A 72,089-nucleotide genomic window follows, 5' to 3' on the forward strand; every position below is an offset into this window, starting at 1 on the left:
TTGCTGGAGGTGAGTATTTTGGTATAGTTGTGGAATTGCTGGTTGAAATATCCATATCCTACCCCATAAGGAAATGCTTAGGTTCCAATTTCTACTGCAATCTTGATGCCCACTTTCTGTTACTATGCACCCTAGAAGGAAACTAGTGATGGCTCCATTACTTGGATCCCACCAGGCATATGGGAGGCCAGGACTGAGCGCCCAGCTCCCCCAGGTACCTGACCCAACTTTTGCTGTTAAGCATGTTTAGGGGAGTGACCCAGCAGATGGAAGGTCTTTCTCTCTTTTAGTCTCTTCTTTTCTCAAAGAAATAATAATTAAAAATTTTAAAATGAGCCTGGTCCTCAATTTAATGAAATACTTTAGGCATTTGTATATAAGCTTATATGTATGATGCAAAAGATTTAAGAAATTATTCACCAAACATCGATGCTGTTTCCTTTAAACGGGGTATGAGATGCTGTCTGACTTACTTAAAAAGCTCTTGAAAAACGAAATTAAAAGCTCAGTCTGTTTTGATGGAAACATTTTTGAAATTCATGCACAGTTTCTTCCTAATACACATTTTCCATGAATTTTTAAAAGACTCCCTCATAAGTACAGAGAATATGAAATAGAACTTTGATGTATTATTCCAAATGCTGCAGTATTGATTGAATCTGAACTTCAACCATGTAATTCAGGAGTTAATTCAATTCAATCAGTGAAAGGCAGCTATCTTTCTTTTTCAAAAGTCATATGACATATATCATATGTATTGGCAAAGGCAGTAAGTTGGAGGTAAATATTTTTTGCCATGGTATGGCTCTATTGATGAAAGCTCTAGATATTTAGTAGCTCGAGAAGAAGTGGGCTTGAGAATACATCAAAAGCTCCGTGAGGTTGTTAGGCTTCAGCAAGGTTGTGTTTGAACAGTTGCAGATGAAGTCACTCGGGCAAGGGCTGCTACCTTGCACATTCATGAGGATATGATTATACATGTCAGGCGCAGTTATACTTTTTAGACAGAGTATATATACATATATGTGTGTGTGTGTATCTACATGCACACACACCGTAGAGCAAAAAAAAAAAAATAGCACCCAAGATTTTCAACATTATCTCTTAACTTTTCCAGGTTAGGAGAAAGAAATTGCTAATTCAATAGGTAAAATCCAGTTTAAATAAGGTAAAGAGCCAAAATATTAAGGGAAATCATGACCTTTTTGTCCGGCGGGCAATTTCCCACAGGTCATTGATTTCAGCTATACACAGGAATGTCGCAGCCGAGACTTAGTAAAATATACACAGCTTGGAAAAGATCAGAAGAGTCAACTGACGTCTTGACTACCTTCCCGACACAGCAATGAAGTTAAGCAGAACTAAAACATCTTCTGGAAACTTCCTAAATGTAAAGGTCTGTGCGACAATAGACTTTTAAAAGAAATGTCAGCTGTACTGAGGTGTAATGCACCTATGAATTAAAAGAATGAATTCCATGAAGGTTTAGGGAGCATTTATAGTGTTGGGCAGCTGTCCCCACAATTAATTCTAAAATGTTTTCATCATCTCCCAAAGAGATCCTTATTGTTCAATGGTCACTCTCCATAGCCCCTCATGTCCTAACTTTAGAAAACAAACAAAATGGCATGTAGAACCTAAGAAAAGTTGAGCAATGAAAGTTAAAAACTAAAGAAAGACACAGCAATTGGCAGGTACAAGTAGGAAAATAAAAGCAAAGAACTATGTGAAAGGGCTAAATGAAGTGTCATGTTGTCCACTCCAAATCCATGTTCTGCAAGTATTCTAATGATGGTAACACCAACATGAGCTTATTTCCATGGATAGTAGCTCCATTTTTACAAGGAGAAAAAACATGGCATTTCAAGAATACAGTGACCAAGATCTGTTTCAATGCAACTTGCTGGCAAAAATGAAGCCAGGGTTGTATATTTGATCTAGTGGAGTGACTAGCTTTAAGTCTTGGCTCTGCTCCTGAATCCAGCTTCCTACCACTGATGGGCACCCTTAGAAAGTGCAGCGATGGCTCAGGTAACTGAACCCTGCCACTCCCTTAGGTTAGCCCAGACGCAGTAACCACAGGCATTTCAGGAGTGAATCAGTACAGGAGAGTTGCTTTCTCTCTCTCTTTCACTTTGATTCAAATAAGAAAAAAAAATAGTTTTTCAAGCTAAGCTACATTATCTTCTGTTGATCACAATTTTATTCATTAAAGCCATAGAAGATTTCCTAACTTAAGCTACTAATATTTCTAATTTTAAGTTTAGAATTTCATCCTACAGTCCAAAAGGAGCCTCCAGTCTTGGTTTCTAAGATGTTAAAAATAATTGCACAATATTTTCCATCAACTGTCAGGAGTAATATTTTGTATAACTTAAACATTTTAACCTGAGAAGACTTTTTTAAAAAAATTTTACACTATTTTCTCCCACATCAGAATCAATAATTGAAGAAAGTTCACTCTTGGACAAAGGGTCATGGAAAACTCTTCCGGCATCTTAGCCTTGCAACCTTGCGTGTTTAGGAAACACGCTGAAGTTAATGTTAGCCCGCCCAAGTAGAAAGAAATGACTCAAATGTGGCCAGCTGCTGCATTCTAAATCTACTTCATCTAAATTTTTGCACCTTCCTGGACAACAGGAAGGTCTAAGTCTTGGGGGATAAGACAGGGAAAAACACCTAGAAGTAACTTTTCCGTGAGCCGGATTTTCCCTGGTACTTTCTCACCTTTTGAAATGATTAATTGCCACGGGCTTGAAAGGAAAAAAAAAAACTTTGTGGAGCTGGAAAAGTCTACACAATACAGTAGAAATGCATGTGGGATACCAATTGTTAAGGAAGGCTCCTTTACAGACTGCGTTGCTAGGTAGTCGATAAATAAAAACAAACAGGATTGACTGTAGAGGAACCGAGTCTGAACATGACTTCTTGGACAAGGAAATCAATAAGATGCCAGTTAGTGAGGTAAGAAGAATGAGATTAAACATGCAAAGTTTACCTGCATTTTTTTTTTCACAGAAGTTATTACACAAAGACAGGTACAGTGAGAAGTCACTGGTGTAGAAAATGGGAGACCAGGAAGATGAGAGGAAGTTTGTTTTAAAGGTGGGGTTCAAAGCCGAGGGCTGAAGCTATAGCACAACCACCTGTGTGTTTGTTCCTCTGCAGTTTGTTTTGTGGAATGCCCTTAGGCCTTTGGTAAACAAATCAGTTAGCTATTTGTAGAAAAACTATACTTTGGACAAGAAACCAGATTTCTCACAGCTTCCTACAAGATACGGGGACAACGGATCTGTGAACAAACAAAGTTTGCTTGGGTGACTACCTGAAACCTTGCCCGCTTGTATGCAGAGATGCTACTCCGAGCAGCTCCTCATTGGCTGCAGGTTTTCTGAGCAGTCAGGTCTTTGACACTTCTGATCGCTTCCCAGCCACTTCTCCAGAGGTGGATCCCACTGCTTCCTGATGCAACATGATTGATCCGTCTGTCCCAATTTGTGGGTTCACTGTCACCTCCACCAATCTCAAACACACAGTGCACTTGCCCGTCTGGGATGCTTTCTTACATCTCTGACTCTTGGAGAATCTGAGTGATCTCTTAGCCAATTCTCAGGTCTGACAGTCCTCGCGAGACTTCCTCTCTCACTCTTGCTAAAAGGAATCTTCTCGGCCTAGCACATATCCTCTCTGCTCTAAGCAATTGCCTGCTTTTAACCATTCATTTTATGATTACCTTTTTTTTTTTTTTCTGTTCAATCTGATAGTAAACTAATTCAGGACACAGACTGACAAACATTCATTCACATTTTTATCTCCCTCAGGGACCAACATATAATCTGTGTTCGACAAATGTTTGTTGATAGTTTTACAGTGATGGAGAAGGAAAGGACGCTGTAATGAACAAATTACAGCTGATGAAATAAATACAACGTGATGACTGAAACTCCCCCAGTTTTGAAAGGCTTTCAGAGTGTCAAACTGACACAGCTCTGCCATCATCAACAAGCAGCTTCCAGGGTCAGTTTAAGGGTTTTCATCTCAACCAATAGAAAGAGGGGGAATGAACTGGGTCAGCATCAGAGTTTCTCCTTCAAGAAGTAAGTGAGATGGGATACACGTACCTCCCTCCAGAGCATGTTACTGGGCCTAAGGCCTAGCTGCAAGGGAGGCTTGACATGATGGTCATGAGGCAGGCACATCTCCACTGGGACTGTGTTACCTGAGAAGCAGGAGGAACAAGGTTTCAGGAGAGGAGCAGTATTCTCACCACACACAAACACTGTGAATTCCTGTGCCATCTGCTCAGCTAGTAAATTTTCTTAGGCCAGGAGACAACATATTTCTTTGTATGTGAGAACAAGTTTCCTATGTGATATTAGCAAAATCTGGACATTTCTTACTCATTCCTCAGGCAGAGACAAATGTCAGCCCTTCCTGCGCAGATCTCAGCACAGAACAATCAGGATCTGCATTTTGAAGAATGTGTAGCAAGTCAAAGTAGCTCTTGCAACCACCGCTTTCTTCATAGAGCAGGACACTTGTGCCCACCAACCTTTCTGCGTGAACTCAAGTGAACGCTGACGTGTCCGTCAGCTCATTCAGGAGTAACTCTGCCCCTGAGAATCAGAGGTTTCAAAGCCCCACGCCTGTCACTGTCCTGTCCTCCTGACACTGTCAGAGCACTACTTCCCGACTCTGTAAGAGCTCTTAGAGCAGTGACCCCAGCTCACTCATCCATTTTCAGAACCTATCCATCTGATATTTGATTTCAATCCAATTCTAAAACATTTATGGATAGTGCAAGTATATTATGAGAAAAGCATTATGTAGATACTGAGATTTTAAAAGGCTACAGTTCCTGCCCTGGAGTTGTTCAGAAGATGAACTGTCTTCAGCATGGAGACAGTTATGAGCAACTAACTCCATTACCTCACACAATTAAGCAAGTCTAATTCAAAATGCAAGCGGGGGGGTGGGGGGTGGGCAGGTTGTGGTACAGTGGGTTAACCAACCACCTGCAATACCAGCATCCCGTATGAACACTGGCTCTAGTACTGGCTGTTCTACTCCCATTCCCACTCTTCACTAATGTGCCTAGAAAAACAGTGGAAGATGGCTCAAGTCCATGGGCACTGGCACCATATGGGAGATCAGGATGGCGTTCCAGCCTTGTCCGATACCAGCTGTTGTGTTCATTTGCTTAAAAGTGAACCAAGAGATGGAAAAACCCCTCTTTATGCCTCTGTGCCCCTTTTCTCTCTGAAACTCTGCTTTTCAAAAATAAAAATAAATAAATAAATAAATCTTTCAATGAAGAAGGAGAAGAAACAAAGTGCTGTGTGAATTTGGACTAAAAGAAAAATCGATTGTCCTGGATGGCCAGGGAAGATTTCAAGACATATTTAAACCAAGATGTTTTGGGAAAGAGGTATTATCTGAAAAGAACTTCGAGGGATGGGTATCAATTATTTGACAAGTATTTGTCAAGAGGTGGAGAAAGAAACTGAAGTTCTAGACAGATAATGACCACAGGCGCAGGTACAGAAATCAGCTGGGCAGCACCAGCGATCTGAGGGAGCTGGGAAGGCATTGCGCAGACACAGCAACTTGGACGTGTGGTAGGAAGAACTTTGAGTGCACGCAAAGACCTGAACTTGAATATCAGGACTGGTGGTGTCTGGAGACATCTGAGGAGAGCAGGAGCTTGGTCAGATCTTTGTAAAACAAAGACAGTTCTGATGAAGGGAAAATGAGATAGAGAGACAGGAAGAACATGGACACTCATAATAATTAACATTTATTGAGCATCAAAGACAGTGCTAAGTATCTCCATGCTGCTAGTTAAGAAGAAAATCCTGTTAGCATCTTTCTGTTACTGAACAGTAACAGCCAAGTCATATACCAAGTGCAAGCAGGATGGTGCGATTATACCCTGCTTTGCTGGTGCCTGCAGTCCCCGAGCGCTTTGCCAGACTGCCAGTGTGCCACCATCCTCTTGACAAGGCAGGTTCCACAACATGTGGAAGACAGTAAGTGCATGTGGCAGTGATGGATCCAGAGAAGGCAGAGAGGACCATTGGATAAGGGATCATTCACTCAGTTTAGACCCATTGTATGTTGGGTATCTAGAAAAGTAAACTATGGGAACTGCAAACCATCTGTGAAAGGGTTGGGGTCCAGAGTGTGCAGATGAATGCAAAGAGAGAGGAGCAATGGATGGTGCTACTGTTGCTTGCTACCATGCCTTTTGGGTAAGCACAAGGAAAATCAGCAGCATGTGAACAGCTAAGGTGTGAAAGCAAGGAGTTGCCTGAGCAAGCTCTAATCAACTGATTTGGAAGAAAAAGTCAAACTGGTTGACTGGTCATCAATAGAGTGACAGCAAGAACTCCTCCTGGCCGAACAGAATTAGATCTAACTTTAAAGGTATGCATCATATTATCACTTTGCATACCAAAGTATTCATGCATCTTGGGAAGGTATAAAAAAATTCATGTTTTTCCTTTCCTAGAGTGGAATGTAAAATACCCACCAAATCTTCCTGGACGGCGCCTGAGTGAATGAATTCCTTGTTATTTGATTTAAGCTGCTAAATATCTATTAGAGTAAAATTATGGGCTCTTTGCACACGAAGTTTCCACTTGTAGCTTCCTGAGCAGGCAAGCAGTCAGTGTGATTCTGAGCCCTCTGTTCAGGAAGGCAGGTCCACTTCATGCAGTAATCGCCCAGTGGATGGCCACAAGCCCAGAAGAAAAACCATTTCCTCCACTCACTGCCCCAGAGCAGTCATAGATATTTTGGAGAGGCAAAGCAGCAAACTGAAGCCACTTGCTAATAGTAGAGTTTCTTTTGAAAACCTCCAGACACCAGCAATTACAACTATCTCAGATTGTCACTCCCTGACCCTCATTCTGACCCGGGGACTGCTTTCTCCTGAAATGACCCACCCACTTGACAAACCCAGGATGACTCTCTCCCCTTTCAGCTCTTGCCACTTCCCTGCAGTGTGTATTTCAAGTTTTTCAGGTAAGCCACCTGTGTTCTTTGCTAAGCAATGAATGGAACTGCAGCAGGGAGTGGTGGGATAACGCAAATGCTTTAAAAACAACAGAAAGACAACTGTTCCCTCTGTTCAACAATACCAACTTTCTCACTGCATACCGTGAACAAATATAAGTAAGACATTAAGGTCAACAACTTTCTCAGAGCCTAGAGCTATCGGGTAATAGAAGACATCCACCCAATCAGAATGCATCCACTTTTAGTATAAAAACTAGAACATGACTTAAGCTCATATCACTCAAAAAGACCCGAATGCATGTGGAACCCAAGTACACTGCCAGCCACCTCCAATTGCTCCAGGCGGCGATGCCTTGATTAACTATGCAAGAAGCTACCTGCTATTTTAGAATTATATGAAGTCACCTCAGGGTATCTCCAAGCTTCTCACGCACAAGTTACTGACTTTTCCCCCTTCTTCTTGGCTTAGTGCACAGTTGTTGCTACACCCAGGTAAGTACTATATCATGCATTGTTATTGCATAAGCTGTCATTAAGGCAGCTTGCATTCTCACAAAAGACTCACTCTGCAAACAATAATGGTTTGTTGCTAAACCCCAAGACTAAAAGAGACTTTTTTTTTAAGGTGGTAAGTATTCTAAAAGATTAGGGAGTTGAAAGCTTAATTTCCAAAAACATAACTTAAAAAAGTAAGAAACATTCCTTCCATTTTCCTTTTTTTTTTCATTTTTAATAAATTACTTTTCCTCCTAAAATAGTAACTAAATCTAAAAGAACAAAAGAATATCTCCTCCGACAGGTATCAACCAAGGGGTATTACGGATTCTGGGCTGGTCAACATGTTTCTACCTGAGGTGTATAGATTCCATTTGGATACTAGACTGCTTCAAAACATTTGTACATGAAAACGTGATCAAGGAACATGAGGAACTGACAGCTCAGCCTTCCAAAGCCAAGGTTAATAAGGGCTTTTGTATACTTTCCCAAACAAATACATTAACACAGCTAACCTTTGACCTACACTGTCCTTAATCTTTTGGTCTTAAGCTTCTCCTGGTAAGGGTGGAACAGTTCTGGCTAAGTCAGCTGTGCCAAAAAGGGTGCTGAACACTCTATGCTTTAGACCGAAACCACTTTAATCCCTCACCTTTCATCTTCCCAGATTTCCAAAAAGGTATGGAACAACTCAAACTGTTCACTGACTTCTCAAACTGATCCTTCACACCACACTATTCGAATAATTCATACACACAAAAAAAGTACCAGATTTCTGCTTCTGCTAATTTAGCTCAGCTTTTCCCAGCTCAAACCCCCCACTTCCACCCATGACAAATGTTTCTGGGAATATGAGTTTGCTCTAGAATCAATTCAGATTATCTTCCCTCTCAACCAGCCCCGTTCTTGCCTTGCTGTTAGCACATGCTCTAAGTCCATGCTGCCCCAGGGCCTTAGCATACCTAGCCTTAGTACAACCTGAATTACAGGTGGTTTTTTTAAAGTTTTATTTTTATTTATGTGAAAGGCAGAGCAGAGAGAGGGACAGAGGGGAAGAGAAAGAAAGAAGGAAGGAAGGAAGGAAGGAAGGAAGGAAGGAAGGAAGGAAGGAAGGAAGGAAGGAAGGAAGGAAAGAAGGAAGGAAGGAAGGAAGGAAGGAAGGAAAAAGAAAGAAAGATAGATAGATAAAGGAAGGAAGGAAGGAAGAAAGAAGGAAAGAAGGAAAGAAGGAAAGAAAGAAAGAAAGAAAGAAAGAAAGAAAGAAAGAAAGAAAGAAAGAAAGAAAGAAAGAAAGAAAGATACAGGAAGGAAGGAAGGAAGGAAGGAAGGAAGGAAGGAAGGAAGAAAGAAAGAAAGAAAGAAAGAAAGAAAGAAAGAAAGAAAGAAAGAAAGAAAGAAAGAAAGAAAGAAAGAAAGAAAGAAAGAAAGAAAGAAAGAAGGAAGGAAGGAAAGAAAGAAAGAAATAAATAAATAAATAAAGAAAGAAAGAAAGAAAGAAAGAAAGAAGGAAAGAAAGAAAGAAAGAAAGATAGAGGAAGGAAGGAAGGAAGGAAGGAAGGAAGGAAGGAAGAAAGAAAGAAAGAAAGAAAGAAAGAAAGAAAGAAAGAAAGAAAGAAAGAAAGAAAGAAAGAAAGAAAGAAAGAAGGAAAGAAAGAAAGAAAGAAAGAAAGAAAGAAAGAAAGAAAAGAAAGAAAGAAAGAAAGAAAGAAAGAAAGAAAGAAAGAAAGAAAGAAAGAAAGAAAGAAAGAAAGAAAGAAAGAAAGAAAGAAAGAAAGAAAGAAAGGAACCATCCACTGGTTCCCTTTCCAAATGGCTGCAATGGCTGTATCAGGTCAGGCCAAAGCCAGGTGCCTAGAACTCCATCCTGGTTTCCCAAGTGGTTGGCAGAGACTCAAGTACTTGGACCATCTTCTGTTGCTTTCCCAAGTGTAATAGCAAGATGTTGGTTCATTGGAAATGGAGCACCTGGGACTTAAATCTAAGCTCGTATGAGATGCTGGTGGAGTAGGTAGTAGCCTAACCTGCTTGACCACAGTATCGGCCCCACAATTTGTATTTCTAGGTGTAAAACTTTCTCATGCAATTGTGTTTGGCTTGCAAACCTTAGAAATGAAATCCAACTACCCACTTCACAGATTTGTAATAAGCATGATCAACCATGTCTTACTGTACCCCTACTCCATCCAAATCACCGTGACGTACTTAGATATCAGAAACCACAGTCACATACCACAATTAACTTTTGTCTGAAGGGCTTATCCAAATAAAGAAGGTAACTATAATCCCTCTCCTGCAACATGATGCTAGCTTGCTGGTTAATAGTTCTCATTGCTGTACCTTTTACATTGCTGTAAAAGATGGACATGAAATTGTTATTGCTACATGGATTTCAAAACTCTGGAGTCAAATGTGCAGTTGGTTAGTGCAAGTTGCAGGGAGGGAGAGTTGAAACTAGACATGTGACCCACTGCGAAGCTAGGGACATGCCCAGTGTGGCTGATAGACCCAATGGGAAGGTGGGTACTGCAGAAAGGTCCCCAAATGTCAGCCCGTCTATTCCCAACTAGCCTGTGATTAGTTCTCTGTGGCACACAGGAAAATGCCAGGGAAACTTAAGGCAGAGAACCCTCCCTTGGTGGGTCTACGGGCACTTGCTCCGTTCATAACATCTCAAGGCCAGTGGACAATAGGTAAATGCATTTGAAAGGCTTCTCTTGTCCCTGGATTCAAAGAGAACACTTTGCCATTGGCTAATTGCTGATTTATTCATTCAACAAATATTTATTCACAGTATCCTAAGTCCTTGAGTACATGCATCATTACACTGAAAACACACTACAACAGGAAACCATAGCTAAATAAATGCTGGCATCCTTCTTTCTCCTTTCTGGGTAAATACGTTCGAATTGCAAATAATTTAACTGACAAGCAACCACTTGAGGGACTGAGTGGATGAAAGTCAAGATTTCCCACAAAGGGTTATTGGAGGCTCCAGTGCACCGAGTTCTTTGTCAAGCTAGCACATTTCCAGTTGGATTCCGATAACCAGAACTCCAGCTAGATCCCTTCCGCTCCCAAGGAGTGAGGCTCATGGTGCCATTGGGACAGCTTCCTCCTGGCATTTCCTGACACAGGCCCTCATTTCGCTTAAAAGCGAATTGGAACGCACTCTTTTTCCTTTCAACCTTCACGTGTAATCTAACACGTCCGATTTTTTTTTCCCCCTTCATAAGACTTAGAGTGATAGGACAGATTTGATCAGTAGCATTTTATTACAAAAGAAACAGGTAATGATTACCCAGGTGACTCACGATGAGGTGTGGAGCTGCTGTGAGGCTGCTTTAAAAAGGAGGAAAACGTCGTTAAGGTTTGGTTATAGAGACAAATGAAAAGTTTCGTTTTTATAGAAATCACCCAATATCCGGAAACGAGTGTTCTCCTCCCACCGTATCCTCCCCAGACTGGGTGAGCGCAGGACCAACGGAGTGATGCGCAGGGCAGCAGGGCAGTCACAGGGCGGGAAGCACGGGGTTCCCTGCTGACCACAGCCCTGCAGGAGCTGAGCCACACGTGTTCATGCTGCCACACGAAGGGGGTTCCTTCCCAGCAGAAACTGCCTCAGAGCAGTGACCGCAGGAAGGTCACCGAGGACTCAGCCTCCCACCAGTGTGCCGGGAGTCTCGGCTTGGTCCTCACTGGAGCCGCCATGGCGAGAAGTCACTTCCCTAGTTCAAATCGCATGGGAGGGACCGAAGGCTGGGAGGGCATGGAAGGGGAAGCGCGGGGTAGCATAAGTCCTTTCCGCGACGGATTGAGTATCTTTAATCCTGTACACTAGCCTCCATATGATTTATGGCCCTTATTTTCTTTTCTCTCTTTCCGTGTAAGGCTTGCCAAAGTAGACTTTAACCCTGCCTTGAAGCATGCAAACACAGAAATCTGTCTTCCCTGGTGCATTGGATCTGGGCCAAGTGAAAGCTTTAATGACAAAATTACACTCCAAAGCAGGGATGAGGTGATAGCCTAACACCGCGTGTTCCCCCCGGGGGTTAGAGTTTAGAAATCTGAGAGGCAGGCCGTGAATCTGCCGCCGCACCACATGACCACTCTCCACTCTGCCCCAACTGCAGCCCACTTATAACAGGAAAATGGTCCGCCTATGAAGGCAGAGCAAAAAGTTTGTAGAAACTGGAATCAATGATAATGCATCTTTTAAAGGCACCTCATAGTGAATCTAATTGGTTTGGCACAGAGCACCCAAAGTTGTGCCCCACTCCCCTTTGCTCCTACCTTATTTTAAAAGACAAGGGACTGTGCGTGTGCGTTCTCTAAAACTTTCCTCGTCTCAACCATAAATTGTTTAGCTTCATGCTAAATTGTAAGAAGGTACAATGTATTTCTGTCACCTTCATTTCTGAGCTGTCCAGAATCCCTACCCACCACCTACAGGGCAGGGTTTCAGGCCATGCAGGCTTCCTCTGGACAAGGAAATGGAAAGTTAACTCACAAAGGACCTTTCTTCTACCATTCTTCTCATGCCTGCAGCCATGATAGGAAATGTCTCTTTCCATCCCAGATCTTCACCCTGAGTTGCAGAGCCACACACAGTGGGCAGTTTATAGGACGCCTGCACAAGGACAGCCAGTGGAGATCTCCCCCAGTTCTGTACCTACTAGGCGTGTAGTCTTCCTTTCCGTGGCTGCAGATGGTAGCTGCTGCGTTATACCATCCACTGCACTTTCGCTACAAAGTCATTCCCTGGCCCTATCTATTCTACCTTTTTTTTGTTCATCAACATGTATTTGTGGTGTGCCCAGTCTATTCCAGAAAATTTCCTAGTTTCTCAAGATAAACCAACAAGACAGAGACGAAAGGGTCCTGCCATCTTGGAAACCATTAACAATGATGATGATGACCATACAGTAGTAGTGATGATGATAATGATGATGATGACAGTAAATAATGGAAAAATCTCTCAACAGAATTTATCTAAGACTGGGTCTGGTACGGTGGCCTAGTGGCTAAAGTCTCGCCTTGAATGCACTGGTTCATGTCTTGGCAGCCCCACTTCCCATCCAGCTCCCTGCTTGTGGCCTTGGAAAGCAGTTGAGGATGGCCCCAAGCCTGTGTGTGATCTGTGTAGTTCAAACAGAAGTACAGTATAAACTAGATCATTGTTGCTTTCTTTCTTTTTATTGGAAAGGAAAATATACAGAGAAAAGGAGATCTTCTGTCCACTGGTTAACTCCCCAAGTGGCCACAATGGCCGGAGCTGAGCCAATCCAAAGCAAGAAGCCAGGAGCTTCTTCAGGGTTTCCCATGCAGGTGTAGGGTCCCTAGGCTTTGGGCCATCCTCAGCCTGTTTTCCCAGGCTACCAGTGGGATCTCAGCACGTCCAAGGTGAGGACTTTAGCTACTATGCTTCTACACCAGGCCCTGGTAGTATTAACTTTCATTGAGACTTCTAGAAATTAAAAATAAGAAATAAAAAGAATCAAGAGTGACACTAAGAATTTTGTTCACAGCAATAGAGCTATCAAGTGGGATAGATGGAGCCAGTGTAGGGGAAGATACATGTTTTTATATATTTATTTTATTTCATTTTTAATGTATAATTTTTCACGTATTTTTAAAAATATGTGATTTATTATTACAATGTATTTTTTTTGGAAGTCAGAAACACACAGAGGTAGACAGAGATATCCCCTCTGTTGATTCTCTTCCCTAATACACACAATAGTTGGGACTGGGCCAGGCCTAAGGCTGGAGCCCAGAACTCCATCCAGGTCTGCCATGTGGTTGGCAGACAGCCAAGTCCTTGAGCCTCACCTCTGCCTTCCAGCACACCCATTGTTAGGAAGCTGAAATCAGGCAGGGAGCTCCAACTTGAACCCAGGCATCCAGACACGAAAAGCGAGATACCACGCAGTGTCTTTACCGCACTCAAGCAGGTGGATTCCTGCCATCCATGTGGGAGAGGAGGATTGCATTACTGGCTCCCAGTTTAGACATCTGCCCAGTTCCAGCTATTTTAGCATTTGGCGAGTGGACCAATGGATGAGAATTCTATCTCTATTTCTGTTTCTGTTTTTCTTCCACTGCTGCTTCTTTCCTCTTTCTCCCTCCTCTCCTTGAATAAATAAAGAGAAGATTGGTGAGAAGAAACTACAACCAACATGAAGAACTAGCAACCGATAAAATGGCAAGAAATCCCTCAGCTGATTATGAATTATTTCCTCTTCATGTATATACCCATTCCTAATCTGTTATTTTCCTTAAAATACCATCTACACCTTTGGAATTCTGTTTCTAAATGGAAAATCAGATTTAAATTTACTTGTAATTTAAGTGTGTGATGAGAATCGGGGAGACCACAAGTCCTTAATATATGTTAGATATTACTGTGATCATCAGTTCCCTGCCCCCTTTGGTGGACTGTGAACCATCTGAATAGCTAAGATGACTTTATTTCCTTTTATTTCAGTACCTGGCACTGTATGGGTATATCATTAATGTTCAATTGATAATTCCTGAATAAAAAGAGAAAAGAAAAAGAAAACATAAGCCATTGCTTACCCCAAAAGATTAAATTTTTTATGAAATTGCAAACACAGATATACTTAGGTTGAAAGGCAGATTTCTCCCAAGGATGCTCCCCAAGGGCGCCTCTGGCAGTGTGCTGGCCTCTGCTGTGTGGACGCGCATGCTCTGCCACACGGGGAAGGATGGAGGGCCACAGAGCTGCGGCCAGCCCTCTTCGGGAATTTCCCTCATTGCATTCATGTTCTAGATGCACAGACCAAAGTTGTCTTTCCCATTCATGATGACTCTCTCCAGAATGGCATTTAGCTGCTAACACCCAGCACAAAGGGACATAGCTGACCTTGCACAATCAATCTTGTTCCACCTACACTGAAATAATGCCTGTCCTAATACAACAATATGGGTGAATAAGGCCATCTTTTGGGGCCATCTTCTATTAATACACAGTAGAATCAGGAAGAAGAGAAATCTGTATTGTAGTTATTATTCTATAATCACCTAAGTTGTCAGGAAGAGGAAAAACATACCTCCTTGAGTGCTGCTTCTCTGTGCAGACCTCACCCAGTGTTTATCATAGGAAACCTCCTTACAACTGTATCAGCTAATAGGATTAACATAAACTTGTTCATGTATGGAACAAACTTAGGGACCCAAGTCCTTGCGATCCAGAACAGTGCTTTTGTCACTGCACCATGCTGAAAAAATGAAATAAAGAATTGACTAGAAGTAGAAATGAGAAAAGTACTCAGGTGAGAATTGGTGGGGAAATGCAGGCGCCCTGTGTCTGCTCAGTGGCGTGTCTTCCACGTGGCGCGGTGGTCATACTCCTTGGAGTGTCCATTGAGACTCTCCAGGCTAAAGGGAATCTTCACCTCTATCACTAATATCAAGCTTTCATGTAATACATACATGTGATATTTTTTCTAAGACCAGTGTTATAAGCTCATCGATTTTCAGTGTTTTCAGTGTTCCTTTGTCAACACTGACGTTTGCACTCTCTATACTATGAGGGAATCAGAAGAAAAATTACTGAAGCTAACCATGCCAATGTTTAGACTTCCCTGTGGGGGCAGGGTAGCAGAACTGAAACCTAACCAACAGGAACCTTTTATTAATCAGTCTCTTTCCCTTTTATTTTTGTTATCTATGACCTCTTTTATGGAGAAAAGAAAGTATCACTGAAAAAACAAGTATTTATCAGGAATTTAATCTTTGAATCAAACAGGCAATTTTTAAAGTAAATTTAAACCTTTTTGCATTTGGGGTTCAATTACTTATACTCTCTATAATCTACATTTACTTGGTTGAACAATGGGAATTTTTATCTTTAATCACAACCTGGGGGCATCGCAAGAAAATCATTAAGGGTGTCCATGAAATTGCACTTACTAGGGCATACATTGAAATAACATACTTCAGAAGGTTTTTTTTTAGCAAGTGTTGAAGTTTGAATGTGGTTTCTAGCTAGTCTTTAGTTAATTAAGATCTTTTATTGGAAAATATCACAAAATGATAAATATTTGTCTCCCTATCTCTATATGATTCATTTCAGCAAGCATTCATGCAGTACCAGGAATTTTAGTTGCCAGCAGTACATGAAAATAAATCCAAAATAGCCCTACCATGTAGAACAGGGCATGGGCCATGTTTATGTTTGCATGTTTCACAAGGTAAGAGTATGGAGAGATGGGAGGGGGAGAAAGAGAAGGCAAGCACCCCCACCTGCTGGCTCATCCCCCAAAAGCCTGCAACAGCCTGGGCCAGGAGCTGACAGCTTAATCCAGCCACCATTGTCACCTAACAGGGTCTTGGTTAGCAGGAAACTTGAGTTGTAATTCATGGCCAGAAATTGAACCCAATATGGATTCAGCAAGGCGAACTGCTTGGCTCTTTGTTTTTTGGATTTTTTTTTTTTTGATAATAGTTACAGTGGAAGCTAAAACAAGACAAATATTTTCAACATGGAAAATTGTATATGATTCAGATCTCTGTGTCCGTAAACAAATTTTTGTGGAAACATAGTCACACTCATTCCTTTACGTTTTATCTGTGGATTATCTGTGGACACATTGCATCACACTGCGGTGGGTGAGTTGAGATGCTGACGCAGAAACTTTCTGGCCTGCAAACTCCCCTGCTGGACATGTTTGCCAGCCTGTGCTTTGGAGCTCAAAGCCTGCGGGAGGACAGAGGAACACTTCTCGCATGCACTCATGTTCATGCGCAAGATTAGTGTTACAGCTGAAGTATAACAGCAGCAGGAAAAATTATTCCCTGTACCAGGAGATGTTGAATGTAGTGACTATATTTATTTGTATAAAATTTATCTGAAAGACAGAATTACATGGGGCGGCGGGGGGGGAGGAGAGAATAAGCAGCAAGATCTACTACTGCTGGTTCACTCCTACAACAGTCACATCTGCACCAAGCTGAAGCCAGGAGTCAGGGAGTCAGGAACTGCTGTGTAGTCTCCTATGGGGTTGGCAGGGGCCCAAGTACTTGGGCTGTCTTCTACTGCTTTCCCAGTCATATGGCAGGGAGGTGGATCAAAACAAGAGCAGCCAGGACTCGAACCTGCGCTCAAATGGGATACAGGCTTTAAGAAGTGGCTTAACTGTGACACAAGGCCAGAACCAGGGCCTAATAACTTCATTATTAGTTACAGGAAAGTCAATGGATGTGACCAGAAGGATTCAAAGCCAGAGAATAAAGAATGGAGACACAGCACAGAGATACGGACTGACCGATTCATAGAGTCTCTGGGAGACGTTCTATAATGAGTATACAAAGTAGAGATTAGATTAAAATATATGAAATCAGATTAAAATTTCAAACTCATTCAGAAATCAGGGACCCCTCATTATCAATGGCCATTAAAGGTTTTAAAGCAGAAATAATTTGTAAGACTTGCATTTTTAAAATAACGCTACCAGGAGGGTAGAGGCAGGAGGAAGAGACACATAAAAAAGTAAAGCAGAGAAACCAGATAACAAATGTTGCAAAAGCCTAAACTGGAGATGATAATCTGACCAGGATAGTCAATGAGAGGAGTGGGGTGGAGCTGACAGGTGCAGAAGTAGCTCAAACTGAGCATGACTGGGTTTGAAGAAAAACAGCAATGTAACACTATGTGAGATGAAAATTCCTGTGCTAAAAAAATATATATATATCTGAATTTGAGTTCCTTCTTTAAAACACATCTTTCTTTCTCATTTTTTCTGCCCCAGGTCTTAAAATAATTTCTTACAAGACACTCAGTAACTATTTGCTGAGTGAGTAAATCAAAGAATGCCATGAGACTAGATTGGAAGCCAGAAGGAATGGACAGAACTCCACTGACCCCCCTCTCCCTCCAGGCCGGCTTCCTTCCAGCTCATTCTGCAATCTGGTCACATATTGCCTCACTTAAAACTTGAGGGGGGCAAATTCAAAACCCTTAACTTGGCAGTTCCTCCTACTTTGACTGTCTTTTGCCTTGGCCACTTTGTATCACTTGGTTGCTCATTGTACCTCATGGGCATTATCCTGGGACTTCCCCATAGCTCCCCAGGGTGTTCTAAATCAATTCTCCCTTTTTTCTCTTTCATCTTTCCTCCTTCTCTCTAGTCTACTCCTGCTTATCCCCCAAGTTCAATCAAAAACACCAATTCCCCAAAAAATGACTTCCTGATCTATGGCAAAGCTACGTGAACCTATCTCTGTGACAGTGACTGCCACTCTACTCATCAACATTGATCACATTCCTTCAATCCCACTACAATGCAGTAACTCCATGAAGGCAGGGATTGCGTCTCTGTGGTTACCCACTCTATCCCCATCTCTACCTAGCACAATAGTTAACTGAGAGAGATCCCATGACCGTGGCTTAGTCAGGTGATGCCTTCAAATCCCATCACCCCCAGCTCTAAAGTTTATGACTTGATGAGTTAATCACCAACTGCGTGTTTATCCTTCAACATAAACAGAGAATGCAAAATGTTTCCTAAGTTGGTAGCCCTAGAGTTACTACAAAAAAAAAAAGCATGCCTTTTACTTCAAATTTCAAACTGTTGTTGTATGGTGGCAATAAACAGCCCAAACACTAATTTCCAAAAAAAAAGGTTTGGAAGTTATTTTTAAAATTATTTTGATAAGAAATATTCTTAAATTATAATTTCTATACCATAGTTTTCAAAATATTTATTCATTTTAAAGGCAGAGTGATAAGGACAGATATACACACACAAGTTCACTCCCCAGACAGCCAGATCAAAGCCAGGAGTCAGAAATCTGGGTCGGCCATGTGGGTGGCAGAGATTACGGTACTTGGGTGAGCTGCTTCTTCTACCCTCCCTGGGATATTAAAAGGAAATTGGAATAGAAAAGAACAGGCAAAGACTGAATCAGGCAACTCTGATATGGCATGCCACCATGGCAGGTGCCAGAAGACTGGAGCCAAAGATAAGTATTTAAATACCAATGGAAAAACCCTCGAAGAAATAGGTGATTCTATACACAAAAAAAGTGTAAAGATACAGGAAAGAAGACACTAGTGATAGAATTCAAAAAGTGATTGCCCTGTGGGAAGAAGGTTTGGTTGGCAAGGAGCTCAGAAGGAGCTTTCTACGGTGATGCACACGGTGTGGTGGTGAAGATGATGGTGGTGTATAAACACGATTGTCAAAAGACACGGCACTAAAGCACCCGGGATGTATACACTCACTTTTATGTACATTGTACTTCAGTAAGCATGAATAATTCAATGACTTGACACCAAGCAATTTAGGTATCCTTAAGTAAAAGAAGATAAGTAACTTATCAATTCTCCAATATAACTCATCTCTGAAGTAATCATTTTGATTATTGAATCCAATGACTCACTGAAATTCTCTTGTCATGAATCAGTGATCTTCTCACGTTTATATGTGCCAATAAAACTCAAACAAGTCAGATCGGTACATGCCTAGTAAAAAAGTAAACACATATGCAAATCTCAACACTCTTAGGTAAGATTACCCAGGATTAATATTTCATCTCCAAGGCAGAACCTGGGCTGGACCACAATGTTGTTGTGTTGCTGTGGCGACCTTTCTACCAGCATAAGAGAGAAAAATCTAGAAACTACAGACAGTAGTTCAAGTGTACACCTCTACATTACAAGCATCTTCCTAATATTTTGCGAAAATATCCTCTTTTTTGTCTTCTTACACTCTTCTGATCAGAATCATTGTAATACTTTATCATTTTGGTTCTTTAATGCATTGGCTTTATTGGGAAGAATTCAAAGTGAAGTGAAAATTTAGTTCTTTTAAAATATTGTAGGCTTTCTTCTTCTATGTAAAATAACAGCAGGGTGGAAGATGTGAAGAAAGAATGCATATGTTTTCTGTAGAGTTTTTAAGAAAATCTCTGTAAGTGGTATAATCCTGATGAGGAGTAAGCAGGCCCTAACCTATATGTAACTTACATGAAAGCGTAGCCACAATGCCCACTGCCCTCATTCCTGCTCTGCTGTCTTCTCTCTCCCATGCTGAACCCCTGGCCCCATGGGGAGAGCTCTGCAATCAGGACTCTCCTGGATACACATTTGCCCATCTGTTCTTCATCATGAGTTGAAGCAACACGAGACCCTCACCAGCGCTATTCTCTTAGGCCTCCTAGCATCCAGAACAATGAGCCAAAATGAATCCCTATTCTTTATAAATTATCCAGTCCCGGTTTTTTGGTTATAACAAGCGGCAACAGTGTAAGACACCCATAATGACCCACTAGCAACATTTTTTATTTCTCTTCTTGTAAACTTAGGTTGTATTGGCCTATTATTTCTAAAGGTAAGAATTCTACTAAGAGTCACGATGATTCTATTGAACTAGAAGACTGCCACCCAGCTAGTTTGGGCTTTTCACTGCCTTTGAATCAACGAGCAAAGAAAGCAGTTCTGTGCAGGCTGAAATGATTTATCCTGGTTAACACTGGCGTTCCTTCTCTACCATGGGGGTAAGCAGAGCCTGTCTGGAAGACAGGTGATTCCTCAGGGCATCTTGTAGTATTACAGTGACCTTTAACTAAGGTCAATGGAAAAGTACCATAAACCAATCCAGGGAGCACAATTGATGATCCACATCCTCCATGAATGCGTCATGGTGGAGCCAGGCACTGTCGCCTCTCTACATTTTATCTGATTCTCTCCCCAACTTTGAATAGTTAGCCATATACTCAAGGAAGATTCTCTGAAGATTTCCCTGTTGCAGCTCCTTATCTCTGATCCCAAGAGCTCCGTCTGCCGTGGCGTTCGTGACTCCCCGCTGCACAGCGCCCCTTCAGAGCTCACTCCCCGAGGCTCTGTCTTCATCCCCTTTCCCTGCAACGGCCTAGAAATCAGTGAGGTTGAGCAATCCCAGGACGCGCCTCAGTTCACCATTCACCATGAGTTTCTCAGGCATCCTTAGCACTGGATGTCTTACACCCAATTTCTTTAAAATAGTTGTCTTATGTTTTGTACACTTGTTGTGTCACAGAGTAATCCGGGATCAGTGTCAGCAAATGTAGGTAGATACTACCCCATGTTAACTAGGAGAAACTCTTGTTACAGTCATCTCGTGGTATCCAGAGGGATGAGTTCTAGGAGATCTCATGGTCAGTAAAATCAATCAATGGTCAATTCACTTGTAGAAGACTGTGAGGCACCTGCTACAAGCGATGCACATCTTCCCACCTGCTTCAGATTGTGTCTAGGTTACTCACAATATCATGAAATGCTATGCAGTATTTGTTATACCACATTCTTTAGGGACTAATGATAGGAAAAATATCAATGTGATCAGTATAAGAACAGTTTTATTCCAAGTATTTCTGACCCACAATTGCACTGTTCATATTAGGATTTGAACAGACACAAGAAAAAGGAAGAGCTTATAATCTGGAAGAAATGTTTATACATTACAAAACAAAATTGGATTAAAGGGTTAGTAGGACTTCCCTGGGTATGGAAAGTGGAATCACGGAAGTGTGTGATTGCTCCTGGCCGACTCAAAGGGTTTAAGGAGGCTAAGTAGAAGTGAAGATTAAAATGGTAAAGAACGCTGACTCCAGAATGTCAAAAGTTTGTATCTCTATGGAATTTGGAGTTTAGCCATGTTATAATGAATGAGATAATAATATATTTACTGATGAGCATGGTGCCTGAGCCCTACCAGCTACAAAGCTAGCCTTGCCTTCAAATCTTTGGCAGTAGACATTTTCTTTTAATGCTATTTCATTTTCAGTGTTTAAGAGTCAATTCTATCAGAAGCGGAAGTCTGTTTTTGCCTTTCAACAATGTAAGTTTAGTCCCTATGAGAAGACCTGATTCAAGTGGTGTGCAATAATAATATTCAATAAATGAATAACAATATGAGGGAGTTTCAAGACTTCATGGAAAACTGAATAACGAGGGCCTGGCACTGTGGCCTAGTGGCTAAAGTCCTCGCCTTGAACATGCTGAGATCCCATATGGGCGCCAGTTCTAATCCCAGCAGTTCCACTTCCCATCCAGCTCCCTGCTTGTGGCCTGGGAAAGCAGTCAAGGACAGCCCAAAGCCTTAGAATCCTGCACCCGCCTGGGAGACCTGGAAGAGGCTCCTGGTTCCTGGCTTTGGATCGGCACAGCACCGGTCGTTGCACTCACTTGGGGAGTGAATCATTGGACAGAAAGTCTTCCTCTCTCCTCTCTGTATATCTGACTTTGTAATAAAATAAATAAATCTTCTTAAATTTTTTTTAAAAAATGAATAATGAGAGTTTATTTTGGTGCAAAACAAAGTTAGAATCCACTTATACAGAATTGAGCCTTCTTAAAGTTCATGGAAAAATATGTATTATGAAAAACCTACGCATGAATTTGAATTTGTTTTGTCCCCAAATAAATTTAACCCCCAAATACACTGTTCTATAAACTTTGTGAAGTATTTTTGAAAGAACAATCAATATCATTACATAGTAAATTGATACAATAACTTCAGGTTTGTAAACAAAACGGGAACCATGTTTAAGTAGATTTGATGCTCTAAAGATAGACTATCTTCCATACATGTAACAGGAGAACATGAGAATAAGGCAATATACAAAGAAATACTGCATACAATTTTCCAGAATTGATTAAAGTTATAAACCCTCACCTAGAGCAAGCTAATGAGTCCCATCCCCATAAATACAAAGAAACACATACCTTGAATCTAAAGAATGAAACGACAAACTACCAAGGAGAATGGGAACATTTTGCGTTTCACTTATTCTGACAATGAATGAAGACGTGAAAGAAAAGATCATTAGAAAGTAGAAAACATACGGTCTGCAAAAGAACAGCAGTTATATAAACTGCTGACCTCTGACCCCACAATGGGAGCAAGAAACCAGGACAGCCATTGTTCACCTCAAATTGCCAGTGAGACATTCAAGGCTCCTCAGACACGAAGAAAACCAAGCAAACTTACCTCTGCTGCTCCTGCCCCACTGGAAAGATTGAGCATATTCCCTCTGGGATAAAAAGTAATGTTTCCGAAAGAAACTGTGCGATACAGGAAGAAACAGTCAACAAGATTATCAAAAGTGAACCTGAGTTAGTGTTAACTAGTTTCTAACTTATGAAAGACACAAAGAGCTTGATCTCTCAGAGAGAGTCTGACCAAGATGCTTGGCATTCTTCTGATGGCGGTACACAATTTGGTTAACTCTAGATGCTGCTGAAATGTCTAGTTAACCAGTAAAGAAATAAAGGCACATTGGTAGGGGAATTAGAACTTTTAGAATTCTTCAAACAATGTACAGGAAGTCAAGAGGTAAACAGAAAGTTTAGGAAAATGAAAAAATAGAGACAAGCGTTTAGACAGTAGAGACGAACACTTAAAGTATGCAGTCATCACGTTTAAGTGGGCTGGATCCCAAGTTTAAAAGAGAAATACCTAAAGGATAAGACTACGGAAGTTCAAAACTTAAAAAAAATGGACAGGAATATCAAGTATTAACAAACAAAAGCAGATAATATCAGAGAAAAATGGCTTTATAAGAGAAAATATTATTAGAGACAAAAATGATAAGATGAATCATCAGAAAAAACATGTGTGAACTTATACACACTCAATCAAATCTTAAAACTAAACTGTTGTGGCATTGTGAGTTAAGCTGCTGCTTGCAAAGCTGACATTCTGCATCAGAGCACTGGTCCTGGCTATTGTGTTTACAACTTGGCTTCCTGCTAGTATTGACACTAACAGGAAGGCAGCAGCAGGACATGGATGGAGCACACCATCACCTGCCACCTCCATGGAAGTCCGGGGTAGGGCTTTTGAAATTCCCAAAAAGCAAAACTCAACTCAAAAGGGACTGAAGACATACATATAAGATGGAAATCCACAAACCTACTGGTCGAAAGCCTAGAGCTCTGTGACACTGCTATGAGCAGAAAGTTTGGGGATGAGAACTCAAAAAGGCAACAAAAGCAAAAATAGATGGGATTACTTCAACAAAAATTGCTATAGACTGAAGGAAATAAAGAGAATGTAGACTATGGAGTGGGAGAAAATCTTTGCAAACTATTTGTGTTATAATGAATTTGTCTCTAAAATTTCTAAGGAACACAAGTAACACAATAGATTAAAACAAGAAACGCTCACACCTTTATAGAAGTGAGAAAGACACAGGAAGACAGGTTTCTCATAGACACACAAATGGCCAACAGTCATATAAAATTTGCTCACTATCACAACTATCAGGAAAATGTAAACAAGAGTCTCAATGAAATACTACCTCATGCAATCAGAACGGCTAGAATAAAAGCCACAAGATGTGATGAATGCTAACGTGGCTGTAGAAAATTGGGAATACTTACACCTACTGATACGAACGTAAATTGGCCTAACCCATTATGGAGAATGATTTCGTAATATTAACCATTAAAAATAAGAATCACCATAGAACCCAATTATCCCACTGTTGGGTGCTAATCTAAACAGTTGAAAACAGTGTAGCAAAGAGATGGTTGAACTTCCTGCTTTTTGCAGCACCATTCACAATGGTGAAGAAACAAATCAAAGTGTCCATCAACAGGTGAATAAGTAAAGAAAATGTAATATAGATACACAATGGAATACCATTCAGCCACAGAAGATGAAATCCAAGTGAAACTTATTTTTGGTCTTTATGCCAGCTTACTTTTCTTCTGTGTTTTGCTCTGGGTTATCAAATACACGGTTAAGCCAAGTGAACTGACAATCAGTATTGTCCCATTTAATGGAAACAGCTAACATTACAGCTAAGCTTGTGTCTACTCTTTGCTAGAAAAGAAGGGTCTCTATTAAGTTACATTTATTTCCTTCTAAACAAAATATTGTGAAATTGCTTGGTTACGTTTTTATTAGGTTAAGAACACACTCTCCATTAAAAATGCCTGACTGGGTCTTTTGTCAAAAACTTTGATGAATTTTAAATATTGAAAATTGAAGGAAAAAACAGTGGGTTCACACTGAGCCTTTTTCTTAACGAACTCAATTTTAAAATGTGTACACCTTGCACGCTGTGGTGCCGTGGGATGTGCTGCGGTGGGCTTCCTGTGCAGCAGAGTCGCCTGGACTGCCCGCCTTTCGCCCGGTGTATAGGTTAACATGAACACAGCACAAAGGCAAGAGGGATAACGAGAAATGGCGAGCCACCAGCCAGGGGTGCCTCAGATGACAGTGTCATACCAAGACAAGATGTGCAGCCAAGGTCCACTGCTAAACTCTGCTTCTCACCAGATGCCTGCCAAGGGTCAGTGAGGGCCCACCAGATGATCACATGGTGACTATCCCAGTTAGGGTCACATCAGGCTAGCCGAAGAACTGAAAGATGTACACAAAAGTCTATAGAGGAAATTGGGGAGGGGGATAAGGAAAATCCCACAATCTATGGAAGTATATCACAAAATGATAATAATAAAAAGAAGTAAAATTAAAAAAAAAAAGTCTACAGAGAAACAAGCAAAACTGAAGTACATGCTCAAGAGGGAATATGGGCATACCCCAGAGTGAGCTGCACTCAGCAAGGTTGTATGACCTGGGGACAGAGAAGGGGGTGTCTGGGATGGGCTTTAACTGAATACTCTTAGAAGGAGGGGTGGGAGGGGGTGGACGGAGTAGCCTAAGCACCTACCCATCTGCTCGCCCTATTTTGAAAACACAGAAGTGTCATAGTATCCTGTGCATGATGGGAAGAGTGGCAGTCATAATCTAGTTATAATGACCTTATAATTAGGTAAAAGCTACTGTAGGGTTGCAATTGGCAGCTAGCCTTATTACTGATGGCTAGTGCCAGCTCTGATCAACTGTTTCCTGGAAACCTCCATGTTCCGCCACAGGAACAGGCACGTGGTTTGGGCAGTACAGGTGGGATCGCACAGCACCAGGGGCTGCCTGGATTCCCAGTCCCTCCTTGCCAGTTGCATTCTTTCTTACGTCACTGCATAACCAAATGGCATATGTTCATGACATCATTTCTCTAAATACACTTTATCCAAAGGGGTGAAATTCTTCTTAGTGTAACTTAAGCAAGTGGATGGCAATTTAACAGAAAGCTTGCTACTGGACCCTTGCTTTACCCAACTTGGCTTTATTCTGCTTGAGGTTGCCCATCAGATCATCCTGGCGCGTGCCTCTTGGAAAGTTCATATGATACCAGAATACAGGAAAAAAAAAGTGGGTCGCATCCAACAGCCTTGACAGAGCAAGAGAATTGCAGAGCGCAGTGAAGAGAGAGTGTATATGCCAGATGACAAGAGGGACTTTGGCACTGCTAGGAGTGAATTGGAAGAAGCTAATGCCAGTTGTTGACCTTGTTCCATGGTTTCCCACTTATGGAAATATACAGTGATGGAGTACTGGGGTCTATCATATACAGACATGAGGGTATAATGGAACGTGCATCCCTGCTTCCATACATAAGATGGATTCCCAATGAAATTGTTGGACATGTGTAGACAAAGGGATGCTGGGCTGTCTGACATTGTGTCAACAGTGTTGGGGTACACTTGAACAAGGGACAGATGGAGTTATGATTCCTTATGAAGGACTACACTGCTGTAACAAAATGGGAAAAATCTAATGACGGCAGGGTGGGAGATTGGAGGGAATCCCAGCCTATCTGAACTTGTACTACATAATTCAAAATTCCAAATAAAAATATATTTCTTAAAAAAAGAAACTGTCTGTAGTTAGTCCTCTAGCAAGAGAAGCCTCAGTGAACTCCTGCTTCAATGATTGAATGATGCCCACAATCAAAATGTATGCCAAATAGCTTAAAGATTCAGGTTTTGATTGCTTTGTGAGCTGATAACTTTTAGTCATGTGTAAGACACAAATGTATGTTTTACTTAAGGCAGAAAAAATGTTCAATTTAATCACTCATCTGTGTAATCACTAAAAAGAAAATTAAAAAAAAAGAAGTCAATGAAGGAGGAAAAAACAATCTTCCTTCATCTATCAACTTCCAACGTGCAGCTTTTGCCAGTACTTCCCCTTCTATTCAATCTTTAAGATTTATTCTCTGATTTTAGAATCTCTCCACTTTCTAACAGCGCAGCATGGAAAATATAATTGCCAACCTCCTCAACTTCTTGACCTAAATCCAGAAGCTTCCTGCCCCATATACACCATTACCACATTCTATACTCTGTCAGCTAGGATTAGTGTAAAATTTTGGTAAGGATTAATTTTGTGTGAAGACAGTCCCCAATCTCCAATGACTAGTCAGTGAAAATCATATGGAATATTTTGAACTTTGATGTTTTTCATGACTAGTGATCCATGTTACAGTATTCCCTCCTCTAACAGCCACAGCTCCCAGTCAGCCTCAGGAACAGGCAAAATAAATGGCATTGTACTCAACTTCATACCATATTCACCAAATGACATGTGATAGTCCATGTCTCATGATAACGACGGCTTTGTATTAGATTTTTTTTTCCCAGCTACAGTCCAATACAAGTGTAGTCATCACATTTCAGGAAGTCTAGGCTAGGCCATGATGTTGGAGAGGTTAGACAGATTGAGTACATCTTCCATTAGATTTTCCATCAGCAAGTAAGCCCATCGCATGTAAGGGAACATCTTACAATGCCTAGGCAATCCCTCAATTTCACCATAATCCAAGTAATAAATCTTAGAGTTTAAAATTCTGCCTTAATGCAGATTTCTTACTAAGCTAGAGCAAATAATAGTTCAAGAAGACATTTTTAAATCCTTATACCTTTATTTCAGAGAGAGAAAGGAGAGACCATCTGATTGATTGGTTCACTCCTGAAATGCCTGCAGCAGGACCAGGCCAGACTGACTGCCGGATCTGGGCATCTAATTCAAGTCTCACACAGAAACAGCAGGAACCCAAGTACTGCTCCTTCCTGGGGGCTGCATTCACAAACAGTTAGAATCAGGAGCCCAAACAGAACTCTAACTCATGCCTTCCAGCATAAAAAAACTGAACACCTTAACTACGAGGCTAAACATTTGCCTCACTAGTAATAATTTCAGAAATTATAAAAGCATATGTCATAGATTAGATAGTCTCTAATATAAGCCAATATTTACCTAAAAAAGTCTAGTAAATTCCATGAATCCAAAGACTCATGTTCTTTCCCTATGTGCAGATGTCATGGGCTAGTAATGATGGGGGAGTGCGGAGTGGTACATTCCTCTTGGCAGCACCATCACTTATCTTTTAATGTGCACCTACCAGCAGAATGAGGCAGGGGATTGCATCCTTACTTATATGTTTTTCTTCATGTTGATGGCTATTACTAATGGCTTTTAGGATCTCCTATATCTGGTTTGTAGAAGAAAAAGAAGGTATGACCCTTGAAAAGTCCAGCAGTCTATCATTGATTTACCTTGAAATTTCACCCTAAAAATACTGTTACTATTTTTTTCTTTCAGAGTGTGTTCCATCAGCATGTATAGTTTATGCCTGAGAAGTCCAGCCAAACATTAGCTTGTCATGTTACTTTAAGGATGCTTAAAGGCTGTGTTTAGCTATAAGGTATCTATTAAATAAGCTTAGTACTTTAAAACATATACTCATCTAGAAAATCCACCACCAATAGGCTGTTAAGGCTACACTTAGAAACAAAATAAAACAGATATTTAAAATAAATAAGTCTAGAAATGCATGAGTTTATTTTAATTATAATTCATAGAAAACATTATACTAAGAATTTTTAAAATCTTTAGAATTTCAAAAAAGAAATTGCAAAACAAGCTTTGGCAACACTTTGGAGAAATTGGAATATTTATCCACTGCTGATGAGAGTATAAAATGGTCAGTGAATCCTCTAAATGTTGATGCTAGAATGATCATATGAACCAAGAATTCACGTTCAAAAATATATCCAAAGAACTGAAAACAGAAAGTTAACTATTTCTAGATCAGTGTTCATAATAGCATTATTCTCTGTTGTAAAAAAAATGAAATCAGCTCAAACATCACCAATAGATGAATGCATAAGCAAGATGTAATGTCTTCACGTTGCAGAATGCTACTAACCCTGAGGAAACGAGTGGAGCTCTGACATGCACAAGAGCACAATAAACCTTGGTGATATAATGGTAAGTGAAATAAGCAGGCACAAAACAATGAATACTACATGCTTGAACAACCAAATTTTTGGAAGCAAAAATTGCAAGTTATCAAATGCTGAGGGCTAGGGGAAATGGAGAGCTACTGCCTACCAGGTGCAGAACTCTGATTTCTTATGACAAAGAAAGTAAGTTCTGGAACTTTTTGGTGGCAATGGTTGCAAGTTTTGTGGATGTACTTATTGACAGCAAATCGCATATTGAAGACGGTTAAAATGCTAAATTTAATACTGAATCTATTGTACCAAAGGGGGAAAAAAAGGGAGGAAGTAAGAGAAGTTCATTGCTAGGGTCAGCCTACCCTAAGGTTGTGGACTTTGGAAAGCCAAAAGATTAGCCAAAACCACTACAATATCACATAGAAAGAAAAAAATTGAATGACTAAATGTTTAATTTTCTAGGCAATTGCTGCTTTAAATATCCAACTGAAGAATTATGCAATTTATGCTCATAGTCTGAAATATAACCAGTCAATATACCATGTTGGTTTCCTTCTTAGTGATCCAGTTAATGAACACTATAATTGATTTATTAAATTATTTGCCTTTTGGGGCTGGCATTGTGTTTTAGCAGGTGAATCCTCTACCTGTGACACACATATCCCATATGGGCACTGGTTCAAGTCCTGCCTGCTCCACTTCCAATCCAGTTTCCCACTAATCCTCCTGGGAAAGCAGCAGATGACCAAACTGCTTGGAACTCCTGCACCCACTTGGACACCCAGAAGAAGCTGCAGGCTTCTGGCTTTATCCTGGCCCAGACCTGGTCATTGCAGGCATTTGGGGTGGGAACCAGCAGGTAGAAGATTCTCTCTCTGTCTCTCCTCTCTCAGTAACTATGCACCTCAAACACATAAAAGATATTTTTTTAAAAATTTTAGAAATGAAAGTTTACTTTTCATCACACACAGGTATACAACCACTTAAGTTTTAAAAAAAGTGCATTATACAGAAAATGTGTAGAGACATATCTCCTAGCTATACAATCTTGGATTAATCCAGTTCCCTAAAGCCTCAATTTCCTAATCTGTAAAATAGAAATAAAAATGACAACATCACAGAGTTACCTGAAGGATGAAGTCACGAGAAAATATTACATTTGCCCAACTATGAAGATGAAATTTTAATTATATGAATGAGTGATTATAAATAAAAACAGCCGAGAGAAAACAGGAGAGATGTTAGGCCTTTCTTCAGGCAACCTTATTTCACATGTCATCAACATATGATTTCATCTGCTCTGTGGAAGGCTTTTATGCAAAATGGGCGTGGAAATTTACAAGATTAGACCTGAAATTAACTGATGTACTCAGGCATACTAGATGTTGTACTAATTCTAAAATAACCAAAGCAAAAATAAACAAAATGACACCCATAAAATATACAGACAAGATGATACAGGAAAAACCACAGATAATTGGGTAATAAGGAGCAGAACTGTGAATTGCATGGAATTGTGAGTCACAAAACATTTGTTTGCTATGGCTTCTTTTCTTTTTCTTTTCTTCTCTCTCCACCCTCCCCCCTTTGTGGGGGGAGATGGATGGAGATCCATTTCATGGAAAAAAGAAAGATTATTTTTTCTTCAAAATAAAAACACTGGTCTGTGGGTTTGAATTCATTTTTTCACTCTTACTCTTTGTGTAAAAAGATCGCAGTGATTACCAACCCAGGTACGAACGGTACTCATTTCCGGTATGGGAGAAAAGAGAAGAGAAGAGAAGAGAAGAGAAGAGAAGAGAAGAGAAGAGAAGAGAAGAGAAGAGAAGAGAAGAGAAGAGAAGAGAAGAGAAGAGAAGAGAAGAGAAGAGAAGGGAAAAGAAGAGAAGAGAAGAGAAGAGAAGAGAAGAGAAGAGAAGAGAAGAGAAGAGAAGAGAAGAGAAGGAAAGAAAAGAAAAGAAAAGAAAAGAAAAGAAAAGAAAAGAAAAGAAAAGAAAAGAAAAGAAAAGAAAAGAAAAGGAAAGGAAAGGAAAAAGAAAAGACAAGACCATCTTGTATCACTGAAAATGAAATAAAGAAAACAGGGCAGGTGTCCAACTTGTACGTCATCAGGAATTTTGATCACTTTGCCATTAGTGTTGAAGGAAAAACATCACACGGCTCTTCGGTTTCCTGAAACTTTTAAGCATAAAATTTTCTCATATCCAAATAAGATTGGACCATACCTCCCTGAGAAAACTTATAGATAGCAAGGTAAAGGATCTGTTGGATTGTCTACAGTCACTTGATTAAACCCTATTGGTTCTGTAATTCAAATGATATGAAAATTGTGGTTGCATAATGGCAATGACAACACGAGCAGTGCCAAAGAAATAATATTTTGTTTGGATCCATGGCAATGTCCTGTCGTCACACGTTGGGAACAAGCCTCCAGACCAGCAGGTCGCATTTACCTCGTCGAGGAACGTTCGGGATGCACTACTGTAGATCCTCTTAGGCTTGGAGTTCCTGAATTTCGTTTAAACTCACTTTCCCTATCTTTGAAACAATAAATTTAGTCCTGCCTTCCGAATGGTGTTTCCTGCAGAGTCCAAACTTTCTTGCATTGATATCTTTGCAGTGATCGATCCTGTCAGTTATTTTTAAGCAGTGAACCAGCATCTTTTTCTTTCTGTTATACGCCATCTACCTTAGATTAGATCTGTGGAGGAACTAAATGTTTCTTGCCTCATTTCTACAAGAATTTTTCATAAAACCAATTCACCCGTGTCTGCTCAAAATGAATATTAAGAGATAGCATCTACCACAGATCAGAAATTGTTTGTAGCACTGTGCTCAACAGTATGATTTAGATGGCTAACGCTAAAATTCTGTGAACTCATCTGAAAATACAGAGTTGTTTGTTTTGTTTTGTTTTGAAGATCAGCTTTTAAAAGAGAATTGTTTTCCTTAAAGAAAGGCATTTAGAACTTCATTTCTATGAGGCTTGTCATTCAATAAACAGAGATAGAATGTGAGAAAAAAAAAGTGGAAGATAGTAATATTGTTGTGGCGATGCTTATACCGAAACAGCTAATTCTAGATTTTAAAAGGGGGAGCATTTAAATTCTCTGAAAGTGAAAGAACATGAACACATTCTCCACTAAGATCTGATTTAAAAAAACATCCTAAAGGGTCTGGCACAGTGGCCTAGTGGCTGAAGTTTTCACCTTGCACACATCAGAAGCCCAGATGGGCACTGGTTCATATCCTTGCTGCTCTGCTGCTCTTCTAGCTCCCTGCTTGGAAGCTGGGAAAGCAGTCAAGGACAACCTAAAGCCTTGAGACCCTGCATCCACGTGACTGAAGGATCTACTGGCTCCTGGCTTCAGATTAGCTCAGCTCTGGTCATTGCAGCCATGTGGGAAGTGAACCAACTGATGAAAGATCTTTTTCTCTGTTTCTCATTCTCTCTGTAGGTCTTCCTTTCTGATAAAAAATAAATAAATAAATCTTTTTTTAAAAAAAAAAGCCTTCACATTTTGACAGCCTGCCTCCTTTTATTCCCCACCCTCCAAACTCTAAAAGAACAAGTTTAGGTAGATATACACTGAGGTTGTCTAAACCAGACATTGTCACCCTACAGATCTTGGCACAATGGGGAGTCCACACGTGGAGTGCTGGGGTCACAAATGTGCTGAAGTTGTATGGAGAAGGCTCTGGGCAAAAATACTCATATGTGAGCATCCTCAACGGATCCTAATACTCATTAATGTGTATTCTCAAGAAATCTAAATCTCCTGAAAACTTCAGATCTAAGACTAACCCATGTCTGATCATTTAGAGAGTATGTTTCAAGCATAAACTATCTCTCTGAAACTTCCAGTGCAGCAGAAAACACTGCAAGAAAGCACATTTGGTTCCGGGTCCAGGACATGCCCAGCTGCTTGTCACAGATCACCATAGGGCTTCTAATCCAGTCCGTGATCATGGACTTCCCTTCTCTTCCCTGTTGTGCTCAATTTGGTCAGATGGTAAAGACACATCCTGAATCTGCTTTCGTTTATTCTTTTTCACTGCTTCACCTTATAAAGCATCTAAGAAGAGACATGCATTTAATAACATGATGTAGGTTTCTAGAATGTAAGAAAGATAAGAACATGCAGGAACATAAAACGATGTCATTAGTCAAAAATTTTCCTCTCCAAGGGCTTCACTTACTGCACCGCGTACACCACTGGTCTTCTTAGTGCTTCTATTTCCCAATCCTTCGAACTGAAATAGGTGATTTCTACATAATGTTTTCCTTATACTCGGGATTTATCAGCGGTATAGTAATCAGCCCACAAACATTTACTAAATCTCCATTGGGAACACGGTATTTTATTGGGTAGTATGGTGAGTCAGACAGAAGGAGTTTCGCCCACTGAATCATTAACCTCATTTCCTGAATTAAGAGGACCTTTTTGGGAGGTTCTTCTGTCATGCTGCCCCACAGTAATCGGCTTATAAAACCACACTTAAATTGTCACCTGACTAAAGAATAGAAAAACAAATGATAAATGCAGAAACAGTAGATATTTGGATGAGAAAAAAAAAATGACTGGCAAACTGCTTCTTTTAGTCGTCACAAAGCATTTGATTTGGACAATAAGAGTAATCAACCTAATATGGCAATAGAATGTACAAAATTTTAACAGGTCATTGGAGTCCCCGACATGAGGGCAAAGAAGAATGGAAATGATATAGGGCAGAGAAAAAGAGAGCAATTTCTCCTTTTGATTTTACTTAATGTCAAGGTAAAACAGTAGTGATGTCAAAACACATTCTTCAAGTGAACAGGCCTTTGTAAAAGTGCTCCATCGAGTTTAGTTTCATTGGCTTGATTAGGATGTCACCCACTCCGCCCCACACTAAGCCCGGATGAAAGAGTTCTTTTCTTCGTTTGGTTTCTTTGCATATGGTTAAACTGCTGAATCACTGCGATGGTCATGGAGGGTTAAGGCATTCTTTGATTTATGAAACATAGCTACACCTCACCACTGTCCAACACTGAAGTACAAGTGCTCTAAGCATAAGCACTTAAGTCTCTATTTTTGTGGTTGTTGCCACGTAGTTACAAACAAAAATTGATGATGAAAGACTTAAGTTAATCTATCTCGTACAATATCATTAGTCACTTCCTAAGTTCTGGAGCTCCCTAAAGCAAAGAGAGAATAGAATTTCAGAATATGACATTGCTAGTTGGTTTTATATAGATATCAAGTTGGCACGGACACATAAATCAGCATCTATTCAAAGCAAGGAGCAGATGTTTGAATTATTCCAACAAAGTACAATCATCTCCACTCTTAACATGCTAGAAATTCACAGCCTTTTCACAAATATGAAAGTTGTAAAAAAAATATTGGGACTTAACAGCGAGGTAATTTACATTCCTTTGATATTCTCAGTACAGAAGTGGAAGGACCAGAGAGCATCAAGTTATTTCCACAATCATAGGCATTTGTGGCCAGGGGTGTCACTAGCCACAGAGGGGGGAAAAATTAATACATGATACACACACACACACACACACACAAATTAACACACACACATACACACACGGAAGAATTCAAAAAGACTAAAGAAAAAGCCCTCGTTTGAGTTGATTTTTCAATAGATTATATTCTTTTTAGTTCTCCTTCCACATTCTACTCCCTACAACAGGTAGCTTAGAGGCTTTCCCATCATGCCAGCACATAGGCGCACGTGACTGGGAGGTTGTGCTGAGGCTCTCTAAAAAAACATGAAATGGACCAAGGTGATGCTGTTGCCAAGGAGCTGTTGCTCAGTGCTGCTTCCAGCTTTAGGCTGCTCTGTTCTGCTCATGCCCAACCATTTGCAGGGGCCATGTCTACTGTCTTGCATGGATCACAGCACCCAACACATTTGGTATACACCATAGCTTGAACATTGATAATGATAAACCGGAATTTTCTCACCATGAAAACTGCATTGACATAATACTATGCAAGATGAAGCAGGCTTTTCTGAATTATAAGTTACTTTTTTAGATGCAATGGCCACCCTTGTATGGAATATAAGATAAATCCATCTTATACTGAATCATGATTTTTAAAACTCAAAACAAAAAATCTCCAGCACCACAAAACACAGAACAAACTGTCCCAATGGCTGTCTTCCATTAAAAGTTTATAGAATTATATTCCAGGTAGATTTCAAATGTAAATTAATGTGGTGATACAGAGTTAAACTTTTTAACTGAGATGTTTGAAAAACAAATGGATAATTATCTTGAAATAGTATCAGAATAATAAATAACTTTTTAGCAATAAAACAGATTTCACAGTATTTCAGAAATTACTAGTTTAGCAAAATTTAAAATTAAAGAGGTAATCATATTTCTTCATATTTAACATCAAGGAAAGGATATATTTGAAATTATTGCTATGCACAGTGCAATAGCTCAATTGGCTAATTCTGATCCTTCAAGCACACGTTTATGTCTCATATGGGCACCCATTTGTGTCCCAGCTGCTCCATTTCCCATCTACCTCCTGGCTTATGACCTGGAAAAGCAGTAAAGGATGGCCCAAAGCCATGGGACCCTACCTCTACATGGGACATCCAGAAGAGGCTCCTGGCTTCAGATCTGCTGAGCGCCAGCCATCGCAGCCATTTGAGGAGTGAACCAGCAGAAGGAAAGATCTTTCTTGCCTCTCCTTTGCATTGAAGATCTGCTGTTCCAATAAAAATAAATCTTTTTTAAAAAAATAGAATATTGTCTAAAAATACCCCTGAAATTACAAATTATCAAGGTACGTATGGTGTTTTGAATCTTTATGTCTCTAATGGAAGCTGAGTATCAGGCACTTTCTTCCTCTCCAGAATTGCTTTAAGAAACAAGATAATGAACCTGGGGATGGAAAATTAAAGAAATCCTTGCATGGGTGAAAATGCAGCAGTAGGCAGCACCTGGATGCTCTTTTTCAATTTCAGGATTGACAGCTGATGTGGTTCATTGAATCTCTACTGTTCCGTCAAGAGTGTGATTATCAAGTTAGTCAGATAGGAATGGAATGTGATTTGTGGCTGAAGCTATTTAGGCCACTGAGCTACCTACCGACTTTGTCTCCCATGAAGCTTCTGGGGTTTTGGCTTTAGGCTTTCCTAGGGCACATCTAGACCCACCTAGACTTGGTCTTGCTCTAGGTGTTGATTTCTGGGTTCCAAGGACGTTAACACATTGTTGTGATCTCTCTGGTGGGGCCGTAATGTCAACATCTTTGTTTCCCCTTTGCCCAGCATGCTCAGCCTTTGTCTATTCTCTTCGTAATCCTGCAGAATCCTCTAATAAGTTTCAGATGGTCTCACTCTGTACATGAATAGCCCAGTCCTCAGCTGCAGACAGAATCATGAATAATCCCAGTAGAAACTCCTGAGCTCCCTAATGGAAAGGTTCTTTTGTCGGGCGCCTGGCTCACAGTCTCCAGCCATTACAATAGCCCAACTCTCATCTTTCCCTCCTAGCTCCATGTGAACCATCATGCTCAACCCGGACCTCTATTCTCAGCACAGTCAGGATAGATCCCAACCAAGATGCAAGGTGCTTGGGAGATGCATCACACAGCATGCTCCTCTAAGATCAGTACCAGGTACGCCAGCATGGTTAGAAAAAACAAAGAATTGAATGGAATGGGATGTTCTAGAATTATAACCAGTGGGATACACTGGAATGAGATGAGGCAAAATAGGATCAGATCAGATTGCATATGCTAAGTGTATGTACAGGATATGATCAGATACAGATAGGATATGATAGGATAGCATACATGTTTCAAGTAAAGGTAAATATTGTCGGGCCCAGGGCAGTAGCCTAGCAGCTGAAGTTCTCACTTGCTCGCAGTGGGATCCCTGTATGAGCGCTTGTTCTAATCCAGAAAGCCTCACTTCCCATCCAGCTCCCTGCTTGTGGCCTGGGAAAGCAGTATTTGATGGCCCAGAGCCTTGGGACCCTGCATCCAAATGGGAAACCGGGAAGAGGCTCAGAAGAACTCCTGGCTATGGATCAGCTCAGCTCAGCGGTTGTGGCCACTTGGGGAGTGAATCATCGAATGGAAGATCTTCTCTGAATCTCCTCCTTTCTGTATATCTGACTTTGCAATAAAAATAAATAGGGCCCGGCACAATGGCGCAGTGGTTAAAGTCCTCGCCTAGCACGCCCAGGATCCCATAGGGGTGCCGGTTCTATACCAGCAGCCCCGCTTCCCTTCCAGCTCCCTGCTTGTGGCCCGGGAAAGCAGTCGAGGGTGGCCCAACGCTTTGGGACCCTGCACCTGCGTGGGAGACCCAGAAGAGGCTCCTGGCTTCGGACCGGCATAGCATTGGCCGTTGCGCTCACTTGGGGAGTGAATCATCAGATGGAAGGTCTTCCTCTCTGTCTCTCCTCTCTGTATATCCGCCTTTCCAATAAAAAAAATAATAAAAATAAATCTGTAAAAAAAAAAAAGAAATATATGGAAGTCACATGTCACTTTAAATGTGCAGGGGTTTCATTTAAAAAAAAAAAAAGACTAAACAGGTGAAACTATTTTCAATGATATATTTGCTTAATCCAATACATCCAAAATACTATTTTTATGTATAATCAATATAAACATTAACTAGATGTTTTACCCTTTTTCTGTATTAGTCTTAGTCTTTGAAAATTCATTTATATTTGATTCTTACAGTACATTTTTAATTTGGACTTACCACAATCCAGAGCTTATATACACATGTTGTTGGTGCCTATTAACTTAGTGTGCAAATATAGAAGAAAAATGTTCTTTGGTGTGTAGTGCCTTCTTCTGACCTGCCCTGCTGACTTTGCTAGCTTCTTTCCTGCTTCCTACTCACATACACTTGACACTGTACCCACAATGTACTAGTTCATTTTTTGACCATGTCATTTCATCTGCTAATATAATGCCCTTATCCCTCCTGTCCCCCATGTAAAAACTTTACTCACCCTTCCCCTAGAGCAATGCAGATACATCAGGCTTAAATGCATTAACAAGATACTAGAAAGTTACCCCTAAACTGAATAACGTTATAAATATAAAAACTGATGTCATTCACATCCCTAAGTTTAAAGTAAATTATTGAGAAATTGGAAGTTGATTTAGTAATTCCTACATAGGCACAGTTGGAGTCCCATTGCTGTGCTTCTGATCAAGCTCCCTGCTAATGGCCTGGAAAAGCAGCAGAATGTGGTCCAAGTGCACCCACGTGGGAGTCCAGGAAGAATCTCCTGACTCCTAGCTTCAGATTGGCCCAGCTCTGGCCATTGTGACCACTTAGGGAGTGAACCAGCAGATAGAAGTTTCCTTTTTGTCTCTCCCTCTCTCTTTCTCTGAAACTCGGACTTTCAAGTAAAATAAGCACATCTTAACAAAATAAAATTAAAAAAAAAAAAAGCTAAGGTTAAATGACCTGGCAACATGCTCAATAAATATATTGATGATTTTGATTGTTCAAAAAAAATCTCTGAAAATAGATAGTTCTTTGCCACTTGAGACATTAAACTCTGGAGTTGAAGATCAGTCAAGATAACTTCTGAGGTAATGAGAGTGATCTATTCCAAAGAGGTTGGGTCAGACTCCAAAGAACAATATGAGTCTAACCTCAACTTCTGTTCCCAAGACTGAGAAACTGGTAAAGTCCTAACATCTGGTTTCTTCATTAGAAGGAGGATCATTACAAAAACACTGTGAATGCTCCAACAATATAAACTGTACCATGGAAGACTTTCTTGAAAGACACTGTGTGCATGACCCAAGTACACCTGTAGCTAGGCTGGACCTTCATGCCACAATCATGACCTGGACAGGAAGCAAGTCTAAACTATTCCCAGCAGATGGAGTGGGGGCAAGACTGGGCATTAAAGGAGGGGCACTACAATTAGGAAATGTTTTAAAACATTTCAATCTTCTGACCTTTGGCTGATATCAATGATGCACACTCCTTGGCTGCACATTAGCGTTTCCAGGACATCAGTGCCACAGGGCTGGAGCCACAGTTCACTGGGTTAGGCTACCAGTTGGAATGCTCTCATCCCAAATTTCAGTGCCAGTTTGAATTCTGACTCCTGTATGTCTTCTTTCTTTCTTTTTGTTTTAAACAGTCATTTATTTATTTGAAATGCAGTATTGTAGAGAGAAACAGAAAGATCCAGAGAGAATGAGACGTCTTCCATCCACTGGTATGCTCTCCAAATGGCCACTACAGACAGGACTGGATCAGGCCAAAGTCAGGAGCCGGGAGCATCTCCCTGGTCCCCCTTTGTGGGTGCAGAGGCCCAAGCACTTGGGCCATCCCATCCATTCCTATTTTCCCAGGAGCATTAGTGCAGGGCTGAATCAGAAGTGGAATATCCAGGTCTCAAATCAGCGCCCATATGAGATGTCTGCATGTCATGTGGCACTATACCACAGTGCCAGCCCCTACTTATTTTGTATGAAAACTAGAGCTGTTTCTCTCAAATGGTATTTTTTTCATTAAGATTCCTTACTGGTATTAGTTGAAACTGACCAGCAGAATTTGCAATGTCTCAACCTCAACCCATGTGAGGAATCCTCTACATCTTCTACCGGCAACTCCAGACCTGGAGACCCACTAACTGAAGGGTGGCTATTGAAGATTATCTTTTTTTCTGTTTTGCAATGTAGCACCCTTAGGTCCTCCAAGGTGTCCCCTCTCTCTTCAGAATATTATAACTTTTGGTGGTTGAGGAAGCTTTATCCCTTCATCAGAGTCTCCCAGGTCTTTAGAACAATGATTCCTGGACCCACCCTTAAAATACTGAAAAAGAAACTCTCAAGTTGCAATCCTTGTGATGGTCTTTCTAGCAAGTTTCCCATGTGACCCATCTGCATGCTAATGTCAGAGACACTGGCCTGGAGGAAAGGGACAGCTACAGACACTGACACCAAACTACTTCACTTCATTTCCTGCCTAATGTCATTTACTCTGAGACCAGAGAGGAAAGCTCAAGTTTCTGAAGCTATATTTTTGGTTTTCTTTTTCACTTGCTTTTGAATATCTAAATAGCTCTCAGTTTGACCAAATCTTTTCTTGATGCTGAGATTTTTTTGCTCTTTTAGTATCTTAGGGTTGAAAGGACTCTTAACCATCATCTGACTTAATGCCTTACTTTGTGAGAAAGAAAGGCTGCTACATTCTCAATGTCAAGGGGTAGGCGATACCTTATCCCTTAGCATCAATGGCTGCCAAGGTTTCTTTTAAAAGGTAGCGAGGTTAACACGGGTGTCTTTCTGAAGACACTGGCCAGTAGTTGTGCCACAGTGCTACCTTCTATCCCCTTCGGTCAAAGACAATTTCTTCTCCCTTTCTCTAAAGTATGGAAACACGTCCTACTTCACAAGTTAAGGGAATGGTCACCAGCTTAGAAAACTTCTCTTGGAGTGCAGATTTCATATTATAATTGGATACAAAAGGGATTTCTACACTGACTGAAGCAGATTTGTAAATGATTTACTTTGAAACACATGAGACTGTTGGGGCAGAAGTGCCTTGCATCCGGGTGAATGATTGTCAGACCCGTGCGCTAAGTTCCAGGCCTGCACAGGTGATGCATTGTCCTGGTGAATCAACTCCCAAATGGACGCAGAAAGTCAGCACCGAAATGTTATCTGTTCACAACTGTGGAAAAAAAAAATTCAATGGGCAATGGAAACTGAGAATGCTGGTATCGTTAGAATAATCCCTTTTGCAGTCATGGCTTTGGAATCTGCACAAGTACAGCTAGTGATACACGAAACATCATATTTGTTTACCTAACTTAGCTTCCTACTATTACTGCTTTTGTTTCTCTTATGGAGGATTTTTATGTTGCTGAAGCTTGATTCATGAAGCAATTGCCACCTTCCTATCTGGGTCATTGGTCATATTTATTGCAAAAGTGAATTCCACCTATATTCCACATACTAAACTTTTCAACCTCTCTTTCTCTGTGCAGGGCTGACACGTTCTGAGGCACCACACATTGCCCCAAGATAATCAGAATGAGCCAGGAAGAGCTCAGAATTTCTCAACAGAGAAATCTATAGTTGGTGGTTGTTGTTTTGTTCTGTTTTTAGTCATTTGCTCTTATGAACTTCAGCATTTGTTTCCTAACCATCATAGCAAATTTTACAAGTAAATTTGTTGAACTTGTTAAAAATCCTCCCCCAACTCCAAAATCACTGGGAAAATTCACACACACACAGACACAGAGTCTTCCCTTTCCTCTTCTTCACAGAATAAACAGGTCATTGTTTTTGACTTTTCATTTCACTGTAGACGGAAACATAAATAAAACATGGCAGAGTGAATGCATCACATCATTAACTTAAACTGCCCCATACTTGAGAAGAATATACAGTTTACAAAGTAATGAGGTGCCTGGAGTTGGTGTGTAGAAAGTGCTTCTGTTTATAAATAATGCATTCAGCCTTCTCCTGGCTTCTCGTGCTCTTTCATTTCTTCATCCTATTTTTCTCCCACTATAGACAGGGTAGAGTCTAGGTTATCCTTTGTAACTCCGTTTCCTGAATCAGTAACGAAGCTATTTTTTAAACCCCTACAAAATAAACAATCTGGGACTTGTAAAAGCAGAAGGCTATTTGATGCCCCTAAATGAAAGGGAAGAAAAGATTCTTTCACCTTCTAAAATTACCTGTTCCCTGAAAAAAATCAGTAGACTCGATGAGCAGGCTGGGTAGGGGAAGAGAACCCAGCATTTACCCACAGTTTATTGCCAAGCGTTGTGTTAGCTACTTTCCCAACAGATCTCATTTTTCCTCACAACAAAAGTATGAAGTTAAAATTATGGCTTCCACTCACCAGATAAAGAACAAAGTGTCAGAGCTTCAATGACTTACTGAGATTATAAAACAATAAATGGAGGCAATGGCTTCAAACACACTGGCCCACCTGACTCAGAAGGCGACATGTTCTTTCTGCTCTGTCCAAAAGCATCATCAGCTGTTTCCACTGTCTAGGGGAGTTTTGTCTTTGTTGTTTGTTTTGGTGTGTTTGATTAAATTCACTGTTATCTGATTTACCATCAGGAGAGAGAGAATTCGATCCTCAGAGCTGTGCTGCCCCTGAGGCCAACAATATCACTTCTGAGTTCGCCAAAAACTAAAGCTATGATGATGTGTCACCAGCAAAGACCAATGCCTCCCAAGTGTGAGGCAGAGAAGAAGGCAAAGTTCAACTGGGACCCAAGAAGGACTAACAAGACTTGTGGACATCTACTGACCAAGAGGATGGGGCTGGGCTTATGGGAGAACACATAGAATGGCACTGCTCGATTCCCCTGAAAGGCACCATGCTAACTTTTGCCATCAGGCACCCACCCAGTCACAGACACTTACGTGTCTCAGAAATGTCATAGCCTCTTTTGGCTGCTCAGCAAGCTAATAACACTGGAAGCTAGTATTATCGGCCATTCCCATGTACAAAACCTCACTGAATCATTGGTCATGGCAGCAGAGGTAAGTTCTGGCTCAGAGAGTGAAAATCCACAGGTCATTCATGCTTTTTTTTTTTTTTTTGCTTGAATGATGTTATGAAAGAGCTGCCCCAAATTGTAGCTACCAAAATCTTCATATGACCCATGAAGCCTATTGAAAAGAACATAAAACTTTTGTCATCGGGTTGACCTAATTTTGCCTCCCAGATAGACAATTCATTAGTCAAATGAATCTCTCTTGAGTTGTTGTGGCCTCATTTGTGAAACAGGGGTAATAACACCAACCACATGCCATGCTTTGAAGAATGAAGACACTGAACGTGAAACACCTGGAAGATATTCAGAAAAGAGCCCCACCACCAGTGCTTGATTAGCTTAGCCCTAAGTCATAGCCAGATCTTCAATCTGTGGGTGGGAAAAGGTAGAAATTTATAACTACCTTCCCAAAGAAGAAATACCCTCTCTAATACTCTTGATGGGCAGAAGTTGAACATCACCCACTTTGTCTGGGCCCACTCTTGGGTCTAGAGAGCAAAAATGATGAGTTAATTACCTAGTTTTCAGCTATTATTTATCAAGATTATCAAAAAAGTATTTAGAAGGCAAGAAACAAAATATCAAATTGTGAAAAAAAGGAAGATTAAATGAATCAGTCAAGTGTTAGGGAGTCACAAGTATTTAAATTTAAGAGAACTGTGGAAGTATATAAAACAAGCTCTTTTGCATTCACAAAGTAGTATACTAATATAACACTTCAATTGTTATGTGTTTAATTGTTCTGGCAAATTTTTTGGCTCACAGATTGAGGCAAAAACTTCAGACATTCTTTTCATAATTTCTGAGTCTTAAGTATGGAATCATTCCACTCAATCTTGAGAGTTATTCTTGCTATTTGATTTTTGAGAGCAGACATTGGACAAGCAGTTAAGATGCCTGCTCTCCTTATTGAAATGCCAGGGCTTGATTCCTAGTTCCGTTCCTGATCCCAGCTTCCCTCCAAAGCAGAGCACCAGGCAGCAGCCATGGTGGGTTAGCTAGTTACAGTCCAGCCATCTGAATGAGAGATGCACATTTTTGATTCCCGGATTCATGCCCTGAATTTTGCATGCACCTGTCTATCCACCTTTGTGTTTCTCCAGCTCTCTGTGTATCTACCTCAAAAAACAATCAATAAGTAAAATTTAAGGATTTGTTTTGTGCTGTTCCACTTTTCCTGCTCCATTCAACATAGCATATTAAAAATTAACCTAATTTATCTTTCAGCAGCATCAGGCCAATGGCTAACAAACAACCTCCACAGACATTCTGTCCTGGCAAAACAACTCCATCAGGTCCCTGTGTTCACATGAAAACATCATACCAGAGAACTGAGTCAAGGGCTCAGCCACTCATGTCCCACAGCCGAGATGCTGGTCAGTTCCCAAGACTTGATAAATGTGTGATCTTTGAAACTTAAGTCGATCATGGGAAGACTGCTTCTGAGCCCGCACTAATACCACCAGATGATAACTGGGCCTTACATACTAGACATAACTGAAAAGTCTAAGCCCTATGTAAATAAGCCTTTTCAGGAAATGTGTTAAAGTTTAGGTGTCCTCACACAAGACAGACATGAAAGTAGCTATTCCTAAATTTAAACAATGATCACCCTGCTTATTGATTCCAACAGCCTTCATTTGTGCTGTTTAGATTTTTGTTCATGAAGAGAATGCAAGAATAGACTAGTATTATAAGAATTAGAGAAGAGTAACTAAACAAGCATCTGGAAATTTGTTTAGATGACTTGTTATCTTCCACACACACTTTCATCATTGCTTGTGTAGAGAATCATCTTGAAAGTTGAATAAGTGAGCATTGCTTTGAATGCTTTCCCTTCACTGACTAGCAAAATCATCAATAATAACAATTATGTACCATTTGGAAATGGACAAGGATTAACAACTTTCACACAGGTACTCTATTTTGCACCAAAAATTGAATCAAATGTGTTTGATTAATAGTAGTGGGAATCAAAAAGCAAGAACTGGTTAAACATCTCAAGTTTGATTTAATTTTGACATATAATTTTTATGTAAAATAGTAAAAACATTTAGTATAAAGCTCAGTTCTAATTCATGTAAATGCCCAGTAACCATCAACTAGATAAAAAAAAAGGTAGAATATTTCATCACATGGAAAAGATCATTCATAAGGGAATAAACATAAATTTTTCAAAAGAACCAATTCAAATGTCTCATAGACATATGAGAAAATGCTCAGGCTGCCTAGCTGTCACAGCAATAGAAATGAAAAGCAGTTCCAATTAATTCTAGGGAGACTGGCCTACATTCAGAACTCTGCTAACACCTGCAGGCGTGGATGTAGGGGAAAGGTACACTCTTTTACTCATGGTGGGAGTGTAGGCCAGTACAACACCTATGGAAGTCAGTATGGAGAGTGCTAAGAGAACTGAAAATTGATCCACTGACACAGCTATCCAACTTCTGGGAATATATTCAAATGAGATGAAATCTGAATATGAGAAAGTGACCTGTAATCTTACATTCCCAGCAGCACGATCTATAATGCTGAAGACATAAGAACAACCCAAATGCCCATTGAAAGAGGAACTGTGTACATCTACTCCATGGAATATTACTCAGTCATTAAAAAGAATGAAAACAAAAAGAATGAAATTCTACCATCTGCAGCAAAATGGTCCCAACTAGAGACCATTATGCTCAATAAAATAAGCCAATCCCCAAAGGACAAATATTGCATGTTCTCCCTGATATAAGGCAACTTTCATGCAAAATACAAATATATATGCAAACATTCATATATGTGTGTGTAAACATTCATATGTATGTGTGTAAACATTCATATATATGTGTGTAAACATTCACTTATGTACATATACATACATATATATACATATATATGTACATCTCCATCCAGAGAAACTGTATAATGGAGACTAGCATACTGAGAAGTGAAGATATATTGCAGTATGCATCTCTACACCTGAATAAAAACTAGACTCCTAAGGAAACTTAAAAACCTCTTGACAATTGGATGCTGGACTTTCTACCATTGTCTATACCTACAATGTCATGATACACTTAAATAGAAGAATGATGGACTTATCACTGCTGCTGAAGGGCTACACTATTATAATGATACAGGGGAAATCAGTGTGTGGGGAAGGGCAGGGGGAGAATGGAGTTGATGAAAGGAGAAATCCTTGAGCCCATGTCACTGTATCATGAAAAATAAAAAATTAAAATGAAATAAATATCATTCATAGTCATTCCCCATCAAAGAAGTTCTGTAATGTGGCTTTTCTCCATGGTTTCATTTAGTTCTTTGCTTGAGCAAAAAATAAATACCCACTGAGCAGCCCTTCGTTCAATAATTATGTTCAACAAAAATTCAAAGTATAAGAATTAGATAATTTCCCTTGCTTTCACATGGTGCATGAATTTCACTTTTAATATTTAAGTGTACCTTTTGTGCAAAGCAGCTACTTCCTGGATCAAGTTTCCTTCTGAAATTAACGGCCAGATTAACCAACAGAAACTGTTCCATCTTCCCTGAAAATGTATCTGCTATTTTTTTTCCAATAGGCAAATGACAAATATTATATCTTTTTTTTAATTTTATTTTTTTAAATTTTAATAATCTTAGTTGATTAGGGTACAAAGGATCAAGAGCTACAGGGTGAAAGTGGGTAATATCATTGTTTCCACACTAATATAATCATTTTTCCCTGTATCTGGGGTTAGGGGAAATATTATATCTTTTTAACACCAATAAGTCCTGAACAAGATATTCCTTGAGCAGAATTTGCATTGGCTTTCCTATTTAAACTCATTTACATATTTGCTCATTTTCCCTTTCTTGAAATATTCCTTGTCTTAATTGCTACAGAACCCATTTTCTGACAAGATGAATATGCTCTCAGTGTTCCTATGACAGAGCCTTTAAAACGATCATGGGGTAGAGCTGTGAGCTAGCAGGCAAAGCATCTATCTGTGGCACTGACACCCATGACTGATACCCATGTCACTACTTGATCAAATCCCAGTGACTCCACTTCCGATCCAGCTTCCTTCCCACAGCAGCAGAGGATGGCTCAGGTCCTTGGGCACCTGAACCCATGTGGGAGACACAGAAAAAGCTCCCGGCTCCTGGCTTTGGACTGGCTCAGCTCCAGCCATTGCACGCTGTGGCTTTGGGGAATGAAAGAGTGTATGGAATCTCTCTCTTTCTATCTCTCTGTTTCTCCTTCTTCTCTCTGTAACTCTGCCTTTCAAATAAAAATAAGACTTTAAAACATGATACAAAAAGGAACAGTAAATAAAATTGCTGACCAGTCCTGTTTTAGTGTTGTCGTTTTCTGCAACAAAATACTGAGAGCTAAGTTCTTTATAACGGAACAAGGTATATATATATATATATAAAAATTATTTATATTATATATTATATTATATATTATATAATATATTATATTATTTATATTATATATAGTTTATATATATAAATTATTATTATTTTATTTTGATAATCTTTACATAGTTGATTAGAGTGTAAAGGGTCAAGGGCTACAGGAAAGTGGATAAGACCATTGTTTCCACAGGAACGAGGTACATTTAACTCATGGTTCTAGAGGCTGAAAGTCTAAGAGTTGATGTGATTTCTGTCTGGCTTCTGAGGAGGGCCTGCTGGCAGAGGGCATCCCAACAGTGGGAGTTTGCCAAGGAGAGCCCTTGGAAAAGCAGGAACCAGGCTTGCTAGTATGTGTCACTAGGCCTCCCCTTTCCACTTCTCCACCTCTCTCAACAGCTCCACACCAAGGACCAGGACCCGCACATGACCACTTCAGCGACACACCCAAACCACAATGGCCTCTGAAATCTCCACTGCATTTCCTAATTAATATAATTTGGTGTTGAATCCATATTTAGTGTTTGAGTGAATATACATTATAGAATCCATCTCATGTTAATTTTATTCACAATTAGACATTTTCATATACTGTTAAGCTTTCTTTTTCCTCCCATGGAGTTAGTAATTGTATTTTCACTTGTAAAGCAGATTCTCAAATCATTTCCCGGAAAGTCAGTCACCTTCTGGAATAGTTGTTGGTCAGACCACCTGCATGGCTGTGATCCTAAGAAAATTTTAGCATCTTTCAAAATTTCTCTCCTGTTGTTGGAATAACATGTTTAAATTTTTTTCACCTTCTCCTTTGTGTTTGGTAGAAAGCATCCATCCTGTAGTTTCCTGAGAACAGACATAGGGACAACATAGTTGAAATGTTTAGCCTATTCTCAGCCCTGATTTATAGTTTGACTTCTAGAATACTGATAGTATGGAAATTATCTTGCCTTCATAATTTTGAATGTAATTATTCAAGCTTGCAATACTGCAGAAGAAATATCAGAAGCTATTCTAACCTCTGGGGCTGGCTAGGACCCTTTTTCTCTTGTAATCTTATGAGTCCTTCTTTTTTTTTTCTTCCAGCTTCTGAAATATTGCATTTCTGGGCCTTGATATAAACACATTTTCATCCATTGATTGAAATTTTTTTTTAAAGTATTTGCTTATTTTACTTGAAGGTCAGAGTTACGGAAGAGTGTAAGAGCTTCCATCTGCCTGTTCACTTTCCAATGGTTACAACAGCCAGATCCAGACCAGTCCAAAGCTGGGAACCAGGAGCGTCTCCCAGATCTCTTATGTGGTTGCAAGAGCCCAAGGCTTTGATTCATCCTCCACCGCTTTCCCAAGCCATAAGCAGGAAGCTGGATGGGAGGTGGAACCCATACCCATATGGATACTAATGCTACAGGTGGAAACAGCCTACTACCACAGCCCCAGCCTCAGTGTAGAAATTCTGCATTGAAGAAACAGTTATAGGAAATTTTCTTGACATGGTTAATTCATGTTTGAGATCTTGCATCTTCTGGGATAATGTTATGACTTCAATATTATGGATATTCCATTTTTCAAATCTTCCTCTTTTTATTGTAATTTCTAGAGTACTTGCTCATTTACTTCCCAATGCATACTGGAATGTTTATTTCATTAACATGTCCTTAATGTCTAATGATGATTCTTCTCTGAATGTTTCATTACAATTTCATAGGGTTATTGCCTAGGGGATACATTTGTCTCTGCACCTTGTCTTTCTGAGGTTTTAAGTGTTAATATTGCATTTTTTTTAAAGTTTTCCTTTTTAATGAACAACCTCTGTATCTTCCTAATTGTCTCTTTTTCTCTTGGTCATCTCTCTTCTTATCATGTCTAAGAGGTTCTTCCAATGTGTGATAATCCTTCGTAATCTACATCTGAATATGAAAACCCAAAAGCCTTTTTGAAAGTTTTGAGTATGTATATGTAGGGCTTACCGACTTCAATCTGGCTGAGCTGTTCTTCAGGGAGGATGTTTAAAAGCACATTACACATGTCTTGTTAGAGTTATAAGCCAGTTTAGACTTCCCAAAAAACAGCCAGGTTCAGCAAAATCATGCTTCAACGCTATAAACTGCTAAATGCTAAAATTAAAATAGACACGAGACAGCTGAATAGTAACCTATAGCCATTTTAAGGTGTATAGAACCCGGTTGTATATAAACTAAAATTGAAATGTCAATGAAGAAGTCAAAGGATGTGGTTAAGAACTTATATTTTTTTAGCATATTGGTTACTCAATACCATGTCAATTAATTCCATAATGTTATAAATTGTTACTGATGTTTTGTTGGGGCTTTTAATTGGTCGGGATGATACTCTGCCAGCTCTACCTTCAGACCAGAGATGGTCTCTCCAAGAAACTATTGAACTTATCTGGACAATAAGATGCTGGACTTTATGCTGGGTAAATACTTGCAATGAAAGAATCTCAACTGAATTTGAACCGTGGTAATGCAACAAGGTAGAGGAATCCACCATGGGGGGAAGAGTTTGGGGAGGGGAGGGGAGAATCCCAGTGCTTATAAAACTGTATCACATAATGCAATGTAATTAATAAAAAAAAAAAAGAAAGAAAAGCACATTATGCAATGATTAGGTAGATGAAGAAGGAGGAGGGAAAGGAAGGAAATGGAGGAGAAGTGGAAGCAGAGGAAGGGGAAATTCCATCTTCTTTCTTATTATGTGTGTGGTAACAACATGCAACATAGAATCGCCCTTTTGGAGCTGGAATTGTCCTGCAACACAATAAGCTGACACCTGCAATGCAGGCATCCAGCCCGTGTGGGTGCCAAAGCCCAGATGATCCACTTCTGGTCCAGTTCCACGCTAAAGCCCCTAGGAAAGTAGTGGGAAGGCCCAGCAGAATAGCTTCGGGGCTAAATCCTTGCCTTGCATGTGCTGGGGACCGGGAAGAAGCCCCTGACCCCCGGCTTCAGATCAGTTCATCTGTGGCTATTGCAGTTACTTGGGGGGTGGACAGAAGATAGTTCTCTGCCTCTCATTCTCTGTAAATCTGACAATCCAATAAAAATTAATAAATATATAGATTTTATATATATATATAAATGAAAGTAGTGGAAGATGACCAGGTGCTTGTGCCCCTGCCATCCATATGGAAGACTTGCTTGGAATTCTGATTTTACTTTCTTCCTGACCTTAGCTCTGGCTGTCACCACTATTTGGGGAGTGAATCAGCATATGGAAGATCCCTGGTGGTCTCCCCCGCCCCTCTCTGTGCATAAGTGCCCTTGAAAGAAACACAATTTTTTGTTTGTTTGTTTGTTTGTTTGAAGATATCCTTCTTGGCACTGTTTTGTACACACAGTGCAGTATTGCTAGCTTGCAGTCCTTTACTATATAGTAGATCCCTGGTAAGCATTCACCGTGTGTAATTGAACCTTATACTTTTTGACTAACATTTCTCCCCCTCCCCCAGCCATGGTTCCCATCATTTTCTCTCTGCTTCTAAGGGTTGGTCTATTATAGGTTCTTCATATATATGCTCCCATGTAGCTGGGATACCCTTTAACATACAGTGTTTGGGGTGGGGGGTGAAAAGTTACTGCATAAAGTAACTGCAAGATGCAATTGTCTGTATAAAAACGGAGGGGAAAGAGCTAAAACAAAACTTTTCCTCCACACACACTTTTGTACATTATGCAGTTTGTTCATTTTTTTATTATGTTATTTATGAAATACTCATTTAAAACATTATAAGCTTTTCCAAGTGTGGAGCTCTTTTTAGTTGTTTTACATAGACTATTATAATATTTTCCCATTTCTGTATTTACTTTTGGCTGAGAAAACTTCGGTTATTAGTTTTGGCTCTACTTATTAAATTTCTTCCCCAAAGTTATTATTATCTAAGTTTAATACTAATCATCTTCTCTGAAATCTCTTCTCTGATGGCTTAGTCTATGTGGGCTGCTACAATAGAATGCCAAAGTCTGAGTAGCTTATCAAATATATATATTTATTTACATATATAAATATACATTCATATATATATACGCATATATATATATGGTGGGGAGGGTATAAACATTTCACCTACAAGACTTAACCTTGTCTTACTTGTTCTTCACTGTTTACATACAACCTTTTCATTCTCATCCACGTGTTTGTTAAGTGTGGCCAGTTTTTTGACGGGCTGTCTGCACTCAGAGACAGAGGGAGTAAGATAGCTGAGTGTATCTGTTAAAAACAAGACAACCAACCCTACACACTAAGCCAGGGATAATACTGTGATCGTTGGAGAGCTTAAGGCCAGCCAGACCATGGCCAAACAGCCAGTGAACAAGTGTTGACCAGACTGAGCAACGCCTGAAGAGAAGTGCTGTCTGTTCACTCTTTCTCTTAATCCCTAAGCCATGTAGGACAATTTTGACATTTTAAAACAGAGCGAAATAGAGAACTTTCTGTCAACACAGATATCTGAAGCCTCTATGACTACATTGATAACCCAAACTGAGAATTTTTGAGTTATTTGAAATGTTTTTCCTAATATTAACCTGAATCCTTTCCTCTTCTAGACAAGCCTAAATGATGTTTATTCATTTTCCCTCTGTTTGAGAAAATGAGCAAACTATACATCCCTATGAATGACTCTCGAGTTGACTGCAGTCCCGTCCAGTTATACCGCCTTACTATACTGGAACATTTTATAAAATATTGGGCCACCGACTCTAATTCCCACATGCATTATCTGTTTTCACCTGCAGATGAGTTTTCCAATTTTTCTATAATTTTGTAAACTATTTCACATGGGGTGTACCTTCTTCCTTACAACAGCCCCCAAAGGAAGATTGTTTTAGCTCCTATCATCCTCCCTTTCCAGAAATGTGGCTCCAAGGGGGTTAAAGTCTTCCGGGTGTTATCAACACAGTTAGTAAATGGTGAGTCTAGAATTGATACTCTTAGGCTGTGAAACACTGCCTTTCTAAATAGACGCAGAGTAAGTGTGTTCCAATCACCCTGCTCTTGATGGCTTTAGGTTTTCCTACAGTTTTTAGGATATTAAAAGGCATAACAAGTGATGGAATGATTGGGAAAGAAGAACATTATTGTGATTGCACATTTAATGTATTCAATGAAATCAAATCACACACTGTGAATAATTTGCGGCAATGGCCTAGGCAAACACATTGTCAGGACTAAACATGATGTACTGGTATCTTCATTGCTCGGGTATGTGTTCTTTGTGGACAGATTCTGAGTTGCAGCCAAACTACCCCTGCTTATCTTTAATTGTCCAGGACCCTCCACTTACAGGAAGGCAGACAGAGCAGAGCCGAGCAGGGATCCAGGCAGATGCTGAAAAGCCCATTGAAATCTGGAGATAAGCTGAGTTATCTCCAGAAAAGCCACCTCGGGATCTCCATTGTCTGAGCCCAAAGGCACAGCACATGGCTTCCTCGCAGCAGCCAGCAACACCACAGGAAGACAAAACTGCTTCCTCTGGGGTGGTGACTGGACACTATGACGTCAAATATCATCAAATATCATCCAAAAACCTACAAAAAGCTTATTTTAAGTGAAATGTTAGTGGTTTGACATATTTAACTTTGGTGAAATAAGCAATTGAGTTTGAGAAGTTACCAAGCAAACTGAAGCATTGGTACATCAAGCCTCCATGAGGGGAAGCCTGGGCTTCGGGTATCCCAGTGGAGACAGTCATTCACCACTGACACTGTTTAAAAATCTGCTGTGTACTCAGAACAGAGGTGGATGGCTCTCCAGAAACACTGCAACCCTTCCTGGCCTGCGCCCAGGGTGAGCCTCTACCACCCAGCAAGTCCTTTTCATTCCACTGGGAAACCTGGCTGTGACCTTGAGTCAAGTGTAGATACTGTGAGCAGCACCTTGTGTACACAATAATAATAATGTCAGATGTCAATGAAAACACGGAGCTCATGGAACTTCACATAACAAAAATGCAATCTGGAAACTAGGGAATCGTGTGTATATCACCAAAACAAGCTTTTTTGAGGAAAAGATAAATGCTCAGAAAAAAGGGCTAGAGAAAAAAAAAAAAACTTTGAAATTTTTAAAATGTCTGTGTTGGTAAATGGAAGAGTTGAAAACACGCTGTCTTGTCCTTGAGGGATCAGACAATGCCATGTTAATGAAAGATATGCTTATTATAAACGATGCTCACTTTATGGCCAGAAAATAAAGTCTTTGAACTCTTAAGAAAGTCTAGAAGCTTTCTGAAAAGACACTAATATGAAAAAAAAATTCTTAATGGTAAACATCTAGTTTACAATTAATACGATTTATCTTTAAATCCTTTTCAGTTTCATTAGTTGCACACATGTATGTACATAAAGGAGACAGAGAAGATGGAAGTAATTTGCATAAATCTTCACCTGATTATTCAAGACATGCATATAATGAAGTAGAAAAAATTTCTTATAAAAAAGAAGCATTTGAATATATTGAATCAACACTGAAAAAAAATTAAAATGAGTGCCTTGTTTTTGAATCAAATTTCTGGTCATGAAGTGAAGATAATACTGAAAATAGAAAGCAAAAATAAACATACCCGTAATCAAGGTTGTATGTAAAGTTAGAATTTGAAAGTTAGGCACAGTACTGCTCAGTACAAATCTATTTAATCCTTGAACCACCCTTAGAAAAAGTATTTATGAAGATGTGACTACTTACACAATCTTGGAAAATACACTGATATTTTAGTTTATCCTTCCTGGAGTAGAAATTCTTGCTTTACCTCACTATGTGGAAAGCTCTGCTTTTAAAGAACTCATTCAAAAATCTGCAAAATGCTTATTTATTACCAAGCAAAAATCAAGACAAGACTATGCAAATCTAAATGAAGAGAGATGAGACCAGCCCTGGAAACTGTTGCGGCCTATCTCAGCTTATTGATCAAAGGTTTGCAGTGGTTTGGCGTACCTGTTTTTAGCTCTTTATGAGTCCCATTCTTGTCTATTGCAATGAGATTTAGAGTGGCATGAGCATAGAGTAGTTTAGAGTAGCTTTACAGCAATCAAGGATTATCTCGTTGAGAGCTGAACATTCGTTATTTTTTACTGCTCCCTGACACTGACTCAAATTTACAAGCATTCACTTAAACCTATTCAGAAAAAGATTAACTTCAAACACAGATGTTGTAATGTATGGGTAATATTCTTGCTGTGGTAGCCATTTTTATATCTTTTACAGAGTTGGCAATATCATATTCCATGTGACATGGAGCAGGAAATACATTTAAATGTGCTAAAAAAATTCCTCACATATTCATAACATAAGCTTGGGATATGATTTCTAATAAAATTAAGATACCTGTTAGGATTATGGAGAGAAGATGGTACTTGTCTTTTGTGAAGAAAAATGGTGATAAATGGTTTATGTATTTTTAATAATTAATATCTAAGAACATTATATAGAAACATCAAGAAATCCTCCTACCACTCAAGACAAAATGAATTACCATCTAGAAACATTCATTGGGATGTAACGTATCTATTGAACTAAGCTAAATGCCACAAACAATACATCTCAGGCCACCTGACCGCCTCACAACCAAGTAAGAGAATTAATCTGTGGAGTTGAAGAAGATGGGTCGGCTTTCCCGCGACAAGATAGACGGCATAACCCTTCAGTGAAAAACATACTCAGCATTTGCTGAAATAAGAAAGATAGGCTTGTCATGCCCCCTCCCGCTTATCACCAGATGACGGAAGAATTAGCTTATTGTCCTTCACAAGCCATATCAATGCAGAAGTTACTGACTGTTGTACTGCAGATTGTTCTAACAAAACAGAGTGGGTGGAACCAGCTTTGTGGTACAGCATATTAAACTGCTGCCTACAGAGCTAGCATCCCATGTTGAAGAACTGGTTGAAGGTCCATTCTTAATGCACCTGGAAGGCAGAAAATTATGTCACACCCTCATGGGAGGCGTAGATAAGGTTCTCTGTTACTAGCTTGGACTGGCCCATAGCTGGCTAGTGCAATCATTTAGGGCGTGGATCACAAGATGAAAGATCTTCCTCTATTTCTCTTCTCCCATTCTGAAACTCAGTCTTTCAAATAAACAAACAAATGAACAAACCTTAGAAACAAAAATAGGAAATGAGCTCTGCAAGGTCTCACAGCCGCATAGTTGTTTTGAAATCGCTGGTGAAAATGAGGCATCCACCTTTAGCCACCAAGAAGTGTAATTCATGAAGACTCTTGGAAAGACAAGAAAGCCACATCCTAGTGAGTGACTCATATCCATCCCAATTCTCACTGATTCAAAAGTATAACTGTTTATATAAATGCATTATTACAAAAATAAAATATGAAATGATCAATAAGCCTAACCGACAGCCCAAGTTAAGTTTTTACTCTACAGTATGGGATACATGCAATGATCAAATCACTGTTAAACCTTTTAGACATGCAAAGGGCGCCGCCGTCCTACGGCGACACTAAAACGATGAGGAATCTCTAGGGCCTGGAAAAACAGGAACCGGTACACACACACACCGAACGAAACACACGAACACACACACACAAATGAACGAGTGAACGAAAAGCGAGAGACGAACGAAAAAACGAAAAAGGGCAAAACGAAAAAGTTTATTGCCGAAAACAGGCTGCTCATATACAGTTCTCCACCAATCACTTCTCCCCGTAGGTCCGCCAGGCGCTACCTGATACGCTGGTAGCAAGGCATAATCGGAACGGGGGCATTAGTCTATCCCTGTGACTTCCTGTTTACCTACTGGTGGGACAAATCCTGCCTCCTGGCCCTCAGCCAGTCGCCATCTTGCAGCCCCTCATACGCGTGGGGTCAGCTCCCAGCGCACTGCTGCCCAAAAAAGGGTGTTTGTACTTTATAATCAGGGCAATGAAAATCCAAAGAAGGAACCCAAAGAAGATTACCAAAATGATCAAAATGATTGGGGTTTTACTTTGAAAAGCTCACTCTACTTGCCTATGAGCAATGCATGCATCCTGCAACACATCCTCTTAGACTGAAGGCAGGGAGACCAGTTAGCCAGCTTGAAAACGCCAGAGCTGATGATTAATCTGAGCCAAGGTTATACAACCAGATTGAGCAGAAGTAGGTATGCTGCAGAAATATTAATGTCAAATTGGAAAGTACTGGGAATATATTAGAATCACTATTGTATAAAGGATAAAGAAAACATAGAGTAGGCTACTTAAGAGAAGTACGTGTTGACTTGGAGGTCTGTGTACATGTTTTTAGATACCGAACAACTCTTGGGAAACCACCCTGCCTTGTTTTAAGTCAGTACAGTTCAAGTGGAACTGACCAGGTCCCTCAGGTGAAACAGAGTAATCATTCTTCATTCAAGAGAGAACCCAGTGGGTCCATCCGAGCTTTTTCTGTGATCCTTTTCTCAAGTTTTTGTTTGTTTTGTTTTGCTTTTCAAATAAGAGACTGGAACTGTTCATTACAATCCCATTTCAGAAGGATGGAAGAAGCCTGCATCTACAGGTCATTATACACTCTAGATTTCCAAACATTGCAACGTCCAGAGGGCAAAACAGATGCTTAATAACAGTAACTAAATTCCTTGGTTTAACTATACCTTCCCACTTACATAATACATAGATTCTTATTTATGCTTCAGAAACATTGAATCAATGCTCTGTCACTTGAGTACTCCTCCTTGAAGACAGTAGTCACCCAGAAGTTAGAGCACTTGAAGCCTTTGGAACTAGTTGAGCAATTACCAGGGATTAGAAAGAAGGAATTTCCATTAGATTCTGTTGAACTCAATTTTTCAGCTTCCTCATACTAACACTGGGGTGTGGTTGAGCCAGAAAGAGAGGAGTTGGAGAGACACTGTTCAAAATATAACACACACTAAAGCAGCACTAATACTAGAAAATTAAAAATAAACTTCAGCATTAAGCATTTGGCATGGTGGTTTCCCCATCAATGGGTTTCAATGCTGGCTCCACTTTAAATTCCAGCTTCCTGCCAGTTCATCCTGAGAAGCAGCAGGTAATGACTCAAATCCCTGAGTCCCTGCCACACACTTGATGTCATTCTCTCTGTCTCTATCATCTCACTACCTCTCTGCCTTTCGGATAACATTTATGTCAAAAAATTTCAACGTCCCGGTGCATTAGCTGAGCAGCTAAAGTCCTTGCCTTGCATGTGCCAGGATCCTATATGAGTGCAGATTCACATGTCCCAACAGCCCCACTTCCCATCCAGCTCCCTGCTTGTGGCCTGGGAAAGCAGTCAAAGACAGCCCAAAACCTTGAGACCCTGCACCTGTGCGGGAGACCCAGAAAAAGCTCCTGGCTTCAGATTGGCCTCAGCTCTGACTGTCTGTATATCTGACTTTCCAATAGAAATAGATAAATCCTTAAATTTTTTTTTTCAAATTATTTGGAGGTAATTTCCCTCTCTTCTTCATAATACTTGTTCTATTAGTACCATTTAACAGAAAATATTATTCCAGCAGGGACTCATTAGCAGAGCATGATGTTGGCAATCAAAGGTCTGAAAGGACACTGCTAAAACCAGGCGTACTCACAGGCACAATCCTAACTAGAGTCCCTCTTGGAAAACTGAAGGGGAGCTCCCCAGCACATTTAGCTCAAATCAAAGACTAAACACTATCCCAGCCTTTTTTTTTATTAACTTATTTAAAGTTCTATTTATTTAATTTCAAAGCCACTAGAGAGAAGGTGAGATGGAGAGACAGGTCTTTTACCCACTGGGTCACTCCCAAATGACCACAGTGGCAGGTTAACCTACTATACCAGAAGGCCGGCCCTGTTCCAACCTTCATTGTGTATAGGAGATGCCTCCCCTTTTAGATAACCACTTCTCCCGAGGACTTAGCCTCTGTTTCAGTAATTTTGACGCTGCTCTTTTCTCACACTAACTTCACTTCCAGTGTCTAGCACAGAGCTTTGCATTCAATAAGCTCTAAATGAATATCTCCCAAGAGCATTAAAATGTAAAAGATCAGAATTTTCTCAAATGCTAACAAACATACTTATCAGAAAGAGAAATCACACAGATGTTTTCGTAACAAGCAGAACCCAAATTAGTCATTCACGATTTGTGCTGAGCATGTCAGAATCACCGTTTCTGCTGATCATTGGATTCACCTCCACTGGAAGGAACAAAACTCAGAGTATCGCTGCCTTTTTTTTTTCTTCCTGCATAAGCGATATTTAAACATGGAATAATTTTAGAAGGGAAATAAAAGCCTTTAGCTGCTGATGAATCTTGATCTCCAACCATTTCCTCCGAGTGAGTCGTCCTGTTGGCGTTTTCTGGGAATTAACCTTTGCTGGGACTTGTCACCCGTTGCCTTCCATGCAGGAACAGTATGCATGACAGAGCTTCATGCTCACATACTCACTTAGCCCAGAGGAAAGCCGTGAGCGCAGCCCCCTCTGATTCAGCCAGCCAGCGCTGGGTTACATGCCAGGAAAACCAAGCAAGTCAGCACCCAGTAAGCAAAGGCCCCACTAAATTAATCATTCTGTCTTCAGAACTTTGAATATATTTGAGTCACAGCCCTATGACAACTCTTTGAGATCTTTAGATGAAAGACACGCATAAAGAGGAATAATTATTAGGGAAAGCATGGGACCAAGGAGGACAGTTGAGAGGCCTGTGACGTCCCAAGCCCTTCCTCGGAAAAGGTCAGCGCATGCTGTTGTTTGGGGTTCCTCCAGTGTTCTGGAGGTAAACAGTAGTGTAAGGAGTTTATTGAGTTAACATAATTAGCTCAGGTAATCACTGGAATGAGAAAAAGAGAAGTCTATTTATGCTTGGACAAGATGCTTGCTTCTGCCCAGAAAGTTCTTTTAGCAAGACAGAAGTTTCATCCCAACCTTCTAAGTTTCTAGTTCTACCATGAATATAGAAAGAAGTTACTGATCCCACCCCTCTGAGGCTTTGCTTATCTTATCATGAGCGAGCTGGACAGGACCACAGTTCTGGCCTCAGGAGGAGTTTCGTCCCCGCCCTCTGTTGGCTGTCACCTGTTGTTCGGTCCAGCCGCACTGTGCTTAAGTCGCCTCATGGACTGTTTCCCAGGTCTTCCTCTGGGAGATCCCCTCCTGGCTGCTGTGGCAGGAGATTCTGAATTAAACCGATCTGCCTCTGCTCACTGCCTTGTCTGCATGGAGATTCCTCTATGTGAGAACAGAAGCAAGGTCATCAGCCCACAACAACGCTGAAAAGGAAAAAGGAAGAGGCAGTGAATGAGAACAAGGAGAAATAAATAGCTCTCGTGTTCACCGAAATGTAGGTGTTTCCTGAAGCTCTTCACATTGCCAGTCCATATTTACATCCCATATCACATGTATATTCATTTTAACCTTTTGACTCCATTAAAAATGGCTTCAGGTGTTGCTTGTCTGCAAAGAATCGTAGAAGCTGCCTACATTCGGAAAGAGCACTGAGACATGGTAGCATGATGGTCACAGAGTGGGTGCTAGAATTAGACCCGCCTAGGCCGTTTCATGTCAAACCTCCACATGGGGTTTAAACCTTAAAATGTAGTTTCCACCTTCATTCAACAGAAACAACACTTGTCCGATTGGAGTTCATTGAAGGTCACACGCGGTAATGCCTATAACTTTAAGATTAGCAAGGAACCTGGCATTTGGAAAGTAATCAATACATAATATTCATTATTATTGTTATAAAATTATGACTTGGAGTCTCACTTTAGATAGCGCTATCAGCAATAATATGTACGTTTAGAAGTAGATTATTCTGTCTCTACTTTTAGTGCTTTTTTTAACCTTATCAAAGCCATGTTCTAGAAACCAGAATGACCTGCCAATGCCATTTAGTGACTATAATTGCTTTCCTTATTGTAATTATTTGCATTACTGAAGCTTCACATTTGCACTACTAACAAACCCTTCTCGTATAACTATATAAACGTCCACAGTTAAACCAAAGTATTCAGAAACCATAAGCTACTTTTAAAAGCTCAAAACATCAGGGCTGGTATTGTGGTGTAATGGGTTGATATGCCACTTGATATAATAACATCTGATATGAGCACGGGATTGAGTTCCCGCTGCTCTATTTCTGATCCAGGTGTTTGCTAATGCACCTGGGGAAGCAGTGTAAGATGGCTGAAGTCCTTGGGCCCCTGTACCCAAATGGGATATCTGAGGGAACTCCGGGATGCTGGCTTTAACTATGCCCACCCTGGTTGCTGTAGCCATTTTGGGGGGTGTGAACCAGTAGATGGAGGGACTCTCTCTTCCTGTCTCTATCTCTTCTTTTCTTCCTCTCTTTCTCCCTTTGTAACTCTACCTTTCAAATAAATGAATAAATCTTTAAAAACAATTTTTTAAATAATAGAGAATTACATAATAACAAATTTAAAGAAATTTTATGTTGCAACCCTAAGATTATTTCAGAAACTTTCCCTTAGGACAGGACTTTTAATAAATAGGAAACCAGTGAATCACTGGCATGGGATGTGGCCAAGAACCCTCTCCTTACCTCTGTGGAAACCTTGGAATAGTATCTACTTGGGCACTTACTAGACACACACATCCCTATTCTAAGTGCCTTACATGTGTTCATGCATTTGCTCCCCACAACCCATCAGATGAGTACTGTTTTTATGCTCACCTTATGTTTGAAAAATGAAGTACAAAGAGATTCCTGTGTTTAGTCACAATTATACAACTATTAAGTGAATCAGTTAGTGTGCATCTGTAGTGTTGGCGAAAAGTTATCAGTGCTCACTGTAGCTTGGAATTAGTATCCTGTATTGTTAGAAACCAATTACATGTTAGGCAGACTTTTGGCATAGTGGATAAGATGCCTTTTGGGACCCCCACATTCCATATCCTCTGGGTTTGAGTTCTGATACCACTTGCGCTTTCAGCTGGCTACCAACACACACCCTGGGAGGCAGCAAGGTGCCTCCCACATGCCACCTACATATGAGACCCAGATGGCGTCCCTGTGTCCTCGCTTCAACCTGGCTCGGCTTTGGGGAGTGAACCAGCGCACGGAAGGTTTCTCTGTCTTACTGGACCTTTTAGTGTTTCTCAACCTTTCAAGTAAAGTGAGAATACAAGTTCAAAATAACTCTACAGTTACTGTTTATCACTAGACAGTAATGCGCTAATGTTAGAAGGAAAATTTTTTCTTCTACTACTTGGGTCCAATGCTTGGAGCCCTGAATAGTAACGGAAAATGAGTTAACAGGAGAAAAGGCAAGGTTTATTCTAATGGGTACAAGGGAGCTGCTCAGTGATGAGAAGTATGTGGAATAACAGTGAAAGTTTAAATGTACTAACAAAGGTAATATATATACCAACTTAACCTAAAGCAGTTTCTAGGATTTCCGTGAGAATGTGAGAGGTCTGTAAGGTGCTTTTTGATGCTCTCAGGAATGAGCATCGGTCTTCACGGCAGCTGGATTGCACGGCACCTTGGAGAGGGGTTAATGGCACCTGTACTTTCAAGAACTGCTGAGTCAGACAAGAAAAAGTTCAGCTACAGTTTCTTTCTTTGTTGTATCCTCTCAAACTCAAATGTGTACACTTTAAAATAAAAATTTGTACCAGCCCCAGGTAGATTCCCACACTGACATACTTACCCCTTGGATAAGGAGCAAGTATTGAGAGTTCACATTCAAAATAAATTCTGACTAGTTTTAATGATCTGCATCAGTAATCAGCTCCTTGTTACTGAACTGAATGTTATCTTCGAACCAAGCATTTCCAACACCACCCAGAAATATCATGGTATTATGGTAATCATTATACGTATCACTTGAGCAGTAGAAGACGTAAAAGCAACTTGTTGAATAAACAAAAGAATCGCTTAAGCATGAAAAATAATTTGGGGATGATATAAATACACTATAAGCTTCTATATACTTATTGCTATCACTTGAAATATTTATTTTAGTTATAAATGAACATAACAAGTATGATAAGAGTTGTCACTTATTAAGTAATTTTAAGGAAAATTCCAGGTCTTATGTATCAGTAAATCAGCATTACACAATCATTTCCAAATTTCCTTGGCTTTGACAATAAACTATCAGGAAGATCGGCTGTCCTGTGCCATGGTCAAACTCAAGAATGGATGAACTCCACTGTGTTAATCACAGCTCTCCAGAGAAACAGATGTAATACACACACGCACACAGGTTGATTACAAGGTGTTTGCTCATTTGAAAGTTTTGGAAGCTGAGAAGCCCCCAAATTCATGTTGGGTAAGTAGGCAATCCAGGAAAACTAGGGGTGGTATAGCTTGAGGGCCCTTAAGCAGGAAAGCAAAAGTGTAACCAGGAGGCCAAAGGCAAGAAAAACTAAGTCTCCCCGTTCCTGCCCAGAAAGAGGGAGAGTGGTTCCAAAGATCATTTGCCTTTTCATTCTGTGTTATCCTCACCCACACTGAAGGGGGCTATCAGCTTGGCTCAATCCACTCACTCCCTTCCAGAAACATCCTCAAAAACACACACATACCATTGAATCAAATATCTGGGCATCCCCATGGCCCAGTTGAGTTCATGCACAAAGTTCAACATCACATCTACCAAACCACATCCAGGAAGGCCCCCGTTGGCCTCAGGACCTCCCTTCAAATTCTTTTCCTCTGCCTGCCTTGATTTCCTTCATTTATTCAGTGAGCAGCCAGAGTTGAAGCTGCCACCCCCACAAGACATGTGTATTTTAAGGCCTTTAAACACAGAAGAAAAAAGCTCCATGCAACCAAGAATATTCTATTTGTCTTCTCGCCAACGTAATAAATATCTATGAAGCACAAGCTATGACGCAGACACCATTAGAAATGCTTAGAATATGAATGAATGAAAATGCTCAAAACTCATAAAAATCCCTGCCCTGACCTCATTGAGTCCACATTGCAGTAAATATTTCAGCCTGCTAAGGTCACTTGATAACATTTCAAAGCACAATGTAGAAAATCAAGAGAGCAAGACTATGAATCTAGAAAGCAATCATAGAACTGTGCATACTTGAACTTGGGAAGTCAATAAACTGGGTCAAATCCTTTCCCATTACCTACTGGCTTTTTAACCATCCTAGGCTAAGTGTGTTTTCATCACCAGTAAAATACAGTGTACCAACCCCTATAGCACAGAGTTCTTGAAATAACTAAACAGGCTAATGTAAGAATATTTTTGAGGGCTTAATTCTAACCTCCCAGTGTTGAATTACAGTCTGTGTTCCAATTTAGTGAATAAAAATAATCACTTAAAATTATAGCGTGATTTGCTATTTTTTTAAAGATTTATTTATCTTTATTGGAAAGTCAGATATACAGAGAGAAGGAAACACAGAGGGACAGATCTTCCGTCCACTGATTCACTTCCTAAGTGACCACAACAGCTGAAGCTGAGTCAATCCAAAGCCAGGAGCCAGGAGCTTCCTTTGGGTCTCCCATATCGGTGCAGGGTCCCAAGGCTTTGAGCCATCCTTTACTGCTTTCCCAGGCCACAAGCAGGGAGCTGGATGGGAAGCAGTGCTGCCAGGATTAGAACTGGAACCCATATGGGATCCTGGGGAATGCAAGGAGATGACTTTAGCCTGTAGACTACAGCACCAAGCCTGTAATTTACCATTGATATGTTATATTATAATTATTAAAAATTTTGACTGGAAAGCCAAATCCAGTATTTGGAAACTTCTTGTAGCCTCAGAAAATAACATCTTTTGTTTCATCTGGTTCACTTACAAAAACTGAATACATGTACACTAAACAGCAGATACACAAAGATTAAGTAAAGCAGCAATAGGGACTGGCCTCCTGTGCTTACTCTCTAATTGGTGACAAGGATAGTAAATATGTAGCAATTAAATAAACTTGTAATCACAAATCATGATCCTATCATCAAGTTCAATAACAGGCTTCCTCATGCGTCCTTTGGTCGGCCCGGGAGCTCTCCTGTAGCAATCAAGTCTTCCCTATTTCTTGAACCTGTCTCTGCTTAATCCTAACCCTTTCTCTTAGCTAAAAGCAGACTCGCGTGGCCTGAGCCTTACAGCACCTGATGATACTGTTCCCGGATGAAATGCTGTGTTCTTATAGAAGCTTCACTCTAAACCACATGATGATGTCCATTTTATTGCAGTCAGTCTTCCCCATTGCATCTGCTTTCATTTGTGCACATCTGTTTTGGTTTTGATTTCTTTTTTTTTTTTTTTTCCTTTTTTTTGGAAGACAAGGACAAAGATTTCCCACCCACTGGTTTTCTGCCTAAATCCCTGCAACAGCCATGGCTGGGCTAGCCCAAAACCAGGAGCCAGGAGATCAACGCAGGTTCCTTGTGTGGGTACCAGGCTCATGCTATTTAACCCATCATCTTCCGAGGCTGTGCATTAACAACAAACTGCATGTTTGTAGGTGGGGCACTCCACATCAGGATGTGGGCATCCCAAGAACCATGTTAACTTCTGCACCAAACACCAACTCCAGGTTTATGTCTTTTGCAATCTTCCACCCATTACAGAGAGTGTCACACATTTCTGACCTTTACTGCACTTGATTCGGCAGACCATTCTCTCCTATTCAGAGTTCCTCCTTCTCATTAGTGAGTCTGTGCCTACTGCACCTGACCTCTCTCAGTCTGCCTAGCTGGTTCTCTCTCTCTCTCTCTCTCTCTCTCTCTCTCTCTCTCTCTCTCTCTCTCTTTCTCTCTCTTTCCCTCTCTCTCCCTATCTCTCTGTGCTAATGAACTGAGAGCTCTATATGACATGTCCATCTGAGGATCCATCCTCAAATTATCTTCAAAATTAACTCAAAAAATGGTTTCTTTAAGCACAGTTCCTTTTTAAAGTTTGTAGTCTGCATTAAATATTTTCTACTCCAAAACTGTAATATGTGGAGGTATTCTTGATTTCCCTCCATCCTAAAAACAGGAAAATAAACTTATTTCCTTAGTCTTCTATTTCCATGATAGCCTCATCTCTATGCCTCTTTTCATAACTAAAGTGAACAATCTTCCAGTTCCTGCAGACATTTTGCTCTCACCAGCTGTGCTGGTGTATTGTCTGGTCTGACATTTGTCCCAGACTTTTCATTTTTTAAATGAGGCAATATCACAAATAGATGATGAAGGCAGTTGGAGTGGATGTGACAGACTCCTTCTGCATGTTCAGCACCTGCTGTGGTCCCAGCTCCTGGACATGCAGTGACTTGACACTTAAAACACAGCAGTGGTAGCCCAGTCTTTTCTCCTGACTCTTCTATGATACACCGTGATAGTCATCTTGCTTTTAGCAACAAGGCCATTTGTTACATTGAAATAAACAAACATTTGTAAAAAAAAATAATAATAATAATAAAATGTGATATGATGGCTCTTAGTGAGTTGGTTTCATTAGGAAAACTTTGCAAACATTGAGATGACATCTGTTTTATATCAGTATTATTAACATTATAAATAAAAATCACTACTATCAATTCAAATATTGGCTGATATTATTAAATTCATTCTGTGGGATCCATTCTACAAATGACAAAGTATTTAAAATCACTGTGAATGCTATTATGAACTTGGTTCTAGTTTAACATTGGAAATCAAATTATGGGCCCAGCACGGTAACCTAGTAGCTAAAGTCTTTACCTTGCCAAGTGCCAGGATCCTATATGGGTGCCGGCTTGTGTACTTGTGCTGGCTGCTCCAATTCCCATCCAGCTCCGTGCTTGTGGTCTGGGAAAGCAGTCAAGGATGGCCACAGCCTTGGGACCCTGCACCCATGTGGGAGACCCAAAGAACATTCCTGGATCGTGGCTTTGAATGGGCTCAACTCCAGCCATTGTCACCACTTGCGGAGTGAACCAGTGGATGGAAGATCTTTGTCTTTGTCTCTCCTTCTCTCTGTAATTCTTTCTAATAAAATAAATAAATCTTTTTTTTAAAACTCAAATTATTTGGTTTTATGGAGATAATACATACAGAAACAAATGTTGATGAAACATATTGTTTTGATAAAAACAGCATTTCTAGTAAATGAAGACATTTTGAAGCAAATATCTTTGGGAAATTGGTTCTGTAAACGGTTCTGAACATAACAGAAACATTTTTATATTTACACAAAATAACTGGACTACTCAGTAATTGAATATAAAAAATTTCAGCATAGCAGTAAATTATTTTTCTCTTTATTGCCTGACATCAATTAGGATTTGGAAGTGTCTTTTTGAAATATTACTTTGTAAGTCAACCAAAGTGTCCTACAAAAGTATTGTGCTTTTTCTAAGTCAGCTTTCTAAGTTTTGATTGTATTTTGTTTAGCCTTAGTATGAAGTCTTTAATTAAAAAAGTTAATGCATAGAGTACAAAATAAAACAAATAACTCCCCCCCCAGAAAAAAACAAAAAACTTGCTGTTTCCTATTCTGATATTTTTCATAATTTGGAATGACTAGAAGTAAAGCTAATAAATATGAACCCACTGAAATTAAAAGCAAAAGGAAACTGAATATATAGGTTGATGAATGATCATTCTCCGTTTTCCTTCTTTCTCCTTTTTTTTAATGAAAATGAGAGACAGAGAGAGAGAGATTCCTCTCCCGGTTGACATAAAACGAGGGCTGAGCAAGTGCAAAGCAAGGAGCCAAGATTTTAACCCAGATCATGTACCAGGGTAATAAGAGCCCGAGTTTTTGAGCCTTCACCTGTTTCCTCTAAGGTGCACATGTAGGCTCCATGGGGAAGCTTACCCACCATAATTACCACTGGACATACATGTCCAACATAGAAAATTGATATTAGGCTTTCAGTCATATGTATTGTATTAGTTTGAGGCATCTAATGCATCTTAAGCACTACCATAGGCCATTCTCTAAACAGAATAATCTCATTTATTTCTCAGAATAATACTATAATTGATATATTATCGTGTCTATTTTATAAATGAGGAAAGTGAGGACTAAGACTAGTTAAGTAAATTGGTGAGATCACCAAGATAGTAAATGACAAAGTCCCTCTTCAAATCCAAGGCTCTCTGAGGTCAAGTCCTATTCTACAGAGTTGGCCTCCTTGACAAATAAAGTCTCTGTACAAACTAGGAGTTAGTAATTACATAAACTTTAAAGGACTTAAGAATTTTTGAATCACTCTCACACCCTGCTCTAAACACTCACTATTCTACAGCAAGATTTCTCTTGTCTGAGTTAAAGAAAACTTCTCCAGTTGTTGAGCATTTATATTAAATCAACATCTCTCGGTTACACCTCAAAAGCTTCAGTGTGGGAGGCATGTTTGGGCCACATTAAGACACTCATGTTCCATGGCAGCGATGGCTTCCATCCCTGGCTCCAACTCCAGATTGTACCTTCTACAAATGTAGATTATTATAGGCTAAAACATAATGGCCCAAATACGTGGGTCCCTGCCACCCATATGGGAGACTCACATTGAGTTCCCCTCTCATCATTTTGACCTGGCATTGCCCCAGCCATCAAGAGCCTTTGGATCAGCAGATGAAGACTCTACCATCTACCCACCTATCTATGTAGGTGGGTACAGAGTCACCAGTCTGACTCTGGGCTTTCAAATACATTTTGGAAAATATTTTTCAAATAAATAGACTTTCAAAAAAGAATGGCTTTTTCAGGTAGAAGGTAAACGTCTAGGATATAGGAGTAAACATTATTGGCTCTGTAGTTTCCAAAAGTCAGTGTACAGATCACAAGGGGATCAGATGAGAATACTGTTTAGAAGGCAGTATCCAGCACCCCACTCACAGGCATTCTACTTCAGTTGCTTCCTTCCAAAATCTAAACGAATGAAAATATTTCTCCAGTGTCACCTAGTACAACTCCCAGCATTGAATGCTGACTGATAAAAACACTTTAGCAGATGCTTGCCATGTCAGCCATATTTCTTAAGGTTGAAAAGAAAATTGGTGGTGAGGTGGAATAATCATGGAGAAAGAATCAAGAATAAGCATCTCTCATGGAAGAGCCTGATGAGCAGCAATCTGCTTTCTAAGCAGTCAATGGTGAGTGCTCATCAGCTGTGGAGGCTAAACCACCTTTGAGAAATACAGAGCACAGCATCAAAAGGAGAAAGAGATCCCGCACAGCGATGCTGCAGGTGCCAAAGTCAACTACCGCCAACTCCCCAACCGAGCAGAGGGCTGGCCCTGGTGGGGAGGCATCATTAGTGTGGATAAAGTGAGTTCATATCTTTGGGTGGAAAATCAGTTGAGCATGCCAAAGATCAATATTGTGTTTCATCTGAGCTTCTCTGTTCACTTTGTCCTGCCACACCTTTCCGACTGTGGTGTTGGGAACAATAAGGAGCCTGTGTTGCTCAGTTTCATCACAGCCATTTTTTGTCTATCTCCTTAACCTCATAGGGTTCACTGTTAGACAAATTTAAATTTATAAGCACAATGTGACTAGAAGAAACAATGGGAGATACTTATCCTTTGATCTTACTCCGTAATTGTTTTTTTTAATCTTAAAAATATGCCTAACTCGAGTTTCTGCCTCACAAGATACAGAAAGAAGTTTCTATATCTAACTCCCAACATTAAACTCCCTAAGAGTCACAGGTGGAGGCAGGAAATATTTTTATTTCTTTCACATCTTTATTCTTAATAAAGTAACAACATATGTTGATCACACAGAAAATATTAAGCTGGTCGCTGGTTCTCTTTGTGAATGAGAAATGATGAAAGAGGTAGAGCGGGGACTGGCTGAGGGCTCCACTCTTGATTGTGCCCCTGGCTGGCTGTGTGACATCAACCCACATGGACTTGCTGAGCCTTCTTCCATAAAGCAACCAAACTACAAATTAGCCTTGATAAGTTTATGTGTTGCCTTGTCCTTTCAAAGAGCTCAACAAGGCAAGGTGAAATAGACATGTAGCCAATTTTTGGTTCTTTCTTCTGTTAGAAAGCATGCCAATCGTGTAAAGCTCTGTTCATTGGCCTGTTACAGTTGAACACAGGTGAGCTGAAATAGCAATTGACGAATCCCACTCTGGGAGATCTGAGAACCTGCTCAACCTTTGCATCATTCAAAGCTTTAGTCTGAAAGGAGCTCAGCAGTCATGGTTTCCTCTTTATATAGTAATCACCTAATCTAGACCAAAGGGAGTTGTAACAGGGGCAGACAAGGAAGAGGAGAGTTTGCTTTTAAAACATTTTTCCTTTGGGGCCAGCTCTGTGGCCTAGTAGGCCAAGCCTCCAACGGTCATTCCAGCTTCCCGTATGAGCATCAGTTCATATCCCAGCTGTTCTACTTCTAATCAAGCTTCCAGAAGCTCCAATCACCTAATGGATAAGGGATTGGCCCCCAATCCAGCCGTCTGCTTATGGTCTGGAAAAGCAACAAAGGATGGTCCAAAGCCTTACTAGCACCTTGCACCTGTGTAGGAAACCCAGGTAAAATTCCGGGATCCTGGCTTCAGATCAGCTCAGCTCCAGCTATTGTGACCATTTGGAAAGTGAACCAGTGGATAGAAGAACTCTCTTCCATTTTTCAAACAAAAATAAAATCAAAAATTTCCTTCCTGTTAGTCAAACTGAGTAGAAAGAAAGAAGGTCAACCTTCTTCCTAATTTTCTTCTGAGTTACAAATGAAACTAGCAGATAATCAACCAACAAATGTACAGCCCTAGCATGAAGCAGCTACAAAGGAACCAGAGCCAAACTCGGGGCCATGGAGAATTCCAAACGATACCACTCAAGGTCCTCCACCTTCCTAGACTTTATCGTTTCTTTCTCCACAGGAACACTAACATACCTAAGACACTATGCATATAATCAGTGTAAATACTTTTGGGTAGAGAAAAGGAAATAATCTTTGTGAAAAGAATCAAATGCTACATTTTATAAGGTGAACAGAAACAAACGAAATAAATAAATAAATCCCCAGTTGGATATTCTGTCTGCCCAGCTCACACCTCCCTTCCCTGCCTGAAAGCAACAGATCAAACCACCCTTTGCTAGAAAGGTAACGTAATGCGATTCAAGATGGAATTTCAGAGGCGGCTCAGAAGCCCTTTTTAAAAATCTGATTTTCAAGTTCCCATGGGAAGTCAACTTTTGAAGAAGAGTCCTTTAACATGTTTTTGAAATTTTTTCTAACCCCTAAAGAAATATTTTTAAATTGAACTGGACAAGGAACAGAGATTCTTAATGGCATTTTTTCACCATACTTAGAAATTAGCTAGGAAAAAGGACAAATCCTATGGGCTTTGTCTTCATAGGGATTTTTTTTCATAAACAAAAGAGAAGCTCCTTATAATGGAAAACTAGTTCCAAGATACACAACTTAAGAGAAATATGGGAAAGGAATTATTTTTCTCCAAAATACTTCCCTTCCTCTTTTTGTCCTAAATGGTTATTGTGGTAGGTTTTTTTTTCCCCTGATAGAACAATAGACTCTTATTTCTACAAAATAAACCATGCAAGCAATCAAAAAATACTTTTCTAATGGAAGACAAAAGAGAGAAAGAGAAAGGACCCATTCCCTAAGAAAGCAATGTATTCTCTCCTGCACTATAGCCCATATTCAAATGAAAGAAAACAAAATGAGCTTTTAACATAATGATTTTACAGTTCGGAAGGACCATGTGCCAAGTGACTGAGGGAGTGCAGGCAGCGGGAAGAAGAGCAGAGAACAGCCCATGTTGGCACCCTGGCTTCACAGTGCCACAGGCTCAGAAGGATTATGAAATAAAAAGTTGTTCCTCAAAGAGGAAGGTGTGTCTGTCCCATGAATATCAAGGACTTTTGTTTAAGTTTTGCTTTCAAATAGGTGACTGGAACATTTAATTGCAGATCTAGCTGCAGGTAAAATTGTGAAGCAATAGATGATAGATTTGTTTAGTGAGTGTGTATCATACTAGGGAACTTACACAACACTGCAATCAACTGCACAACAGTACAACTGAGGTAGCTTCTACCAGCTGACAGAATCAGAAAATCGAGGCCCATGTGAGTGCACGGCTGTGCAACTTCAAATTGATGTAAGATCTGAATTCAGTTAGTTCTGCTTCAAAAGACCTGCTTCAACCTCTCTTCCCTCACTGCCAGCCCCTTTCGTCTGCACATATTTCTCATGCTTCTCTAGGGTCTTCGTGGCACACAGGAAATAAAAGCAATTCACATAACTCGTTAAGGGTTTAATGTGTTACTGTCCAAGAATGGTATTAAACAGAATAACATTTAAACTTGAGTCTCCGGGGGCAACATTTCAGAGCATCTGGAAAGGAAGGCTTTGTTTCAAATTGAAGCGAACCTTGACCACCCATCTCAAGTCGTTTCCTGTAGGGACACTGTTATGTGTGACTCTGCAGTCAGGTGCCCAGGAGACTTAGAGATTAGTGCCAATGGAGCTACTTAGGGTACCATCCACAGAGACCCATGGCCATGTGGAGCCAGATGTCATGCAACCAGCAATTGTTAGTGACTAAAGACTCCTTGATGAGCCTTTACTCTACAAAACAATTTCATCCCAAGAGGTCGAGTGACTGCCCTGTTAAATCGCAGATCTAGCCACATCTCCAGTGGAGGCAGTGAGCGGAGGTGACATAAGAGTGAGGAATCCAAGCCACAAAAGTCATGTTTGTTCAACTTCCTGGTTGGGGTCTAACAATGCTTGCTGGAAACAATTCATCCCTTCTAACTTTCGATCATTCAAAAAGTGAAAGTCTCCCCCTTCCCCTTAAAAAATAGATCAGATTTATTTAATCTCAAATGCATGGAACTGAATCACAATTAAGACATAAGTTTTTGTCTCTTGATAGCATGATGAATATTTCAATCCAAAACTTTCCAGGTCTAAAAATTGAAGCTACCCAGCTTCATGGATCCAATGAGCCCTCTAGACTATCAAGAATCTCTTTTAGAAGGAAAGTGAACAGTTCTAAAAATTCTCATTAGTCCCCTACTTGCATAGTCCAAACAGGCAAGCTAGAGATTTACTGTGGAGGCTTTCAAAGTGGGATTGCATGGGACCCTAGGCAAGACTTGCAAGAATTCTAGAAATTATTTGATTTTCCAACAGATTTTCCATCAGGTTCTCCACCCCAGGACACAAGGAAACTTATTCACTAGAAGAGCTAGCATCACTGAGGGGGAGTTAGGGACTAAATGAGCTATTGCTCATCAATTTCTGGGCTTTGCCCAGACCATGGTTTACCCCAAAGATATTTATGAAAATAGGTTTAATTGACTCAGGGAAGAAATAATCGACTTGCAAGCTGCATGAAGAGTTCTGCAGCTGTTAAAAGTTTAGACAGTTGTCCCAAGGTATCGTCTCCTTATGGTCTATTCTTGTCCAGAAGATGAACACATTCGCTATGAACACCCAATCTAAAATTACTGTGGCTAACATGAACAACTGAGGCACAGAGTCTTAATAAAATAATGCTATTATCTAAAGGAATGAATTAGGCACTGCTATGAGCACTGCAAAGTCTAGGATTTGCAGTTGAGGAACCTAGATTAACCAAGAATTTAAATTGTGTTTTTAGATCATCATTCTTCCTGAAAGCCTTTGGTTGTGAGTCTCCCCTCCGTTTTTGCAGAG

This window comes from Ochotona curzoniae, unplaced genomic scaffold (genome assembly GCF_017591425.1).
Source record: "Ochotona curzoniae isolate NIBS_2020 unplaced genomic scaffold, NIBS_Ocur_1.0 contig_64, whole genome shotgun sequence".
NCBI lineage: Eukaryota > Metazoa > Chordata > Mammalia > Lagomorpha > Ochotonidae > Ochotona > Ochotona curzoniae.